The 72,089-nt window shown below is 35.1% G+C and overlaps 2 protein-coding genes across 2 annotated transcripts; both read right to left on the bottom strand.

Annotated features, from left to right (window-relative positions):
* Positions 1-24,074: 24,074 nt before the first annotated feature.
* On the bottom strand, positions 24,075-41,196 carry LOC109066364 (putative adhesion G protein-coupled receptor E4P). The gene is made up of 10 exons (XM_042716075.1): positions 41,067-41,196; positions 31,707-31,952; positions 25,882-26,069; positions 25,631-25,795; positions 25,381-25,579; positions 25,062-25,335; positions 24,832-24,898; positions 24,648-24,739; positions 24,402-24,564; positions 24,075-24,202 (listed from the first exon to the last, which is right to left on the bottom strand). The coding sequence occupies exons 1-10, from the start codon at positions 41,194-41,196 to the stop codon at positions 24,146-24,148; spliced, it is 1,581 nt and encodes a 526-aa protein (XP_042572009.1). The 3' UTR covers positions 24,075-24,145.
* Positions 41,197-43,257: 2,061 nt separating this feature from the next.
* Positions 43,258-55,771, bottom strand: LOC109102013 (adhesion G protein-coupled receptor E3-like). The gene is made up of 11 exons (XM_042716074.1): positions 55,733-55,771; positions 51,623-51,812; positions 47,693-47,809; positions 46,084-46,265; positions 45,826-45,987; positions 45,545-45,751; positions 45,235-45,467; positions 45,018-45,084; positions 44,847-44,938; positions 44,595-44,757; positions 43,258-44,419 (listed from the first exon to the last, which is right to left on the bottom strand). Exons 1-11 carry the CDS (start codon positions 55,769-55,771, stop codon positions 44,363-44,365), a joined length of 1,509 nt encoding a protein of 502 aa, XP_042572008.1. The 3' UTR covers positions 43,258-44,362.
* Positions 55,772-72,089: the final 16,318 nt, after the last annotated feature.

The raw sequence follows: 72,089 nt of genomic DNA, 5'->3' as shown, positions 1-72,089 counted from the left end.
TGTCTACGAATAATCTTAGAATCACAAACAGTTTTCCCTAAAACATAATAGAACAATTGTGCAGATCTAGAGTAATTGGATTGCTCTTTAAGTATGGTAAATGGTGTAAAAATCCTGACCTGGTCAGAACATTAATATAATTGCTCTACTAAAACTACACACAAATCACATAATCACTCATCAGCACATGTTGCAGTGTGTTTGATTTACAGAGACTGACAAGGATCATTATGAGCAGAAAACAAAGTCTTACCTCATATAAGCTGATATACAGTGACATATCACCAACACAACTGACTGCTTAAGTCACTATTGCGTGTTAAGATATTTACAGAGATGTTATCTTTCCATCATCCAAATATGGAAATATGAGCCCAAGTCCACTATTTCCTTCTCAAATTCAAATTCAAACACAAATGAAATACATTAAAAACTCCAAGGAACATAACCAGTTCTTTGTCAGTGCATTTTCATGACTTATCTAATCTAATCTAATTTATTTTTATTTTATTAAAAATAAATACATTTATTTATTTGTTTGTAGTTTATTTATTTAAGATGGGCATAAGATGGGCATTTCAAGTTTCACTAATGTCTGAAACCTTCAACCTGTAATTTTTATTTTTTTTTATTTCCGTGGCAGAAAAAAAGTATAATTATATAAAACAAAAGAGAATGTGCACTTTGATCAGATTTGCTGACTATTTTTGTAAGGAACCATCCGCTGGTCCAACAGCGAAATCCAGTGGCCTGAGTGAAGGTATTCTGCTTGTAGGTCTTTTACATGTGCTTCTGCAAAATTCACTTAATTTTATCAGGATGTATTTTTGGTTTTAGTCTAGCTCCATGTTTAATCTGACTCCAATTTTAAGTGATCTTTAAATTTAGCTTGTATTTTTAATTAAAAACTGATCACAATATGGGTCATTCCACAAAATCTGTGCATTTAAACATCCCCAAGAAATAATCAAACATAGAATGAATATAACAAAATACATTTGCAATTTAAAAACATAAACAATACTATGTATTTCATGAATTAAAGTCAATTAAATATTAATTTGAAATAATTAAAATTTATGCTTTTTTTCAGCATTTATGCTGATAACGGTAAGGTTTTTGGCCTGTCCCCAACTATGATTTTCTTTATTCAGCAGGACTTTTAATTTGCATAATGAAGGCAAATGATATAAAAATCACATTTGTATACCCAGATATCAATATATAGTTGGCCCAGATCCGGCCCACATCTGGCACATGAGGAATGGTGATCTGGCCTACATGTAGCGTGGAATGATAGCACTTGGGCGGGACCACTCCTGTTTGCCAGATCTGGGCCACAAGCAGGCCATAGCAATGCCACATGTCAGCCAAGAGCAAAGAAATAAATCACGCTGGATCTTATCCGAGCCACAAAATCTGTGTATATTATTTAGTCCTCTTAGTTTGTCTAAGTTTGTTAACAAGCAAAATCACTGAAGGAAAGAAGAGGACAGAAAAAAAGTAACAAACAGAAACACAACAACTGACTGCAGCCACAGCCTTAGATGAATTCAGCTGAAGATAAAAGACATTAAATCTCTGAAGATCTAAATCACTGAAGGAAAGAAGAGGACACAAACAGCATCATCAGCTTCACTGACTTCCAGACTGACTTTATGTTAGAGGTCTACAGAAGTTCTTTTTTTGTTTTGAAAGGGGTTTAAATCTAATGTTTATTTCATTTGATATGTTAGAGGTCTAGATTAATGTTAGTTGTAATAATAACTCTATTACAACTAATTCATTTTTATTGGTTGCTGTGATGGTGTATTTATTACGCACATTTGCAGTAATACAGACAAAATGACTTCAGCTGCTAATAGTCAACTACTGACCATTCGCTAATTTCATTTGAGTATAATGATTGTGTTGTGCCAATAATAGATATGCTGTATAAAACTACAGCATAAAATCAACAGTACTGCAGAATCACTTAAAGATTATACAAAAAAAAAAAAAAAAAAATGCTATCACACAGTCATCATAAATCAACACATGAACCTCAACAATGGTGGCAATATAAAGTGTAATTTTGCTATGCATGCTGGTAACACAGTACAAACCTTAGTGCATGACTTCAAGGATTGTTCATAGATTGTGTAGATTATGCAGTTGAATTGTCCTTATATATTTCTTTAATTCTAAAACTTTGGTTTGTGATTTTTGCTGTTTTTGTTGTTGGGTCTTTTAGTAGCTTTTTGTGATGTCCAGAATTGATCCGATTAGTTGAATATTTTGCCACCATTGTTGAGATTCATATGCTGATTGCTGATATCTGTGTGTGTCAGTGCTGTTGAATTTTCTGTATACTTTTAAACTGATGTTTTAACTCAAAATTGCTGTAACACAGGATTTGTAATGTGAAAAGCATTTAACTTTAGTTTCAGGATTCCAAAAATTACAGGGATTCATGCTGTTAATAATTATTTTTGAAAATATTTATGAAAAAATGTCTTCAGATGATAATGTTTTTAAAAAATTGTTATGGAAGCAAGAGAATCATGCTGTTACAAAATAATTATGAAACCATCAACAAGAAACACCAATCACCATTATGGTGACAAAAGATGAAACAAACATTAGATTTATAACCCTGTTAATTCTCAGTAAGAACTTCTGTAGATCTCTAAAAGAAAGTCGGTCTGGTTAGTAATATGTGAAGCTGGTGATTCTGTTTGTGGGGTTGTTTAATCCTCCTCTGCTGAGATCTTCAGAGATTTAATGTCTTTTATCTTCAGTTGATTCCATTAATTTCATCAATTGTTGTGTTTCTGTTGATCTCTTTTTTTCTGTCCTCTTCTTTCCTTCAGTGATTTTGCTTGTAAACAATTTAAGACAAGCTGAGAGGACTCTATAAATAACATATGAAGATTTTGTGGCTCAGATAAGATCCAGTGTGGTTTATTTCTTTGCTCTGGGCTGACATGTGGCATTGCTATGGCCTGCATGTGGCCCAGATCTGACAAACAGGAGCGTGCCATCATTCCCACGCTACATGTGGGCCAGACCATCATTCAATGCCAGATGTGGGCCAGATCTGGGCCGACAATATGTTGCTATCTGGGTATTTTTCTAAATACAGTCTAATTGATGAGCAATGTTTTTGGCATAAGTATAATTTTTTATTGAGATAGAAATCATTTTATTGGTGTCCGCTTATTTCATATAACCCTCCCCCAAAAAAAAAGCCTTCAGCAAATCTGATCACAGTGCACATTCCCCTTTTGTTTTTTTTAATTTAATTAACCCTCTGGGGCCCGACTAACACAAATATGCGTTTTTGAGGCATTTTCCCCTGATAACACCAAAAAAGAACTTAAATTGCACTTTCAGTTTTGATCGTACAGATAAGAGCAATACATCAATCGAATCTGTAAAGGATCTACTTTTATTTGTATCCACACATATTAACAACAAAACTTTGTGCATTTATAAAATAAAGAAAACAAATAAGGGAGCGCTGTCTGCAGCCTCAGTCTGCGGTGATCTTCATTTAGAAACGCGTCATTAAAATGAACTGTAACTCAGTGAATACTCAATGAAGAGACATGAGAGATATATCTATAGAAAGCTTGACGTGTACTTTAAAACTAACCAAGTGCTACCAAAAATAAATATTCTGTGATAAAGTAATCCACAGAGGTGGGACTTTCAAGTCACATGCAAGTCTTCAAGTCATATACCAAGTCCTAAAATAGTTTAAAGTTAATGAGATAATTAAGTGACTAATTAAATGATGATTGTGCATTAGTGATGAACACCTGCTGTTTCTGAGAATTACAGAGGATCAGATGTTGATGTTTTATTGGTTAAAAATCATGCCACCATTGTAAGGGAAAACAGGTCAATTAAGCTCAAAGGGAATCATTTAAGATTTAAAGGGAATTTGAACAGAATCACTGTTTCACGGCTGATCACTGAAACGGCCAGTGATTCATTGAACGAGCCGTTTAATTGTCAAATCTGCGCTGGATATTAATATCCAAAGTATAGTGAAAACACTATTAATTAGCACAGTAACAAGATCGGCAGTTTAAGACACTAACTTGGAAGCACAAAACACAAGATACTTCTCTTTTCAATATGAATAAGGCTTTATTAGATTAATCTAAGACATATAAACTAATCTAACACATAAGCACACGCACTCACACATTCACACAAGTTGCAGGAAGATAGAAAGTTAGGGGAGAATGAGTTTAAGATAATGAAAATGTGAAATCCCAAGTTTACAGCAATATGTGAAATTGCATAGACATGAACAACCATCAGTCACTTAATTAACCCTCGCATTGAGTTCATCAATTAGGTTAAAATTATATTAGATAACACCAGTACAGATCAGAGTCTGGAGGTATGTTACTTGTGATGCCTGTGTAACGGGGTTCCCTTTTTTTGTGCTGAAAAGGGGGTTTCCCGAGGTTGCTGATTGGCTGGAAGTTCAGTAGTGTTGAAGTGACGTCTTGGGAATCCCGTGGTTGGGCGTTGGCTGACGATGCGGAGTTGTGGGCTGGCTGAAGTTTCAGACGGGCACGCGAGGTCAAACTCGGAGACACGGCGTTGCAAAACTTAACTCAGAACACGAAACTCTCAAACGGAAAAGAAAAGAAAACTAGCGTAAAAGAATAGAAGTAAAGTTTGAGGAGACTAGGTGTGTGTCTCTTCTCATCGTGGCTAAGCAGCAGCAGGCGTGCAGGCCGAAGCACGCTGGAACGGCGCTCGAAGAACGCTAAAAGTGATGACAAAGCATGACTAAAAGCTAACGCTAAAAAGCAAAGGCTAAAAGCAGGCTAAAAGCCGGCATGACTGATAGCGCAAAGCTAAAAGCTAAAAGCTAAAAAGCAAAAGCAAAAAAGCAGGCTAAAAGCAAAATTTGATGGTGTCCTGATTTTGGCCACACCTCAAATGTTGTCTTGACCAATTAGATATTGTCTTTTCTCGGTGTGTTTGCGATGTTTGTCCCACCCCATTCATAAATCATATGTTTTCTTATCAAGCACGTGGTCCGAATTTTTCCCGCTCCTTGCAGGGTATAATTTGGACATGATTCCTATAACAAGAATATGATACATTTGACAAACAACTGATGGTCAGAAACGTTTCAAGCAAGAAGATTCGAACACACACATACTAAACATGAATATGATCCCTTAAGCTATTCAAGAGTTATTTAAAAAGACATACACAATAAGTGATTTGAAACATTAAAGTCAAATGTGTGGGTTACATGTATGATATGGAGTTAAGCAATGGACTGATATCCATTTAGAAGTCTTTTTTGAGTTCATTTTGGTGCATATATGCATTGGAAGGCATTCTCTGTGCCATTCTGTGGAGTAAGGATATGTGTCCTGTGAAGACCAGAGGGGTTAACAGGTCTCCTTAGGAATTTCAGTCTGGTTTCCTTCGAGGTGGGGGAAGTCAATCCAAAGAGCTTGTGATCATGATAACTATCATGGGTTTACATGTGATGGACACGCTGTGCATCTCTTTGACCATCAATCTGAATTACTTGCCCCAAATTTGACAATCTCTTCTCCGAATTGAAATTGTCAATAATTGTTCTAATGGTGTTAATGTTGAAAGCTGTTCTCTGAAAGAGTTGGTTGGTTATCAGACTGTGGTGCTAGGAGTTGATTTACAACATCCGGCCTTTCTGTGGAATTCAGCTCATGTTTTCAACCAGGCTCCCGATCTAATCTTTAATTTGTCTAGTTCAGGCCTGATACGCTACACCATCATGGAGATCAGTGTTTGCTTTACTTGAGCTCTTGACCCTTTCATTAACTCAAAATAATTTGCTTTTAAGCAATTACAATGCTGTTTTATAGCAAGCATTTATGCATTGCTGAATCAAAGCTTGAAGAAGCAGGTAAGCTTACACTTTCTGCCTATCATGCATGATGAATTAACATCATGAAATGGTCTCTCTTTTGTTTATTGACTGACACTCAGCTATCACTGAACTTAAAAAAAAAAAAAAAAAAAACTCCTAATAAAAATGCCACCACAATGCTTCAATATTGAAAAAAGAGGCTTCGTTTAGATCAGGGTTTTAGACATGGACACTTACTATATGATCCTCAACAGTGGTGACAATAATTTTTCATACTGCAGTGCATGATGGGAGTTTTTACTATGGTGTTACCCAGCATGCATTGCAGCATGAAACATTTTGTTAATTGCCACCATTGTTGAGATTAATATGCTGGTTCTTGATGTCTGTGTGTGTCTAACTAGACCTGGATTGTTGAGATTCATATGCTGTTTATTTCATTCACAGTAACTATTAGAGCAGCATTTTTTTTTTTTCACAGGGTTAATCTTGCAAAACCTAGACATATAGAAAGTTATTTTGATTGTTATCAGACCAACTTTTGATTATTATTGCAGCATAAAAAACAGCTGTTCAGTAGATGCTGAAGATCATTCAATAAACCAAAAAACAAATCACTATGTATGAAGATTTGATTCAGCAACGCACACATATTTGCTGTGAAACAACATTTCAACAGCTTAAAAGGTAACTCACTGAGTTAGTAAATGGGTCAAGAGACTACCTAAAGCAAAACCTTGACCACAAATATGGTGGCATCGTGTTTTTTTTTTTTTTTTTTTTTCTTTCAGTTGATTTAATTCCAAGGCTGTGGCTAATGTCAGATGTAGTTCTTGTGTTTCTCTTTTCTTCAATGATGTTTGATTGTTAACAGCAGGTGTTCATCACTAATGCACTAATCATTTGATTAGTCACTTAATTATCTCATTAACTGTAACTCTTTGAGGACTTGGAATATGACTTGAACACTTGCTTGTGACTTGAAAGTCCCACCTCTGAAAAATGTAAATCAATATATTTGTATGTGAGTGAGTAATCAAGATGATTTTCACATCATTTTGAAGCAAAAACTCCCAGGCTTCAAAATCTGTTCTCAAAAGTCTTGTGAACAAATGTTCTCTTGGTGCCTTATTTCAGTGACTTAAAAATTTTAGTTTTTTCACTAACCACGCATAAACGTTACTTTCTTAAAAAAACACAATCATGTACATACATGCTGCTCACATATTATTGTAGCCCAGTTTGTGCTGATTACAGTATTAGACTTGAAAACTGAAAAAAAACACAAATATCAGGGCATGTCAAAACTTCTCCAGGCGCCAAAACAACCTCAGGCCCCAGAGGGTTAATTAATTAAAAAATAATATAATAATAATTAATGACATGAGTCAGGTTCAAAGGCGGACAATCCAGGGGTCAGAAAGTAAAAGTATTGCCATATGTTTATTCCACCCATGAACTTAGCTGCTGATTTCACCAGAGGAGGAACCAGTCATTCCTTTCAAGTCACAAACAAGTCTCAAGTCAAATCCCAAGTCCTCAAAGTGTTAAAGTTAATGAGATAATTAAGTGACTAATTAAGTGATGATTGAGCATTAGTAATGAACACCTGCTGTTTTTGTAAATTACAGAGGATCAGATGTTAATGTTTTATTGGTTAAAATGATACCACCATCATGGAGATCAGTGTTTGATGTAGTTGTGCTCTTGACCCTTGACTTGTTGCGCTAGATTTCTCTTTGTAGCTCTGTATGTGGTGTTGTAGAGAAGAGAGATCAGTGATATACAATAAACATATTGTCTCTGTTGCGCTGTATGATATTCAAAGTAAGTGTTTTTTTTTTTTTTTGTCTTCACAAGTTTAGATTTAGACTATAGCATGCAAAACAGTACTGCTTTAATATTTACAGAGAATGAATGTTAAATCTGTGTAACACATACAGAAATTTGAACTCCAGTGGTTTTTAGACACACACAGACATCAAGAACCAGCATATGAATCTCAACAATGGTGATAATCAACAAAATGTTTTATGCTGCAATGGATGCTTGGTAACACCATAGTAAAAAACTCCCATCATGCACTGCAGTATGAAAAGTTATTGTCATCACTGTTGAGGATCATGTGATAAGTGTTCATGTCTAAAAGCCTGAGCTGATACAGTTCTTTCCACCCAACATTTAATCACTGCAGGATATTTGTTTAATAGGACTTATTTTTCGCAACCCTGTGACAGCTGAATGTCAATCTATAAACCAAAGCGAAACACCTTCATGATGTGCATTCAAAGTATTTAAAAGCAGAAAGTGTAAGCTAAGCTATAATCTCAAACTTTTAATTCAGCAATGCACAAATGTTTATTACAATTGCAAACTTCATGTCACAGGGTAAGCCTGCGACTATGCATGGACTACACACACATACACATGCACGTTACATGCATACACCGGCGTCATGTATTACAGTCTGTTTGCCGACCATAGATTCATGTAGGCATGGACCTGTGTAACATTCGATGTCACTGTGTGTTGTAAACTTGCTGTATGATGTCCTGTATGTAGTTTTACCTGAGTTATGAGAACTAGTAACCATAACACAAGTGCATATGATGATGGCATAATAGAATTGTCTTTTCTCATATACAGAAATAAATCACCACTACAAGTATTTGATTCACATAATTTATTGAATACAGTATAAGAGAGATGCAGATTATGCTTACCACAGTTCATTTGTCCATTTCATTTCCAAGAGTCATTTGCCAAACCTGTTCAGTTAGACATCCGGTCTATTTATAGGTCTTTTGTGTCCGCCATTTTGTTCCTGTGAGTGATGTCACCGGAGAGTCCATTCTCATAGCTGTAAGGGAGGGAGGTTTCTCAAGTTATTTGTTTCCTTTGAATATGTATGTTATGTATACTTGTATATGATTTTCTTACATGTACGTTTATTTGTATTCTATTATTTTTTGTTATGGTTTTTGTTATTTTCATTTTTATTATGTATTCTTATGATGTATGTGAAACGTGTTACCTTTCATATGGTATGTTCCAGAGTAGGAGGAGTCGGGCCTATACAATGGCTCCAGAACGTTAGTAGGATAGTTCAGAGATAGGAGGCGAGGAGAGGTCTGGGCTGACCCTGGACAATCTGAATCTGAATGTGATGGGAGACTCTGAGAGACCGTGAGAGAGTCTCTGGGGAAGTGCTGCTTATGTAGGGCAGTTGCACATACAGGTCAGGTTATGTTTTTATTGGTATAGATTGCTTTGACCTTATGTTTGGTGCAGTTTATATTCTGTTGCATCTAAGTTTTTTTTTTGTTTTTGTTTTCTTCCCCACCAATACTGAGTGACTGTCACCGTGCACCGTAATAAAAACACTGTTAACCATGACCAACTGTTTTCCTCTGTCAATAAACGCTATCATTAAATCATATTTACCATAGTAAAATAATTTTCTTTGTTTCTTTATTTTTGTATACTTAAAAATGATTTATGGTTTGGTAAACGGTATCATTGAATAATTTTTGCAAACACTGATCTTCATGATGGTGGCATCATTTTAACCAATAAAACACCAACATTTTTTATCACTAATGCACAATTAGCATTTAATCAGTCACTTAATTATCAAATTAACTTTAACTCTTTGAGGACTTGGGATTTGACTTGAGACTTGTTTGTGACTTGTTATCGTATGTTTATAGTCCAGGGGTCAGAAAGTAAAAGTCCTGCCACATGTTTATTCCACCCATGAACTCAGCAGCTGATTTCACCCAGAGGAGGAATCAAGTCATTCCTTCCAAGTCACAAACAAGTCTCAAGTTAAATCCCAAGTCCTCAAAGAGTTAAAGTTAATGAGATAATTAACTGACTAATTAAATGAAGATTGTGCATTAGTGATGAACACCTACTGTTAACAATCAACATCACTGAAGAAAAGAGAAACACAAGAACTACAACTGACTTTAAGCACAGCCTTGGATGTAATCAATTGGAAGAAGAAAAAAAAAACTTTGCCACCATAATTGTGGTCAGTATTTGCTTCAATTGGGCTCTTGAGCCTTTTAGCAGTTTAGGTAAATCTGCTTCTAAGCAAATGCATTACTGTTTTTACAGAAAACATTTGTGCAATACTGAAACAAATCTTGAACTAGCTGGTATCCGATGCTTTTGATCTTAATTTGAATTTCTTTTATTATTTTTCAAAAAAAGAGTGATATTTCATTGTACATTGCCACTATAATACCTGCTTAGGCATATAGCCATGAACATTTATCATGTGATCCTCAACAGTGGTGAAAATAATTATTCATACTGCAGTGCATTATGGGAGTTTTTCATGTATTGCAACAAGAAGAATTTTGATGATTGTCACCATTGTAGAGATTAATATGCTTGTTCTTGATATCCGTTTGTGTCTAAAAACCTCTGGAGTTCATGTGTTCATGTGTTGCACAGATTTAAAAATTCATTCTCTGTAAATATCAAAGCAGTACTTTTTTTTGTGTGCTGTAATTTCTCTGGGATGACTATTCAAAATCTAAACTTATGAAACAAACGAACATTATTTTGAACATAATCACACTAGCTCATTGTGACAATGTGTTTATTGTAGATCACTGATCACTCTTTTCTACAACACCCCATACAAAGCTACAGAGTGAGACCTAGCGCAACAAGTCAAGGGTCAAGAGCACAACTAAGTCAAACACTGATCTCAATGATGGTGGCATCATTTTAACCAATAAATCATTAACATCTGATCTTCTGTAATTTACAATAACAGCAGGTGTTCATCACTAATTCACAATCTTCATTTAATTAGTCAGTTAATTATCTCTTTAATTTTAACTCTTTGAGGACTTGGGATTTAACTTGAGACTTGTTTGTGACTTGGAAGGAATGACTTGATTCCTCCTCTGGTGAAATCAGCTGCTGAGTTCATGGGTGGAATAAACATATGTATATAAAATATAATATATAAAACAAAAACATTTATTTTGGATGTGTTTAATAGCAATGTATTGTTGGACAAAAGTGATAATTTTAATATTTTTGTGTTAAAACTGAAGCGGAGTTAAAGTTAATGAGATAATTAAGTGATTAACTGAGTGATGATTGACCATTATTGACGAGACCTGATGTTAACAAGCAGAATCAACAAAGACAAAAATCCCATTTTTTTATGTCACCATTATAGTGGTCAGTGTTTGCTTTAGTTGGGCTCTTGACTCTTACGTTTTTGAAGTTAGATTTGGTTTGGCTGTTATAAACTCAGTTGTAATAGAGAGAAGAGCAAAAAATAAAAACATCATCATGTGATATTAATTCTGTTTTTACATAATAAATATTTGACCTGAATCACTGAACTTATTTAAAGCCTAAAACATTAGGTCTAAACATTAAAAAAAACAAACTACTAAAAGTAGCATTGAAAACAAAAATAGAGTAGTAAGAATAAAGGAAATTACTAAGACAATTCAGTTAATAATTTATTCATGCTGCAGTGCGCCATGGATGAATTTGGATAGGTGGCACCCAGAATGCACTGCAACATGCTTTTTTTGATTGTCATCGTCGTTGAGGTTCACAGGTTGATTCTTGATGTTTGCATGTCTAAATGAAAGACTCTTTTGAAAGATTTTTGAACAAACAACTTTTAAGAAATTCAACAGATTGTATTTAACATGTTGGTAATCCTATGCTGAAGAATCATTCAGCTGCAATAATCAACAATGTAAATTTAACTCAGTGATTCAGGAAAACCAATATTTTTTGTTTTCCCGTCTGTTTTATCATTCCATTACAACATCCAAGCAAAACCTGACTTTAAAATTTTAAGGGTCAAGAGCCCAACTAAAGCAAACATTGGCCACTATAATGGTGATATTAAAATAGTGATTTTCATCTTTGTTGATTCTGCTCGTTAACATCAGGCTCATCAATAATGGTCAATCATCACTCAATTAATCACTTAATTATCTCATTAACTTTAACTCTGATTCAGTGTTAATTTAACACTCCTGTTTTAACACTTTCACACTCTTGAGTGTGGTCTCACATGTACTCCCAGCAGAGTTAATTTCACTCTGGATTTTTTGCTGTGCAGGACTTTACTTTCTGACCCCTGGATTTTCCGCCTTTGCACTTGGCTGAAAAGCCTAAAGCTTCATGAGGCTTCATCTTGCCATCACTGTTAAAAATCGCTGTAAAAAAAAAACGGCTAAATTTTGACAGTAACATACTGTTTTTCATTAAAACAGTGCATTCTGGGTAATATTCATCTTTTTCGATAAGGTACACTGTAAAAAATGTGCCGTTAAATAACAGTAATTTACTGGCAGCAGGGGTGCCAGTAAAGTATTGTTAATTTACAGCTCTCAACCATTAATTTACCACTCTTATTTTTTTTACAGTATTTTTACCATAAATTTCTACCATGAACTCCACTCCCACTGCTTCAAACAGTTCAAGATTAAAAACTATCATTCCTACAAAGTTAGTACTATGAATTTATTTCATTTGAGTCCAGTGAGAAGGAATATTTCTTAATATAAAACTGCAAATACTTAATGTGTAATAAAGTAACTAAAAGCATGACTTTTACTCAAATCACTGTAGTTCATTGTCAGCTATAGCACACATGTATATGCTGAAGTACTTAACACAAAGATCATCACTGTATCAACAACTCCACATTTACTGTCTTTATATAAAGCAGCAGAAGATCAGCATTTGTGGCTCATCATTGAGTGAAGCACAGGCTCTACTCTCCAGCACAATGGTGAACCACAAAACTACATTAAACTAACAGATCTCTCTTGTGCAATCACACATTAATACGATTGAGTTCAGTATTTACTCTCATCATCAGTGTATGGCTTAACTTTTTTTCTATGGATGTTCACAAATAGTTTAGTCAAATTAACTTTTTTTCATTTGGTAAATCTGACTTTTACGTTTTACAGTATATTGTCATTTTTCCTTGACTTTAACGGCAACAAACTGTAGAAAAAACACTTTTTTTGCTGGTAACCATTAATTTACGGCAACAAACTGTAGAAAAAACAGTTATTTACTGGCAGCACGGGTGCCAGTAAATAACTGTTTTTCTACAGTTTGTTTCCTGTAAATTAATTACAGTTTATTGCTGTTAAATTATGTTTCATGCTGTTTTTCCTTCATCTTAAATCTTTAACCCTTTAAACCCCACAAAAAAATCCTCAGTTTTAAATGAACACGTATAATGTGTGTGTTAGAGTAAAACTGAATCAGTGATGTTAATGAGATAATTCTGTGAATAATTGAGCATTAGTGATGAACACCTGCTATTAACAAACAGAATCACTGAAGGAAAGAGAAACACAAGAACTACAACTGACTTCAGCCTCAGCCTTAGATGAAATCAACTGAAATAAAATAATTAATAAAATATCTCAAGATCTGATTAAACAACTCCTAAAACAGCTTCACCAGCTTCACATTACTAACCGGACTGACTTTATTTCTGTCAGATGTCTAAAGAAGTCACTTATTGAGAGTTAAAGAGGTTTATGTGTCTTTTTTTTTTCACTACCCTGATGGAGATCAGTGTTTACTTTAGTTGGGCTCTAAAAAATCAACAGAAAAAAAAGAATGTGGTGTTGATGTTTATAGATTGATAAGAAACAAACATTCTCTTATTTCTGATCCAATCCCCGTGTCCCTTCTCTTATTGAATATTGATACTACAGCAAAAGAAGAACACTGCTGAGCCATAAGTTATGAAAGACTATTAAGAAAATATCACTCATTTAAAAAACCTTTGTTGCAATTTAGACAGACACATCAAGAATCAGTGTATGAATCACAACAATGGTGACAATCCACAAAATAAATTCTGAACATCACAAAACATGCTACTAAAACTTAAGACAAAAGCAAAAATATAAACACATGAGAATTCAAGAAAATAAGTGGACAATTTAGGAACATAATTTACAGAAACAGCCATAACCACTTGACCATCCAAATAAATAAAGCTATAAACAGATATATCACTAAGATATAAATACAGCGATCAAACAGAACTTAAAGTTCAAAATTCAAGGGTCAACACTTAGTCCGTCTAGTAGATTATGACAATTAGAAACAACCAACATCACCTAACCAACCATAACAATTGCATCCTTGCATCTTAAAGACAGTTATTTCACAGAAATAAAGTCATTCTGGTTAGTAATGAGTGAAGCTGGTAAAGCTGTTTGTTGATTGTTTAAATCTTCAGTTGATTGAATCTAAGGCTGTGGCTGAAGTCAGTTGTAGTTCTTATGTGTGTCTCATTTCTCTCTTCTTCGGTGATTCTGCTTGTTAACAGCAGCTGTTCATCAGTGTCTTAATTCATTCATTAGTTTTCATTCTCTCTGTCTGGTGGACTATATTAGTAAACTTATGTAGGGAATAGTGAATGAGGGTGTAGGGTGTGATTTGAAACACAGCCTCTGAGTGTCGACTTTGAACGTTGTTAAATTTACGATATATAGCAGCAGGCTACCTTCTCGAAAAAGATTAATATTACCCAGAATGCACTGTTTTAATGAAAAACAGTATGTTACTGTCAAAATTTGGCCGTTTTTTACAGCGATTTTTAACAGTGTTGTTTATATTTGGAGGTTTTTTTTACCCAGAATGCAGTCCTCGAGGGCCGGAGCCCTGCAGAGTTTAGCTACAACCCTGATCAAACACACCTGAACACACTAATCAGTGTCTCGTATTACTAGAAGTTGTTGTAATTTTATTTTTTTTTTGTATAATATACTATTGCATATCCCAGGTCCTCAAAGAGTTAAAGTTAATGAGATAATTAAATGACTAATTAAATGATGATTGTGCATTAGTTATGAACATCTGCTGTTACTGGGAATTACAGAGGATCAGATGTTGATAATTTTTTTTTTTTTTTTTTTTGGTTAAAATGATGCCACCATCATGGAGATCAGTGTTTGCTTTAGTTATGCTTTTGACCTTTTTTTTTTCTTTATGTGTGAGCACTCTGGCTGTAGTGATCTTGTAAAGTAAAGAAAAGCTATTAACTGTTCTTATATGATCAGCTAGGCATCATGAGCTGTCCTGAATGCAATCAAAATAACTTTGTTGTTTGTTTGGGTTTATTTAATCAACTCTGTGAAACTACAGTATCCAAACAAAGTGCTACTCAGATAGTTACAGTGAATGAATTTAAAATTTATATATTGTATATTATTATTTGAAGTCCAGTATGTCCAGTAATTCATGCTGGGTTGCACCATAGTAAAATCACCCACCATGCACTGCAGTGTGAAAAATTATTGCCACCACTGTTGAGGATCTTATGATAAGTGTTTATTCCTAAAAACGTGAGCTAGTAGTTTCTCTCTCTCTCTCTCTCTTTTTTAAAATATCAAACCATTACAGTGGCATTTTCAGTTCAATAATAGCTGAGCATCAGTCAATAATCCAAAGAGAGAGACCACTTTATGATGTTCATTCATTATGAGCTATAATCAGAAAGAGTAACATCAGCTACATCAAGATACAAGCATTTGTTGTGAAACAACATTGCAATTATTTAGAATCATATTACCACCTTTGCTAGAAGGTTTTATTAGGGTTGGAGCTAAACTCTGCAGGGACACCGGCCTTCCAGGACCGAGTTTGCCCATGCCTGGTCTAGACCCTGAATATAAGATGACCTTGTTTTTTCCAGACATATATTAAAAAAAAAAACACTTTTGGGGTCAATACTGTATTAAATAGTTTAATTAAGGTTAAAAAATAACCCAAAGCCAACAAGAAAATAAATCAAGTTACCATTAAGTCACCATTATTGTGGTCAGTGTTTACATATTTGGGCCCTTGACTTTACTATCCATTTTTAGCTGCTATAACTTTATTGTAGAAGCCTGACAAATTGCCACCAATCAATATTCATCCATGCCCTTTTTTTTTTTTTTTTTTACCAAATTTTTATTGAGCTACAGAATGTTATTGTACAGAAACAAAAGGTAAAAATAAACATCATTCTGAGCACTCCTTTTTTCCCTCCCACATACCCAAGGCGACCAAACCCCCCCCCCCCCCCCCCCCCCCCCCCCCCCCCCCCCCCCACCCCCCCCCCCCCCCCCCAGTCCCATCCCCCCCCCCCCCCCGTAAAACCCCCCCCCCCCCCCCCCCCCCCCCCCCCCCCATCACCAAAGGTACATTCAAAGCATACATAATCAGTGAAAAACAAACTCCAAATACAATAAGTAAAAATAAGAACATGAAATATAGGTCTTAAAGACGCTCCTTAATTTTTGAAATGACACCTGACCATGTTGAAATAGTTTTCTGAGAGGCTCCATGTAATCTTGCTACTGAGAGCTCCATGTTCGCAATGTCCAAGAAAGAGTGCATCCAGTGAGTCAATGCTAGAGAATGTGGAGGTTTCCAGCGTAAAGCAAGCATTTTTTCTTAGCAGCAGTAAGTCCACAGAAAAGTAACTTCTTCTGAGGTTAAAGAGAGAGTATAAGAGGAGTCATCATTTAGAATCAAGAGTCTCGGACAGCATGATATCTCCAACTCCAAAATGTCCTTTAATGTAATGGTAATCTGTCTCCAAAACTCATTAACTTCAGGGCAATCCCAAAACATGTGCATATATGTCCCTATACACCCACTAGAACACAAGTCACATTTAGGAGAGGAGGAAAACTTCATTAAATGACGCTTCCTGGGAGTGAGATACATCCTATGAATCATCTTGAAATGGATCAGTTTGATGATTAGGATTTTTAGAGACATGTTTGAGGTTAGCCCATATTGAGTCCCAACATATGTCAGTACTGTTTTCTGTATCAGACCCATAAATATCCATGTGCCAAATGTCCACCACAGGTAACCTTTTATAAGAGGCTTCCAAAAACATCATGTATAATGAAGAAACCATCCCCCTTGTGTTTCCATATGAGGTAAGCAACTTATGCAGAGTAAGACTGGGAATATTAGAACCCCAAGGAACCCCATATGCGCGCATGGAAGATCTCAGGCACAGATAACAGAAAAATGAAGTGCCTGGTAAATTATATTCTGCACGTAGATCATTAAACATGCGTAAACCATTGTCCCCCAAACATCAGCCAAAACATTGATCCCTCTGTCACTCCAGTCTGGGAAGACAAAAGGTTTATTGCCCGATAGAAGACAATGATTATGAAATAAAGGATAATGAGAGTGCCATTTATGATCATCACCCGGCGAATTTTGAGGCCGCCCGCCAGGCAGAAAGGAGATAAGTTATTATTGGGCCAAAATGCTGCTTCGCGCTCTTTAATGGAATGTTGCAGTAAATCAAATCCTGTAGTCTATAAGGTAAAGCCAGATTAAATTCAATCGGTTGCCAAGATACATCAGAGCCACGATTCAGCCATACTGTAAGGGACATAGTATAAAAGCCCAATGATAAAGCCTAAAGTCTGGTAATGCAAGTCCGCCAGCATCCTTGCAGCACTGCAGTGTTAAATACTTTATACGGGGAGACTTGCCGTTCCATATGAATTTAGAAACTAAAATATTCATCCATGGTTCACATCTTGTATTGCAGCATGAATAATTATGAGCTGAATCATCTTAGTAATTTTCTTTATTCTTATATTTTATTGTTTATTATGTGATTTTTAGTAGCTTGTTTTCTACTGTTTAGAGTTGATCGGTTTATCTGAATATGATGTTTGTCAATGTTGTTGAGATTCCTAAGCTGATTCTTGATGTCTGTGCATGCCAAAGCAAAACTTTTTTAATTATCAGAAACAACTTTTAAGAAATATTTTGAATTGCATTGATAAAGTGGATCTTATACTGAAAAATCACAGGACTGTTATAATCAAAAAGGTAAATCTATTTCAGATATTAAGCTCTAAATGAGTATGATGATTTGTGTCAAATGATCATTACATATAATATAACCAACATCATATGATCACCTTTACTCTTTGCTTTGCCTGGCTGTTATAGCTTAATTAGAATAGCCAAATAAAATCAAATATTAAAAAGTCAAGGGTCAAGGACCCAACTAAAGTAAACAGTGACTGATATAATGGTTATTTCAAATGTATCATTTCGTCTTTGGTGATTCTGCTTGTTAACATCAGGTGTCTTTAATAACGCTCAATCATCACTTAATTAATCACTTACTTATCTTAACTTTACCACTGCTTCAGTATTACTTTTTAACAACTTAACACTCTTGAATGTGGTCTCAAATATGCTCCAAGGCGAGTTAATTTGAATTTGGATATTTTTTTTTTTTGTGCACAGTCAACACAAGAACACACATCAACTCATGCTGCAGTGTGCTTGATTAAGTGAAACTGCTGAGTATTTTACCTGTTGTAAGCTGATATACAGTGATCATCTGCCAACACAACTGACTGCTGAGCCAATACATTTGTTTACATGTTCATAAAGAATTTATCTGTCAATCATTCTGGCAAGGAAACAAGTGCCACTGTTCTCTAAGTTCAAATTCAAATTCACATACAAATGTATACATGAAAATCTCACGTATCCAGTTCCTTGGTAATGAATATCCAAATAACAGTATTTACTTAGAAACATGCAAAGACAGAACAGAACAGGGTAATACATACAATGACTGACATCAAACTGAACCAAACAGGAATTTATTTATACAGGTCCTTCTCAAAAAATTAGCATATTGTGAAAAAGTTCATTATTTTCCATAATGTAATGATAAAAATTAAACTTTCATATATTTTAGATTCATTGCACACCAACTGAAATATTTCAGGTCTTTTATTGTTTTAATACTGATGATTTTGGCAAACAGCTCATGAAAACCCAAAATTCCTATCTCAAAAAATTAGCATATTTCATCCAACCAATAAAAGAAAAGCGTTTTTAATACAGAAAAAGTCAACCTTCAAATAATTATGTTCAGTTATGCACTCAATACTTGGTCGGGAATCCTTTTGCAGAAATAACTGCTTCAATGCGGCGTGGCATGGAGGCAATCAGCCTGTGGCACTGCTGAGGTGTTATGGAGGCCCAGGATGCTTCGATAGCGGCCTTAAGCTCATCCAGAGTGTTGGGTCTTGCGTCACTCAACTTTCTCTTCACAATATCCCACAGATTCTCTATGGGGTTCAGGTCAGGAGAGTTGGCAGGCCAATTGAGCACAGTAATACCATGGTCAGTAAACCATTTACCAGTGGTTTTGGCACTGTGAGCAGGTGCCAGGTCGTGCTGAAAAATGAAATCTTCATCTCCATAAAGCTTTTCAGCAGATGGAAGCATGAAGTGCTCCAAAATCTCCTGATAGCTAGCTGCATTGACCCTGCCCTTGATAAAACACAGTGGACCAACACCAGCAGCTGACATGGCACCCCAGACCATCACTGACTGTGGGTACTTGAAACTGGACTGGCATTTTGGCATTTCCTTCTCCCCAGTCTTCTTCCAGACTCTGGTACCTTGATTTCCGAATGACATGCAAAAATTTGCTTTCATCCGAAAAAGTACTTTGGACCACTGAGCAACAGTCCAGTGCTGCTTCTCTGTAGCCCAGGTCAGGCGCTTCTGCCGCTGTTTCTGGTTCAAAAGCACACGCCTGTGCACGGTGGCTCTGGATGTTTCAACTTCAGACTCAGTCCACTGCTTCCGCAGGTCCCCCAAGGTCTGGAATCGGTCCTTCTCCACAAATCTTCCTCAGGGTCCGGTCACCTCTTCTCGTTGTGCAGCGTTTTTTGCCACACTTTTTCCTTCCCACAGACTTCCCACTGAGGTGCCTTGATACAGCACTCTGGGAACAGCCTATTTGTTCAGAAATTTCTTTCTGTGTCTTACCCTCTCGTTTGACGGTGTCAATGATGGCCTTCTGGACAGCAGTCAGGTCGGCAGTCTTACCCATGATTGCGGTTTTGAGTAATGAACCAGGCTGGGAGTTTTTAAAAGCCTCAGGAATCTTTTTGCAGGTGTTTAGAGTTAATTAGTTGATTCAGATGATTAGGTTAATACCTCGTTTAGAGAACCTTTTCATGATATGCTAATTTTTTGAGATAGGAATTTGGGTTTTCATGAGCTGTATGCCAAAATCATCAGTATTAAAACAATAAAACACCTGAAATATTTCAGTTGGTGTGCAATGAATCTAAAATATATGAAAGTTTAATTTTTATCATTACATTATGGAAAATAATGAACTTTTTCACAATATGCTAATTTTTTGAGAAGGACCTGTACACTATTAAGGTTTTTTTTTTTTTATTAGGTTATTGAAATTTATGATTTTTTTTACTGTATGGTATTGGACAGGACAGACAAACAGAAAGTCCATAACCATGACACCTTTTAGGTTTTTGTGAGTTTAAACCTACTTTGATATCTGCTGGAAGCATATAACAGGTTCTTTCTCAGCTCGATGTGACTCATCATGGACAATCACAACATTAACTTCTTAGATTTCTCAACAAGATGGCACTCATGTTGTAAAAATAAATTTTCAGTTCTAGGAGTTATGTTGCATTATAAATGCAGAAATGCTGTGGAGGATGGCTTGATTATTTCAGATTTCAAAGTAGGTGATTCCTTTCAAATCAGAGTTGGTCTATTATGGAGATGTTTTTCTTTTGTTGAAAGTGGGAAAAAAAAACATGTTTTAATGCAATTTTTTTAATAATTGTTTATTATTTTAAGATATTTTGTAACAAAAATTAAAATAATACATGAAATATTTAATGTGACCCATACAAAAGCAAAAAGCAATCTAATGTTTTTTTAATTTTAATCTTTGTAATTTGTTTTAATACAAAATTCAAGCCTCTTGACAATACAGACTCACTTTGAATTTCAGACATCATCTGTTCATTTAGTTATTTATTTTTAAGAGTTTAGTTTTTGCTGCTGCAAAAATAGCATACACAGTAAAATCCTGAGTGTTAAATTAACACTGCTCAGAGCATATATGGTCCCACTATACAAAAGTGTTAAAGTAACACTGAAGTAGTGTTAAAATTAATGAGATAATTATGTGATTAATTAAGTGCTTGAGCATTAGTGATGAACTGCTGCTGTTAACAAGCATTATCCATCAGGAAAAGAGAAACACAAGAACTACAACTGACTTCAGCCATAGCCTTAGATGAAATCAACTGAAATAAAAGACATTAAATATCTCAAGATATCAGCAGAAGATGATTAATCATTTCCACAAACAGCATCACCAGCTTCACACATTACTAACCAGTTTGACTTTATTTCCGGAGTATCTAAAACAGAAGCAATTAAATAATTCATAATAATAAGTAACCGTTATTGATTAATCACGATTAATCACATCCAAAATAAAAGTTTTGTTTACATAATATATGTGTGTATACTGTGTATATTTATTATGTATATATAAATACACACACATGCATGTATATATTTAAGAAGAATATGTTATGTTTATATATTAAATATATTTATATATAATATAAAATATAAGAATATAAATATATAAATGTATATACATGTAAATATTTTCTAAATATATAATTTATGTGTGTGTATTTATATATACATAATAAATATACCCTGTACACATACATATATTATGTAAACAAAACTTTTATTTTGGATGTGATTAATCGTGATTAATCATTTGACAGCCCTAATTTATTTATTTATTTATATATTATGTTGTAGAGATTTTTATTTTGGTTTTGATTTAACACTAAGGATTTTACTGTGTACATGACAATTATCCCAGACAAAGCAGGAGACAATGAAGATGAACTATACAAGCCAACATGTATATACAGCACACAATTTAGCATCCAAAATTAACCCAACGTGCTGAAAAGGAGTGAAATTATTTCCTTATGAAATGAATTCTTTGTTAAGCCAAACACTCAGGAACTCTCTCGCAATGCAAATGCCATGCCACAAAACCGTTTGCTCTTCAGTCCCTTCACCCATCCTTCCCCCCTGGGCACGTGGTCCAGGCAACTAAAAGTTGCTATGCTCACATAAAATATTTACTATATCTTCAGGATTCATGATCGTAAACATTTCATGTTTGGTGTCATTTTAAAGGTCTTTGTGCGATTGGTAAATTGGTCTCAATTTCACAGTAGTCACTTGTATTATAAGAAAGATTGAGAACTTTTGTAGAATTGTGTTCTGCTGAGGAGGGTGGTGTGTCCCCCTTTAGGGGTCTGTGTCTATCTATCTCCAAGCCAGGTGTGACCCTGGAGCCATGAGAACCTAACACACCAAAAGGTCTTTATGTTTTTACAACTGATTTGAAGATTTCTTTGTTGTCTGGTCTGAGTATAAAAGGGAAGTGACAAAACATTGCTGGGGGATTCTGTAGTCAGAAAAACCCCCATGCAGTGTGTGAAAGTCTCTGGAGCTCTGCACCAGAACTCTTACTGCTGTGTGTCTCTCTGTTGTCAGGTATGATTTAAAAATGTAACTGTGTTAAACACATTGTGCCCATAGATCACACTGTATTGTTGTTTGTGGTACTACATGTGCACATAAGCTAGATAAGTTTATTCTCTAAAACACCTGAGTGCTTTGCTATGCATTTTAGACCATGTGTCTTAAATAAGGATAACTGTTACATGTGTGACTATGTTAAATTGGTTTGTCTCCTGCGTGGAACACTTGGCCGTTCCTCATATGGCTACAGTATCTATGTACAAGAGTGGGTTGCCACCCGGGTACAATGTGATTCACAATTACACTATCCTTTCTAAATTGGCTTCTAATTGTTCTAATTGTTTCATTCAGATTTCTGACTGTCACTGACTTAACACGATGTAGCTCTCGTGGTTATAAGAAAATACACTTTTTGTTATGAGCATGCAGGGTGCAGCTCACTTAAAGGTATTATAACCACTCTGCATCCTCTGAGTAAGTTCGGAACTGACAAGTTTGTGTCCGTGGGTTCACTATCAGCTGAGTGTAATTCCTGTGCGATACCTGGTCCCTAATGAATGAATATTTGAAAGTACAGGATTTCCAGAATACTCAAATACCTAAATTAATAAACAATCGATATCTGTGATCAGCTTTGATAGAAATATTGCCCAAATTTAATAATCACGTGAAATTGGAGTCAGATTGTACACGGAGCTAGACTAAAATTCAAACAAAATCTTGAAAAATTCAGAAGCGCAAGTAAAAGACCAAATACGCATTAAACCTTCGACCAGGCCGCTGGATTCCGCTTTTTGGGCCGGCAGGTGGATTCTTACAGTGCAGACAATGAAATAAACAATTCAAGCCATTAGCAACAATACATGAAAAACAGGGGTGTGACTGACTGTAAGGGACATTTTATTATTATAGATATTATTTGCTTTACTCTACTAAAGAGTGTTCTTTAAACTGTCTAAATGCTTCATCAGTATGATAGAGTTATTTTGGGCCGGATCTGGGCTGACAATATGTTGCTATCTGGGGAAGCATTCGGATTTGATTAGGGTTTAAATGCAGAGTCAGTGTGTTTCTCTGGGTAAATGTATTTCACTTTAATGCGTTCTCATATCTGCGGTGCTTAGTTGCAGTATCCTCACAGCAGCCACTGTACACAGACCCCTTGCTTAAAATGCACTGCTTAATTGCTTAGTAATTCACCTCTGCATCAAATACAGGACTGTTAAACATGAGGCATGAGGTCACACCTCTTGAGTTTGTCTTGACTAATGCTAAAGGTTTCATTTCAGTGAGAATGTTACTGATTTGCATGAACAGACTGGACTGGCAGGTTTGTGGCCAGTTATATTCAATACAGCAAGCATGTGTTATGAGGAAGTCATATAGACCACTGTGTAGGGACATATAGACGGTAACAATAAGGTTACATTATCTAATAATGTCATGAGACATAAACAGTATACAATAAAAAACAATATACAAAACAGTAATAATATACACAGTGTCCTGGGGATATGTATGATATTTAATAGACAAATCGTTCTATGAATTAATGGAGTGAAGTCTTTTTTTATCTCTTTTCAATAGTGAATGAAGTGAGAAGTAAACTCTCTCTAAATTTCTCGGGTTATCTTATCTTGATGATTTGTCTTTGTTGCCATGATGGCCCAAGGCCTGTTCTCTTGATAACTTAACTCAACAACTGTGATTGCATACAATTTAAATCAATTACCATACACACATGAAAGAGTTTTTTTTTTTTTTTTCAACATTTAATAAAAAAATATGTATTCCTTCCTGAACATGATGCTGTAGTCCTCAGTGTTGTTTGTCACAGCAAAGACATCTGAAGAACTTCCTGTACTGCTGCCTGACCTGAACAAGAACGAGACGAGAGGAGCTGAGTGACTTCATGATATCAATTTAACCTCTGAAACTCCATGAACCAGAATGGAGTTTGTTTGTAAAAAAAAAAAAAAAAAAAAAAAATTTGTAAAAAAAAAAACACTGTAAGAAACTGCTGTGCTGTCACTGGGTTTTTTTTTACAGAATAAGGATGGAAAAAAAGTCTGACCTCATTATTGAGGACACAGTAGATCAGAAAGATGAAGGTTCCCTGCTGGGAGTTCAAGATCAGGAAGAGGATCTCCAGCTCCTTACTGCCATTAGTGAAGAAACCCAGAATCCAGGGGCAACCAAGAACCACACACTGAGCCAGTGTTTTAAATGCCATAATCCTGCAGAGAAACAGAGAAAGAACAATATTTTATGTCTTTATTGACTATATGTGGTTTTCTATACAGAAATTAAATCATTTTACTTGTTTTGTTTCATCTTTGAAACTTCAACATTGAGATTTTTGAGAGCCGAGTTCACAGTGGTGACGATCTTGATGAAGAGAATCATGTTTAACTGAAAGGTAGAAGAGTAATTAATCACTTTGATTTCTTTTTAATCAATAGTGTATAGTCATTTTAGTCATAAGATATAAAAAATGTGTTTACCGCTAGTATGACAAAAACAGGACCCAGAAAACTCCAGATGAAGCCTTTATCTGTTTTAATCCAGCAGCTGTTTGGGGGGTGGGTATATGATTTAACTGAATACTGAATGATTTTATCAGAAATACTTTTTCAGGTATTGACTGATGAAATATTACAGATTTTAATCTTGTGCATGATGTTGATACAGCCTCTATCAAGAGTGTATTTTATCAACAAAAAAACAAACTCACAGTTCACTGCCGTAGCCTTTAGGATCCACCACAGCAGACACGGCCACCACAACCAGAGCAACCACATATCCAAACACACACAGGAATCCACTGCTAAGCACCTTCCTATTTTTGGATCTGATCTGTGATAGGTTCTTCACACAGATGTAGAGCAGCACAGCTTCAATGAACATCCACACAAAGCCAGAGAGAAAGAGGAAGTGCAGAAGGCCTGCGATCACGGCACACAACACCTGGAGATCATGAGAGAGGGTTATGATGATTCTCAGTGAGGCTGAGCTGAGCTGTAGGGCTCCTTCATCATTCTCACCTGCCTGACGCCGTATGAGGCTCAGGAACTGCTGTGTGAGCAGGAACAGAAGGTGAGCCAGCAGAAGACTGATGCAGATGTTGATTCGAGCCACATTATTCACTCCAGGACTCCACTGACAAAGGGCAAAGGTCAACAGGGCCAAACTGAAGAACACCAGCCCCACGATCACACACACCAAATTCAACAGTTCCAGCAGCGGGTCACTCTGAGAAAACATGTCAGAGTTCATGAGAGCCAAATCTGTGAGGTTCTGTACCTCTGGTGGGGGGCTGGTCTGCATGATGAGAGCGAATGTGGACAGATGAACACAGGAACACACAGTGTAGCTGCTGTTGGTCTTTAAAACAGAGCAACCATCTACAATCCACTCCTCGCTGATATTCCAGTACACACAGGACAAAGACCCACTGGGATCAAACTCCTGAAAAAGAAGAAAATATGAAAACACTAAATATTAGATGTTTTCAGATGTTCATCAGTTCTCAGGTTTGACAAAACACATCTCACTCTGATGTGTCTGAAGGTGAAGTTGACTGGTTTGTTGGTGTAGTGTTTGTTGGTGGTTTTGGGAAGAGTAGCTGAGATCACAGTGGACATCATGGTTTTAATCGTGTCATTTGATGTTTTGAAGAAGTCTGGCTTCAGTAGATTCTCCATCGTGTTGTAGCTCATGAAAGCCACAGCAGCTGATCCTGCTGTGACAGAAATAGAAATGCAACAACGTGTGAAAAAAACAACAATCAAAAAATAAAGTAATTGGATTTAGCAATGATGGGAATGGCATTTTATGATTTGTTGTTTCACACAGAAACATTTAACACATACTTCCATTGTTTGTTATTGGCGACCCCAATGAGATCGATGTCCACAGAAGAATTTGTCGTGTCGAGTCGAGGGAATTTATCTAAGGTGACATTTGGTCCAACCATGAAGACTTGACCCTCTGACAAAAACACGCAGTTACGTACACTATATAAGTGTATTTTTAATATTTAGCTTTTTTATGAAAGACAGATTAACAATTGAATTTGCACAAAAGACAAACAAAATGACTATTCATGATTTCTAGATGTAGTATTTTAAACTCTTCAGGTATCTCGAGGATAAAGGTCAGATCTTACAGTAAATTGTGTACTCAAGTGATTCCATTCTTAACTGTTTGTTTTTTTCCAAATGTGCCTAAAATCAAAAAAAATTTCATGCCCATGATGGTGTTTGTCTTATTTGACAAGCCTCTACCAAATGACGAAGGAATTTGCACCAAAATATTGACTTTTGACATCAACAACAAAAGACCATTTTCTGCTCTCTTTTAAAAAAAAAAATTAATGTAGCTGCATTTGTCATTGTCTGCCACTGTGACTCATGCTGATCACTAGATGTCATATATAATCTCAGTTTCATCATTAATAATAACTGTTTCTCCACTTACCTACAGCAGCGAGAGTAAAACTGACACTGTCACTTGTGTCTGTTGGCTTCACTAATGTAGAGATGAGTTTCTCACTGGTTTTTTAACACAAGGTTTTCCAAAGGAGGCTAGTTCAGTTGGGTTCGATAATAATGATGACTCTAGAATCTTCTCTGAAGTGCTGAAGGCCACAGTCCAAAATATTGGTGTACGGTCTAATTTATTGATCAGATAAATAAATTTACACTACATGTAAAATTTCAACAGAGGCAATAAGACATCACTGCTATGTAAATCATTATGTAACTGGCAAAGATTTGATTAATTTATATTTTTTCTCTTGAAGACGTACATTCAAAGGGAGTACTGTAATGTTCTCTATCTGCTCAAGAAAATCTTGGAAACATGTCTGGGACTGAAATCACAATCATGAAGGCAGTATATGTTTATTTTGATCATGTTTTTTTCAATATTAACAGAGAAACAAAATGCATTGTTACTGTTATGGTCCAACTCTAAATCTTCAAAACCCTCAACTTACAGTGCATCCTTCCTGCAGCATTATATTTATACCTACAAGAAGAGAAATCAGCATAAAGACAATAATAAAATACAGCTGTGGACAAGAATTCAACAGTACTGGACAAAACTTTGGAAAATAATTCTTATAAAGTCCTTGTGTCCAATTTTGTATTTAGTCCAGAGTGGAAGTAAGTGATTTTTTTCTCTCATCTTAAGGCTATTATGAGGTTGCTCCATAAGTATAATAACACAAACAAGTTTAAAACTAAGTGTCTTGTAAGCAGTTGTTGAATATTAAGCATATTATCAGCAGCATTTATGCATCTGTGTACAGCTGGAGCAAACACAGTCTAGAGCATGTAGGCTAATTGCATCTGAGAGCACGCCGATAGTAATGGACATGAATACAGGTTAAATGAAATAAGCATTCGCATGTATGCATTTCTACCAGTGTTTCAGTATATTCAGCGGCGTAATCTCATCATCATGTTTGTTTAAATCTAAGGTTGTTTAATGAGTGTGCGGTCGATTTCAGCTGCACGCACCATCAAAAGCATGTGCTTTTATTGATCCTAATGGCTCTATACAATTAGAGAATATTGTTAAATTAATGACAGTTATTAAATGACTAATTTATGATATTTGCTCAGGTGGGTGCTGGGGTCTTATCTATCAGACTGCAATGCATATTCCTGTTAACACATGTGAAGACTTGTGAACAGAATTTCACCAGAGAATCTTCAAAGCTCAATCTGCAGATCTGTTCATTTACAACCAAAACATCACAGCACAAAACATGACTGACCACAAACATCAGACTACATAACCAGCTGAGATCGTCTCTGGGTGTGACTGTTGTATTGGTGCTGCTGATGTTAGTAACAGCTGGAAAAAAATGACTGATAATATCAATAAAATCAACAAACACACAATAAAAGGGCACATGTAAATATTAACCAGCACAGTATGTGAAATATTGGCTATTGTGCCTGACTTTACACATGATGATTTACCTAGTCAGGCCTTTACTTAATTTAACTTAATTTACACTTTTCTAAAGATGAAGAAATGTGTAACTACAGTAAGTCCCTAGCAAATGTTCTGCTTGGGAACCAACTAATTCTGAGAAAATTAAAAAGCCAGTTCCAGTACTTCATGCTTAAACTCCATAAAAGCAAACTAGTTTGATAAACACATCTAAATAATATGAAGATATTTGAGTTCTTTCAGTAAAATTGATAAATGCTATGTAGTTTAATTGGATAAAATAAATTTCCTCAGTGGTACAAACATTCATTCCAACACTAATTCTTGTTTTCAATGGCACTACACAGATTATATATGTAAGTTAAAAAAGCTATAGGAGGAGAATTAAAATAGTCTTTTTCTTATGACATAAAACCCCTCAGAAAAATTAATGTAGTATCACATTTTAATGCAGATGTATTCTACTGATCAATGATGCATGGAAACAATGTCTATGTGAATAATCTCATACTCCGTAAACTGCAGAAAATGCTGTTAACCCATCAGAGCATGTGAAATACACTCTATTCTTCATCTTTACATACAGACACAGATATGAAGACACAAATATCATGAATGTGTAGAAAGAGCTCATGTAAATATAATTACCTGCACAGTAGGCTGCATTGCATATAGTAGGTCTAACCAGCTCATAGACATAATAATTTCCTGGACAGGCTTTGACTCTAATGGGGTAAGACCCAAAATAGCAGCAGTAACTGCCAGCATAACCACAGACATCTCGAGTGACGACTCCATCCTCAACTTTTGGGTGTTCACCATGAATCCAAAGTGCAATATCAGTACCACAGCTATACCGAGCAACACACGTGTCTGGAATCTGAGCGCTCAGATCGTCAAGGAAGAGACGATACCAGCCGGTCCAATTGACGGAGCAATCATAATGTTTTGACTGAAGCATATGTATTATTGATGGCTCTCCTTGCTTCGTCCAGCACAGTATAGTTGAGGCAGGGGTCAGACAGATTAGCTGTTATGAAAACCCCAATATTAATTTATAGTCTCAATATTAATGTTTTTAAAAAATTGCAAAACATGGTCACAAATTTCTTGTATATGCAAATTGTCACACAAACACACACACACACACACACACACACATATATATATATCTATATATATATATATATATACCACACACACACACACACACACACACACACACACACATATCTACAGTGCCTTTGCGAAAGTATTCAAACCCCTTCTTTTTTTCTTTTTTTTTCACATTTTGTTATGTTGCAGCCTTACGTTAAACTGCTTAAGTTACTTTTATTCTCACATCAATCTACACCCCCTACACTATAACGACAAAGCAAATAACAGGTTTTTAACATCTTTGTAAATGTATTACAGATAAAAAAAAAAATTAAAAAATTGCATAAGTTTTCTGGGACAGTTGCAATTTAGCTGAGTAGCATTCATTTTGCTTGTAAATGTTACCACACTTTAAGTGAAGTTAACTTGTGTCAAATTCAGTTGAATGGGTATGATTTGGAAAGACACGTGTCTTAATAAAAGGTCTAACAGCTAAAAATGCATATCAGAGCAAAAACTAAGCCCTGAGGTAAACAAAACAAAACAAACAAAAAAACCTGCCTGTAGAGCTCAGAGACAGGATTGCATCAAATCACACATCTGGGGAAGAGTTCAGAAAAAAATCTGCTGAATTGAAGGTTTACAGTAGGGATGCACAATAAATATTGGCACGATATTAATGCGCATCTCGTCAGTAAAACCGGTTCTGTAATCAGCGGTAAATCTCTACATGTGCGTGCTTTCACATGGAGCAGCATTTACCACATAGAGCCGTTGTTCACTGGCAATATAAGTGGCCAAACTCAATCCTCTCTTCAGTGAAGGCACATGAAAACACACTTGGAATTTGCAACAACAACAAAAAAAAAAAAGCACCTAAAAGACCCTCAGACTGTGAAAAACGAGATTTTCTCTGGTCTGATGAACCTCAATTCTACGCATCATGTTTGAAGGAAACCAGTCACTGCTCATCACCTGCAGAGTACCATCCCAAAAGTAAAGTGTGCTGGTAGCAGCCTCATGCTGTGGGGTGTTTTTCAGCAGCAGTGACTGAGGGACTCATCAGAGTAGAATAAACACTCAATACACCAAAATATTGAGATAGCCTTAATGAAAGCATTCAGAATCTCAGACTGGGCAGAAGGTTCACCTTCCAACAGGACAGTGACCCTAAGCAAACAGCAAGAGTGGCTTATAGACAACTCTGTGATTGTCCTTGAGTGGCCCAGCCAGAGCCTGGGCTTGAACCCAATCAAATATTTCTAGTGAAACCTGAAAATGTGTGCCAGCCCGCATTCAACCTGACAGAGCATGAGAGGTGAACAGCTGAGGTGAAGAATGGCAGATAATTGCCGAGTGCTGATGTGCAAAGCTTATCGCATCATACCCAAACATACTTGAAGCTGTAAAGGTGCTTCGGCTAAGTACTGAGTTAAGGGTTTGAAAACTTATGCAATGTACTTATTTCAGTTTTTTTTATTTTTTTAAAAGTTGTGACAGTTCTGTTTTTGTTTTGCCATTATGGTGTATAGAGTGTAGACTGATGTTAAAAAGTAATTCAAAGCAGTTTAACATAAGGTTGCAACATAACAAAACATGAAAAAAATGAAGGGGTTTGAATACTTTTGCAAGGCACTGTTTGGGCAGGTTTGAGCATGCCTTTTTGAAAAGAAAGGCTTTTTTTCATTCTCTTTTTTTTATCTAGCTAATTTTAACATCTATGACATTTGCAACTTTAGTAGACATGGCATACACTGTCTTTTATCTTCATAAATTTGTATTTAAAGGCATACATTCTCTCTCTATGCAGCATTAAACAGTCCTTCAAAAGCATATTCTTGTTGTATACATATCACATCATATGCAGTTTCCAGACGAACAACACAGCCTCATAGCTAATGTGATTTCTCATGGTGGTTTATACTGTTTTTTTTTTTATGGTATATTATAGTGGTACAGTAATTATTTGCAATTCAGACAGACACACATCTATTCAGTGATACAGATCTTCATTAGGTCAGAAAATAAGCCAATAGAGTCACAGTGTGTTATATTACCAGTTGAGATGGTCGCTGGTGTGACAGCTGTAGAGCTGGCGTTAATGCTGCCAAACATCTGAAAGTTTGGATGAATAGTTAATAAAGAACAGAGACAGAAATCGTGTAAAAAAGTGTTTATGTAATTTAATCACCTGCACAGTATGCAAAACTGCATTCTGTTGGATGAACCAGCTCATAGACATAATAATTGCCTGGACAGGCTTTAACTTGAATAGGGTAAGACCCGTAATAGCAGCAGTAACTGTACAAATTACCGCAGACATCTCGAGTGACGACTCCATCCTCAACTGTTGGGTGTCCACCACGAATCCAAAGTGCAATATCTGTTCCACAGCTATACCTTGCAACACATGTCTGTGGGATATAAGCACTCAGACCGTTAATGAAGAGACGATACCAGCCGCTCCAGGTGACAGACTGGTCACAGTTGAAGACTGAAGCAAGTGTATTACTGGTGGCTCTCCATGGATTGTCCAGCACAGTGTAGTTGTAGCAAGGATCTACAGAGAGATAAGCTGTTAAGGAAAATGTAGTTTACAAAATTAACATGCTTCTGAGAAACGTGTATTGTTATTAAATTTATCCACAAGTTTAGCTGAAGACATTTACATCTCTTTTTTTTTAGTATTAGCAAAATGTTACACCACAATGGGAAGCAGAACTGTTAAACTTGAGTTACACAGTAACTGAACTACTAGCAGCTTTCTTATACAGTATCCTTCAGAAAAGTAGACAATATATGGAATCACCAGAAACAATTGTGTGGTGTTTTGTTAGACACTCTCATTTTGTAGTATTTATATTCTAATATGGGCCCAAATCAATTTTGATGTTCTCTGAAGACATGAGCTGTAAAACTCAATGTCATAAATGTAGGGTGTACTGGATCATTCATTTCTAGAGGTTTAAATCTTTAGGCAGAGAGCAAATAAATTAGAGTCATGATTCATAGGTTTTGGGACAATTCAAGAACTATCTTTGCTAATTCAGGGGAATTCAATTTAATTTACAATTATATAGTTCCAGGTTTTCAGAGGGAAACCTGGGTCGATAAACTAATATAAAAACATTAAAGTAGCTTAATTCAGTTATACCCAACCATTCCAATAGACCCCATGCTGTGTCAGTAATTTGATGGGGTCTGATGCTAAACTAGCGCTATTGTGAGAGAGCTGTCATTTGCTCAAGTGATGGTCAGTGTTTGTACTGAGGAGAGAGCAGACATAAGCTGTTCAGAAAGTTATGAATGAAACAGAGAACGGTGCGATCCCATGAATGGTGATAAATAACACATCACATAAATTGATGCACTGAGAAAACAAGTGAATCGTTACAGCTCTGAGCTGCAGTTTCCCAAAAGCATCATAAACCTAAATTGATCATACACTCTAAAAAATGCTGGGTTAAATATAACCCAACGCTGGGTTAAAAAGGGACCAACCCAACAGTTGGGTTGTTTTGACCCAGCAGTTGGCAGAGGTATAAAGTCCAGGGGTCAGAAAGTAAAAGTCCTGCCCATATGTTTTATTCCACCCATGAACTCAGCAAGCTGGTTTTTTAACCAGAGGAGAACCAAGTCATTCCTTTCACATCACAAACGAGTCTCGAGTCAGATCCCAAGTCCTCAAAGAGTTAAAGTTAATGAGATAATTAAGTGACTAATTAAATGAAGATTGTGCATTAGTGATGAACACCTGCTGTTAACAATCAACATCACTGAAGAAAAGAGAAACACAAGAACTACAAATGACTCCAGGCACAGCCTTGGATGAAATATACTGATTTATTTTCTTTTTTTTAAAAGCAGCACAAGATGCCACCATAACTGTGGTCAAGATTTGCTTTAATTAGTCTCTTGACCCTTTTAATAACTCAAAGTAGTTGGTTTCCAAGCAATTGCAATATTGTTTCACAGCAAACATTTGCGCACTGCTGAATCAAAAGCTTGAAGTAGCAGAGTAACTTGTGATTTCTGCTAATAACTCATGGTAAATAAACATCGTAAAGAGGTCTCTCTCTTTGGTTTATTGTTCAGGTACTGTATAACTACAAAAAACAAACAAACAAACAAAAAAAACTATTAAACAAATGCCACCTTAATGTGTCAATATTGAATAATAAAAAAAAAAAGCTATATCAGCTCAGGAATTTAGCCATGAACATTTATCATACTATCCTCAACAGTGGTGACAAAAAATTTTTCATACTGCAGTGCATGATGGGAGTCTTTTTTTACTATGGTGTTACCCAGCATTCATTGCATCATGAAGCATTTTGTTGATTGTCACCATTGTTGAGATTGGTATACTGGTTCTTGATGTCTCTCTGTGTCTAAATAGTATAGTAGTATTTTTTGGTGTATTATATGTATATACACACATACACATATATATATACATATATATATATATATACACACACATATACTTTTTTTTTTTTTATCAATACACTATATATTTTAGAACAACAGTGTTCTGTAGTTTCACATAGTTCTTAATGCAAAACCTGAACCTATAAATGGAAGCAAGTTATTTTAAATGAAATCAGGCCATTCCATGAAGCTTGTTTCATCACATATAAACAGCAAATATCTCATCATTGTAAAACACCACATGCATTTCTACAGAGAGAGAGATCTAGTGCAACAAGTCAAGGGTCAAGAGCAACAAATAAATCAAACACTCATATCCATGACGGTGGCATCATTTTAACCAATAAAACATCAACATCTGATCCTCTGTAATTTCCAATAACAGCATGTGTTCATCATTAATGCACAATCATCATTTAATTAATCACTTATTTATCTCATTAACTTTAACTCTTTGAGGACTTGGGATTTGACTTGAGACTTGTTTGTGACTTGAAAGGAATGACTTGGTTCCTCCTCTGGTGAAATCAGCTGCTGAGTTCATGGATGGAGCAAAAATATGGCAGGACTTTTACTTTCTGACCCCTGGACTACCCACCTCTGGTCAAAACTAACCCAACCGCTGGGTCAAATCTAGGTAAAAGCTGGGTTGGTCGCTTTTTTGGTCCCTTTTTAACCCAGCACTGGGTTATATTTTTTTTAGAGTGTAGCTCTGTTGGTTTTAATGGGTCTATGATGTACTTAAGTTCACAATGTTTTTTGGGAAGCACAGCCCTATTCAGTTAATTTCAAAACTATCCAGACATGCTTATCCAGACAAAATGCCACCCAGTTGCAGAGTACATTACCAAATTTAGCCGTTACTGGTATGGCAGCTGCTGTTAAGACATCTGAAAAATAATTATAAATACAAATTAATCAACATATTACCAAAAAGCACAATGAAATAGCAGTCAACTTTCTTTGAATAAACAAAGAAATAAAAATAGCTTTGACAGAATTACATAGTGAAAGTTTCACCCAAAAAATGAAAATTTGGTCATAATTTGCTTTACCCTCATGTCATTCCAAATGAATTCTGGAGTATGTATTTCCTGTCTATCCTAGAATTTCCTATTACCCTATTATATTCATATTACCCATCTTTTCCACATAATGAAACTCTCAAGTAGGGCTGCCCTTGACTAAGGAATTTTCTGGTTGACTAGTAGTCGTTCATTTGAAGCATTAGTCGACTAATTGCACATTTATTAATAAAAAATTTAAATCATTATAATAAGCCTTTAATTGCCTACATAGCCTAAGCTCTCAAGCACACGCATAAAGCTTGCATCAGCACACCGCAGAAGCTAATGATTATGAATGAGGAGTGAGGGTAAAACAGTAAGGAGGAGGCTGCATTAACATTTTAATAATGTATTGATAAACTGTGCTTTCTTTGTATTAAGTTTAAGAGATGAAGTCGGTGACACTGACTCGTCATCTCTGCAGTAGTGAATTTGAGAATATTTGTTTACCATTTGTATTGGTTCATTTAAAAGTAGACATTTCACTCTCTATAGATATGTTTTCATATCTCTAAGGCAAACATACACTTAGTTTCGGGCTCAAGTTCACAGAGACCAAGATGGCAGAATATGCGTCCTGTTTGCTTTCATTATTTTACAAAAGTGCAATGTTTTGATGTTATTGTGCACTGTAAAAAGTGATTCACTTTATTTACTCAATAAAATTGTTTAAAATTTTACATCCAATATTATTAATTAAATTTAACACATTAGAATTAATTAGAAATAATCAAATTAGATGCTTACAAGCAACCATTCAAAATGAGTAGAAGAACATGAAAAAATTAAGTAACATTTACACAAAAATATTGATTTCATTGAGAGAAAAAACAACAACAACAACAACAAAAAACACTATGCTAAAGAATGCTATGTTATACATGTCAGGCCAGTAGTTGGCGATCATGAAACACCAAGTGAAAACATTATATGCATGCACATGATGTCAGCCTTTTTACAAATTCACATTTTTGTTTGCTTATATAGATATGATACAGGCATCATGTTCAAAAGCTTGTGTCTTAAGGCCCCCAAAACAGAGTTATTGAAGACACCTAAAGTTCACAAACAGAATCACTGAAGGAGGAGAAAAGGGTAAATTTATAGGGTTACCATTATAGTGGTCATTGTTTGCTTTAGTTGGGCTCTTGACCCTTGACTTTTTAATATTACATTTTGTATGGCTGTTGGAACTGATTTATAACAGCTAGACATTCTAAGAGTGAAGAAGATCAGGTGGTGTTGGTTATGATTTTACATAATCATTGTTTGGCCTGAGTGTTACAAATAGAGCTTGTTCTCGGAGTTAAATTAGCATTCAATATTGCAGCCCCTGTAATTCAACAATAGAATACCCAAAATTTTCTGTAAAATCCAGAGTTTAAGAACTCTGATTAAGAAAAAAATTATAGTGGGAGAGGGAAGACTTATTTTAGGGACACAGTGACATCAAGAACCAGCGTATGAATCTCAAGAATGGTGACAAACAGCATATTCAGATTAACAGATGAATTGTAAGCATCACAAAACAAGCTACTAAAAATTGAGTTTTGATTGGTGGAACCCAGAATGCAGTGCAACATGCTTTTTGATGGTCACCATTGTTGAGGTTCTCAGCCTGATTCTTGATGTCTGTGTGCCTAAATGAAAAAAAAAAAAATCTTTTTTTTTTTAATGTTGTGATCAGAAGTGCTTCTAAGAATCTCTCTGATTATGCTGAAAATACCAGACCTTACACTGTTCAGCTAAAGGACGCCTGTTGCTGATAAGATACAACCAACTCAGAAATCTAGATCAAATGATGTCAAAACAACCAACACCACCTGATCTTATTCTTCTTTTGGCTTGTCTAACTGCTGTATTACAATTAAAGCAACCAAAAAATTTGTTTAAAAGTTTAAGGGTCAAGAGCTCAACTAAAGCAAACACTGACCACCGTAATGGTAACCAAAATGTAGATTATTCTACTTCAGTGATTCTGTTTGTTAACATCAGGTGTCTTCAATAACTCTGTTTTGGGGGCTTGAAAACATAAGCTTTTGAACACAATGCCTGTATCATCTCCATGTAAGCAACAAAAACATGAATTTGTGAATTACATTTTTGGCCTGTGTTTCTTAATCACCCAACTACTGGCCTGGTATGCATAACATAGTATTCATTTAGCATAGTGTTGTTGTGTTTTCTTTTTCTCAAAGAATTTTTTTTTTTAAACTACTTATTTTTTTTTGTGCTATTTGACTCATTTTGAATGGTTAATTTCTAAAACATTTCATTTGATTAATTCTAATGAATTCTTATGTGTTAAATTTAATTAATAATATTGCTTGTAATCTGTTGCCACAAGTTTATTAAGTAAATATAGTGTATTATTTTTAACAGTGCACACCAAACTACGCACACATTTCCTATCATGTATGCCTATGAAAGATGATCGAACCAATCAGAGTAGGTATGGGGTGGGTTAACGTGCAACCCCGCCTCTATATGCAGGCTGCAGCCAGGTGCTTCTCGTTTTTTTGTCCAACAAAACCAATATTTTTTGTATACATTTTACTTATTTTTTTCATCTTATTTTTACTCATTTTGAATGATTGCTTGTAAGTATCTCATTTGATTAATTCTAATTAATTCTAATGTGTTAAATTTAATTAATAATATTGCTTGTAATCTGTTGCCACAATTTTATTTAGATTAAATATAGAGTATCACTTTTTACAGTGATGTATGCCTATGAAAGATGATCGAACCAATCAGAGTAGGTATGGGGTGGGTTAACGTGCAACCCCGCCTCTATATGCAGGCTGCAGCCAGGTGCTTCTCGTTTTTTGTCCAACAAAACCAATATTTTTGTATACATTTTACTTATTTTTTTCATCTTATTTTACTCATTTTGAATGATTGCTTGTAAGTATCTCATTTGATTAATTCTAATTAATTCTAATGTGTTAAATTTAATTAATAATATTGCTTGTAATCTGTTGCCACAATTTTATTGAGTAAATATAGAGTATCACTTTTTACAGTGTGAGTGCACATAAATAAACGTAGAATCTTTACAGATTCGAAAGATGTATCACTCTTATCTGTATGACCAAAAAGTATTTTAAGAGCAAGTGAGCGCACCAGCGCCTCCACCTGTCCTGCAGTGAGCGCGCTTCTACACTCCACACTGACACTTCAATAGTACACATTTTTCTAGGTTGGCCTAACATTAGATTGTGCAACCATGTAAAATCGATAAAACTTACATATTTCAGATGATAAGCCATATTTGATGTTGATGAATGATAGGCGAGCATTTGGGTGTCCTGACCGATGTACTAGCCTACCACATAGACCAGCCGTTAACGATCTGTCTGTCACGGACTGCTTGTCTTCGTCTGTGTGTTTTTTTTTTTTTTTCCTGGGATTAAGTGACTAAAAACATTTTGGTCGACCAAACCTCTTCTGGTTGACTAACGGTTAGTCAACTATTAGGGGGCAGCCCTACTCTCAAGCCTTTTCTGTCCAAACTAACAAATAAATAGCGAGGCAAGACTCGTGCTCTCAGTCCCATCTCCGTAAGCAATGCCAACAGCATTAGTTTTCTCGCATGTCACATGACCAAACATTTCTTCTCACAAAGCTATTATGATTTCAGAGGATTATATTTAGGGATACTTTAGAAACTGATAGGTTAATTTTCCATTCACTTAATCAAAAAAATGGTCACAATATTATACATGTAAAGTCTTGCGGGTTTGGAGCGACATGAGGGTGAACAATTAAACTTCAATTCAGCTGTCCACCACATTAATGCCACAGTTCAGACATCTGAATGAAAGAAGTGGTCAAAGTTGTGAGTGGCTGTGGTAGTAGTTGTGAGTAACCAAAGATAACTCAATCACATTGTAGTTTTATAATATGAACACGTGACCAACTGATTCAGGAATTCTAGAGGTCTCATTCATCTACAGACACAAAATCAAAAAACACTGTTTAGACTTACACAGAATAACAGAGATGGTATTCAGTCCTTTTAAAACAGCTGAAATATGAAGAAAAGAGACATTAAAAAAAAAACAACTGGGAAATGTCTTGAAATGTATCACAGTTCTGATTTTATCAGCACTACATTCATCATATGGCCGCAGTTCATTTCATAAAAATTTTGGAGCAATAAGAACCAACCTTTAAACCTTTAAAGTCAATAAAAATACTTTCATGAAAGGAAGCCATTGTCAGTTTGGACAGTATGTGTTTTTCTCTGTATCCACAAACAAGTTGAGAGGACAAGCTTCCTTAACAAAGAATAAACAAATTAGCTTTGGCTCTGACCCATGACATTAAAAAAGTTAGTTTTCTTTGTGTTTCACACATAAAAATATTCCACAAAATGTATGTATTTTCTTGTTACAAGAGTTGAAATTGACTTTTAAACAGGTTTTTGTCAAAGCATAACGCAATAAAGGATGAAAAATTGTTTTTAAAAGAAATGTTCTCCCAGAGGATGTTCTCTCTTAGAACCACAAATAGTTTTTCCAGAAACATCACACATGAAAACTGGTATAGATCTACACAGCAAAAAATCCAGAGTGAAATCAGCTCTGGTGGGAGTACATGTGAGACCACACTCAAGAGTGTGAAAGTGTTAAAATAGGAATGTTAAATTAACACTGAAGCGGAGTTAAAGTTAATGAGATAATTAAGTGATTAACTGAGTGATGATTGACCATTATTGACGAGACCTGATGTTAACGAGCAGAATCAACAAAGACGAAAATCAATTTTTTTTTTATGTCACCATTATAGTGGTCAGTGTTTGCTTTAGTTGGGCTCTTGTCCCTTACGTTTTTAAAATTAGATTTGGTTTGGTTGTTATAACTCAGTTGTAATAGAGAGACGAGCAAAAATGAAATCATGATTATGTGACATTAGTTATGTTTTTACATAATAATTATTTGACCTGAATCACCGAACTTATTTAAAGCCTAAAACATTAGGTCTGAACATTAGAAAACAAACTACTGAAAGTAGCATTGAAAACAAAAATAGAATAGTAAGAATAAAGGAAATTACTAAGACAATTCAGGTAATAATTTATTCATGCCACAGTGCATCATGGGAGCCATGGATGAATTTTGATAGGTGGCACCCAGAATGCACTGCAACACAAGTCTCCTGCAACATGCTTTTTTGATTGTCACCATCGTTGATGTTTGCATGTCTAAATGAAAGACTCTTTTAAAAGATTTTTGAACAAACAACTTTTAAGAAATTCCACATATTGTATTTAAAATGCCAGCAATCCTATGCTGAAGAATCATTCGGGCGCAATAACCAACAATGAAAGTTGAATTCAGTGATTCAGGAAAACCAATATTTTTTTGTTTGCCCATCTGTTTTATAACTCCATTACAACAGCCAAGCAAAATCTGACTTTAAAATATTAAGGGTCAAGAGCCCAACTAAAGCAAACATTGGCCGCTATAATGGTGACATTAAAATAGTGATTTTCGTCTTTTTGTTGATTCTGCTCATTAACATCAGGTCTCGTCAATAATGGTCAATCATCAATCAATTAATCCCTTAATTATCTCATTAACTTTAACTCTGATTCAGTGTTAATTTAACACTCCTATTTTAACACTTTCCACACTCTTGAGTGTGGTCTCACATGTACTCCCAGCAGAGTTAATTTCACTCTGGGTTTTTTTGCTGTGTATCAGCACTCTGGAGTATTTCATAAAGATTATATCCTTAAAAATTCATAAAGATAAATCCTTAACGCCAAATGCCAAATTAGCCAACTGCAGAATACTCACAAATCAACTGTAACTACACATGATAAAACATCAATACATGTTTTTAAATAGACTGATGAGGATAATTATGATCAGAAACAGCTTACCTGATGTAAACTTACATGCAGTGATCCCTCACCAGACACAAATGACTGCTTAACTAAATAAAAAAAAATAAAAAAATGTTATGTTCAGATGTTTACAGAGACGTTATCAGCCCATCATCCTGATAAGGAAATGTTATCACATGTCCACTGTTTTTAAATTCAAATTGAAATACAAATGTAAAAATAAACTTACATATCCAGTTTCTTGGAAGTGTATTATTAGATTTTCCACATAATGCCATATATGTCATTTCCTATCGGGTTTTTGTCTGTTTTAACTTACATTGGCAGCTGCAGGCAGAGTCTACCTGCACGAGTCCACCAAACAAGGACACAGACAAGGCACTTAAGTGTCTTTTTCTTTCTTTTTCCTTTTTCTGTTCCAACTTTGTTTCCACTCTCTTTTTCCCCATTCAACATGTGTTTTCAGTGCATTCCTGCTGACTCTCAACAACATTCTGTCACATGTCCACTCTTCTCTATGTAATAATTGTTTTGAATTTCATGCTGTTACTGTAACAACTCCTGCAAAACTCCATATTGTAGTAATTTATTGCTCTCACAATCAACTGGGTCCCTTTATAGAGGAGCTGGATGAGAAGCTGTCCTCATTTGGAGACTTCAACATTCTACTCTCTCCTAGCTTTATTCGATCTCAAATGGCTTACAACCCATAAACCTGGCAAAAGGCTCAATGACATTTACAAAGTGAGTAAGGAAGCAGGGGAGTAAGGAAAACAGAAACTAAAGGATAAAAACAAAGCTGACTAGGAGTCAAACATAACACGGCAAAACAGTGACTACATTTGGTCGGAGTGACAGATCACAAACAATGAGACTAAATAGGAAAAACTTAATAAGGCCTTCTGATGGAAACGAAACAGTAACAAAATAGTGAATGGAAAAACAAGAGAGCAAGACTGAACGCCACAATGGCAACAAAATGTGTGGTAAGCTGTCAAACAACACAAACAGGAAAAAAAACGACAGATCAGCCTGGGGATCTGACAGAAAGTAATGAGTTACATTACTTTTGAGATACTTTTTAAATCTGGGCTGGGCTTGCTTATTTACGGAGCCCCACACATGACATGCACGAAAAAATAAATAAATTGTGTGCACGATTTACTAATTTGTTCCCTTAATGTACTAAAAGTGCACACAATTATTATTTCGTTCCCTTAATTTCCTAATTCGTTCCCCTTGATTTGCTACATCGTGTGCACGATTTACTATTTTGTTCTCTCGATTTATAAATCAAGTGAATGAAATAGTAAATTGTGCGCATGATTTAGCCTACTATTTTTTCCTGTATGCCATGTTTGGGGCTCAGTACTTTTTTGATGGCCTTTTCACACCACAAGTTCAATGAACAAGCTTCAGGCTAAAGGAAATTTGTGTCTGTACAGTAGAGGGCGCAGTTCAGTCAAACCTTTCAGCTGTGCTGCCATTCTGGATGGAATGAAGAATAGAACGCAGGAGAAGTTCGCTCTTCAGCAATAAATAAAAAGAAACACAAATGTTATGTTTATCTAAAGTCATTTTTGTTTATGGGTGAATTGGACCATCAAAGGTCAACAGCAAAGATAGTGGTCAATAAATTATGGGATTAATATATAATAGATATGTGTTATTTAACATATTTAATTATTGCAGGTTTGCATCATATTAAGTTTGCTTTATCATTTTTTGGTCAAAGTCCATACTAAGAAATATTCCACAACAAGATCAACATTGCTTCAGACATATGAAAACTCTTTAAAATATTACATCCTTTGTCCCTCTCCATTACCTCTTTAACATCTGATGATTTCGCTAAATTCTTCACAGAAAAAACTAAAACCATTAGCCATCAGTTCTGAGCTCCACACAAAGAGGAACTCACACTCTCAGTTAAACAAACTCCTCTCCATTTTCTCTGCCCTCGCTGATGCAGAAATATCTAAACACTTCAGTCATCCTTTATAACCTGCCCTCTAGACCTCATCCCCTCACACTTCTTGTGAGCCATTTCTCCTTCATTTCTACACAGCAAAAATTCCAGAGTGAAATTAACTCTGCTGGGAGTACATGTGAGACCACACTCAAGAGTGTGAAAGTGTTAAAATAGGAGTGTTAAATTAACACTGAATCAGAGTTTAAAGTTGAGGAAACCGGAAATCTAATTTTAAAAACGTAAGAGTCAAGAGCACAACTAAAGCAAACACTGACCACTATAATGGTGACATAAAAAAATGTGATTTTTGTCTTTGTTGATTCTGCTTGTTAACATCAGGTCTCGTCAATAATGGTCAATCATCACTCAGTTAATCACTTAATTATCTCTTAAACTTTAAGGCCGCTTCAGTGTTAATTTAACACTCCTATTTTAACACTTTCACACTCTTGAGTGTGGTCTCACATGTACTCCCAGCAGAGTTAATTTCACTCTGGATTTTTTGCTGTGTACAGTACTCAACTACACACACAACTTCTTGTCAAAGCTCTTGGTATTTCTATACTGGACTGCCATCATGTGCAATCAAGCCTCTACAAATGATCAGAACACAGTACGACTGGCCTTCAACAAGTCCGAGAGAGCCCACATCACACCTCTCTTTATCAATGGCTACCTTGTAATCAGATTCACTGATTATTAAACATATCTGAGAAAACCAAGCAGAATATACAGTTAAGGCTTTTGAATGAAACACTTTAAATACAAAAGATGTTGCAGAAGATGGCTGGATTAAAAAAATAAATAAATAAATAGAACATTCCTCTCAAATTAGAGTCAGTCTGTTATATAGAGCTTTTCTGGGCTTTTGTGGAATGTGGAAAAACATTTGCATATGCACTTATCATATCACATTGTTAAGGCATAACTTCATTACAAAAAAATAAAATAAAAAATAAATCCATTAATATAATTAAACCTTGAGCAAAAGCAAAAATCAATCATCATTCACGTTTTAATGCAAAAATACAAGCCATTTGACAATACAGAGTCACTGAATTTGAGACAGCAGCTGTTCATTTAGTTATTTTAATAGTTTCGCTTTAAAGGTAAACCCAGTATAAAACCTGTTACACTCCGAGCTGATAATATATTTTGACATTTGAATATTAAAAGTAACATAAAATAGGTCCTTACAGAAGAAACAGTCATTCTCTTTCTGGGAACTTTCTGAGCTCAACAAACAAAAAAATAAAAAAATAAAAGTCTGCAAGATTAATACACTTAATAATTATTTGACATATCTCAATATCTAACTGTGTCATGTTATTTCTCTTCACTATGCGCACATGAAATAGTTTTCAGGAGTTTTTATTATTATTATTATTATTATTGATTTGCCAGCATTTAACTGTTGTGTCTGTAAAGTCTCTAAAAAAATGCTTTTCACCCATAACCAAGAAAATCTTACATGTATAACAAAGATTAAATGAAACAGTTTAGAAGTTATACATCAATAGTTTTTACAGCTGTAACATCAAAAGACTGGTAAAATTATTTATCATTTACAGAAAGGAGCTGAAACTAAAGTTGCATAATAATGGCAGCAGTATTTTTACTTCCTGAACATGATGTTGTGGACCTCAGTGTTGTTTGACACAGCAAAGACATCTGAAGAACTTCCTGTACTGCTGCCTGACCTGAACAAGAATGAGACGAGAGGAGCTGAGTGACTTCATGATATCAGTTTAACCTCTGAAACTCATGAAACAGAATGGAGTTTGTTTGTAATAAACAGGTAAGAAATTACTGTACTGCTACTGTCTCTGGGGGTTTAGTGGTTATTTAAAGAATAGGGATGAAAACAAATCTGACCTCATTATTGAGAACACAGTAGATCAGGAAGATGAAGGTTCCCTGCTGGGAGTTCAAGATCAGGAAGATGATCTCCAGCTCCTTACTGCCATTAGTGAAGAAACCCAGAATCCAGGGGCAACCAAGAACCACACACTGAGCCAATGTTTTAAACACCAAAACCCTACAGAGAAACAGAGGAAGAGATTTAATGTGTCTTCATTGACTATGTGTTCTTTATTTATACAGTGTTTTGATCATATTGTTTGTTACTTTGATTGTTTCATCTGTGAAACCTCAGCATTCAGTTTTTTGAGAGTTGAGTTCAGAGTGATAAAGATCTTGATGAAGAGAATCATGTTTAACTGCAGAAAAAGAAGAAATTATCAAATTATATTTTGGCTTCACCAGCCCATGTGAAAAGTGTTTATATTCAGAACTTACTGCTAGTATGACACACACAGGACCCAGAAAACTCCAGATAAAACCTTTATCATGTTTAATCCAGCAGCTGTTTTGAGGAAAACAATTAATCAAATTAATAAAATAATGCTATTTCAGATGCTGACTGTTGAAATATAACAGATTTCAATCTTGTTCATGCCTTAAATGTAGCATGACAAAAACAAAATGAATTTTTTAGATAACAGAAACAACTCACTGTTCACTGCCGTATCCTTCAGGAACCAGACCGACAGACACACACACCACAACCAGAGCAACCACATATCCAATCACACACAGGAATCTAGTGCTAAGCACCTCCCTCTTCTTGGAGCTGATCTGTGATAGGTTCTTCACACAGATGTAGAGCAGCACAGCTTCAATGAACATCCACACAAAGCCGGAGAGAAAGAGGAAGTGCAGAAGGCCTGCGATCACGGCACACAACACCTGGAGATCATGAGAGAGGGTTATGATGATTCTCAGTGAGGCTGATCTGAGCTGTAGGGCTCCTTCATCATTCTCACCTGCTGACGCCGTATGAAGCTCAGGAACTGCTCTGTGAGCAGCAACAGAAGGTGAGCCAGCAGAAGACTGATGCAGATGTTGATTCGAGCCACATTATTCACTCCAGGACTCCACTGACAAAGGGCAAAGGTCAACAGGGCCAAACTGAAGAACACCAACCCCACGATCACACACACCAAATTCAACAGATCCAGCAGCAGGTTACTCTGAGAAAACATGTCAGAGAACATGAGCGCCAAATCTGTGCTTTTCTTCAGTGTTCACTAGAAATGTTCTGTACCTCTGGTGGGGGGCTGGTCTGCATGATGAGAGCGAATGTGGACAGATGAACACAGGAACACACAGTGTAGCTTCTGTTGGTCTTTAAAACAGAACAACCATCTACAATCCACTCGCTGATATTCCAGTACACACAGGACAGAGAACCGTTGGGATCAAACTCCTGCAAAAGAAGAAGAAAATAATAAAACTCTGAATATTAGATGTTTCCAGATGTTCATCAGTTCTTAGGTTGGACAAACATATTTCAGTGTCTCACTCTGATGTGTCTGAAGGTGAAGTTGACTGGTTTGGTGAGGTTAGTGTTGGTGGTTTTGGGAAGAGTAGCTGAGATCACAGTGGACATCATGGTTTTAATCGTGTCATTTGATGTTTTGAAGAAGTCTGGCTTCAGTAGATTCTCCATCATGACGTAGCTCATGAAAGCCACAGCAGCTGATCCTGTGTGACAGAAATAGAAGTTTTCATGATATACTATGTTAGTACAAAAACAACACTCACAAAAGTAAGTAAATGTGGTTCAGTTGTAATAGCATGATGTAGGCCTGGTTCTAAGCAGCCCCAAACAAAAGTGAAAGCACCCTTAGATAAAATTATTAATAGCGTATTAATTTTCACCATCAATAAACACACAGACAGCTGCGTATTAATTTTCAATTTTGCTAAATTAATGCATAAACAGGATCTTTCAAATTATGATATTATTTTCATCATGCTTTGATGCATAGGCGGAGGGTGAACCAGCTCCAGGGTAAGGCTAAAAGCAGCCAAATCTATTAAATACAAACATCATAAACCTGTCCTTTTTATGCAAGAACCAGACATGGGTGTCATGTAAAATATGTTTAATGGTACTGAATTTGTATTTAATGTGATTACCATTTAATTAAAACATTAGAAATTGATAATGTTTACTTCCTTTGGTTATTCAAACGGCGAATAAATTATGTACAGAAATGACATTATCACTAACTTTGATCTACTGAAAAACAAAACTATCATTATAATCACTGAATCTGTCACTGCGAAACGCTGAACGCATCTGATTGGCTATTGCATTCCTAAGCTCAACAGAATCGTGTGTGATTGGTTATAATGTGCAAGACTGTAAAAGCGCTTAAAATGAACACTTTCTATTCATTTTCACTTTGTTAGCAACAGACGTAATAGATTTAATTTGTTTGTGCAGAGGCATTTTTGTCCAGTTTAGTGGCAATTTTGCTTAGAGAGGCAAAGCAGTTCTGCTGTGGCTTTGTTTGGAACTATTTCATTGGCGAAATAAAACAAAAAAGGCAGTAGCCTATTGTGTCTGTAAGTTACTTAATATTAACTTGTTTATTCAAACGCAGTATAAAATCATCATTACATTTGCAGTCGTGCTGATATTTGGGGGAAAACCAGCACTCTTCGTGTGATATTGCTAAACTATATGGTATATAAAAGAAGAAAAAAATCATACAGGGGAGGGGAATTTTACCCCCATATCTTGCTATGGCACAGCAAAACGTGCAAAACGTGCAAAATATGTGGAAAAAAAAAATTTGACTAAATGCGCATATAACCTTTCACAGTGTGTGTGGCGTTTTTTTTTTTTTGTTTTTTTTTTGTTTGTTTTTGGGTTTTTTTTTTTTTTTTTTTTTTTTTTTTTTTTTTTTGAAGTGATGGACATACTCTATTATGTTAGATTGCACATCTTTGAAATTAAGCCGTATTTGGTGATACTATTTTCATACAGTTGAAAATTAGGATTAATATTATTTGTGAGCACCCTCACAATTTTCAGAAGCACCCTCAGTGGTTTGGTTCTGAAACCGGGCCTGGCATGATGTCGCTTTCTACAAATTTACACACAGAAACATTTGACATACCTTCAATGTTGTATTTGGCAATCCCAATAAGATCAATGCTCACAGAAGAATTTGTCGTGTCAAGTCGAGGGATTTTATCTAAGGTGACCTTTGGTCCAACCATGAAGACTTGACCCTCTGATTAAACACAAACAAGAATATGCTATTTTATATGCAATATATGCTATGCAAATATATATACATTGGAATCATTATTTACTATTATTGGATTTTCATCTCTGGTCAACTATAATAATAATTAATCACAATTCATTGCATAATTAATAGAATATTATATTTCATACTGAATCTCTAAATTAATGTAGTAATAAGAAGATGGCATATTTTAAATATGTTTAAATGCATCTTTTTGCTAAGTAGTCCTATTAAAAGGCCAGTATAATTGATACAAATACAACTACTGATGTCTATATTAAATGCATTTTCCCCTCAATTTTAGTCTTTAATTATAATCATTTAACATTACAGTATAATGAAAGCCATTTTTTAAATATGTAATAGGCTTTGAAAAAGTAACAACTTTTAATTTAAGGGAACTTAAAACAATCTTCCCATAGACTATGAATTGTATATGCAAAAACTATAAACTGAATACATATTTTTAGGTTCTTTATTTGACTTTTGAACTCATTTAAAGGTGACCTATTATCCCCCTTTTTACAAGATGTAAAATAAGTCTCTGATGTTCCCAGAGTTCGTATGTGAAATCTCAAAATACCAATGAGCAAAAACGCACTGGTTTTGTGTGTGTCCCTTTAAATGTAAATGAGCTGGTGCTCCCAACCCCCTTTTCAAAAGAGGGCAGAGCTTCAAGAGCTCATGCTCTGGCATACTGTCAACAACAAAACAATCAATCTCACGCACTGAAAAAATCAGAAACTCTCAGTCCCACTTGGGATTATGATCTTGACAAATTCACACGGTTGACTTCATATTGCTTTCATATGTAATTTTTAACTTCCACATAGCTATTCATTCGATCATTCTGATAGCATGTGAAGTCAGTATTAGTGAAAATAGGCAGAGACAATGGTAGCTTTAGCAACATTAGCCTTACAGATAGGCAGTTTGGAATACAAAATATGATGTGTGATACTTTGTCTGGAGCTGACGTTCGCGCACGAAGCATTGGTATTGAGCCCTCTTTCAGAATCAACCTTTGTGAAAATTCAGCATAGTACCTATCCTCATTTGTGAGGCAGTCCAGTGTAAAATGACTGGCAAAAACAGTAATGGCGGACTGCTGCTTCTCACTCAGGGCTGTGTCAACACGTTCTCACTCCCAACTCGTCACATATTGAAGCTTGGTCAGGACCACTTGGCGTCACCTTTTGACACTCAACGTACCCCTTTAGTGTCATTTTTCCTCCATTGCTTTAAATAAGAAACCCATTATTGCATATATGTTGGGGTGTGATTTTTCAATGTAAACAGTCACAACAGTTTTATTTATATTACATTATTTACACATTTATGAGCACATAACCAAACCGCCTCCCCTAAACCACTTGTCAATAAAACACAAGCTCTAACAGGCAGATACAGCTAAAGACATAATTTATTCAAAAATATTAATATTCCAAGTCTTCTGAGGAAAACAATTGATTTGTGAGAGGAATAGATGCGATCGCAGTCTGTGTCTGCCGTAAAGCTCTTTCTGTGTGCAGCGCAAATTCAAAAAATGCCGCCAGAAGACCTCAGCCTTGGTTGTGAAATGCTATTGGCTCTTGTGTGTCTCATGACTGATTGTGTTACACATACTACGGGACGGGAGTATTGTTTTGAATGAGATGTAAGCGGGTTATTGGAGCATTTGTACTCCTTTTTTATGGTCAGTTTTTGCATTAAATACATGTGACTGCACTTATATTTGCCTGTTACATGTTTTATATTGTTCAGAAGTGAGTAGGTTTAGGGTAGGGGTGGGGTTAGGTGCCCCAAAGAAAGTACAAATGCATGCAAACCATTGAACTAAAACAAACAACTGAAAACAATGGAGGAAAATGACGCTGCAAGTCTAAAAATTACGCTGAGCATCAAAAGCGATGCCAAGTGGTCCTGTCCAAGCTTCAATATGTGACGAGTTGGGAGTGAGAATTGTTGGCTGTGTCTATGCTAATAGGGCAGAGAGTGTTAAAAATGGCCGGGATTTTTCCCTACAGTGACATCAACAGGGTGAAATCTGGAATCTCGTGTTCAGAGAGACTGTTTATGATTTATTGGGATGATAAAAAATGAGTGGGTGAATTTTTATCATTATAGGCTGGTTATTTTCACTCACTGCGGCTATAGATCGCGGAAGTGGGGGGGGCCGCCCGGGCCTGGGCCCAGGTAACTTATGAGGTCTGGTACAAATGATGACATACAAAAATACATAGGCTATAGGCTCATATGGCTTAATCATTAAAAGATTGCGATTCCAATACATGCAATTGCTATGACGATGATTCCACTACGTATACTAAACATTTGAAATCACAATCACATCGGAATATTTAAAACTGCTTTCACGCAGACGCTGATGCGGAGAGAGCCGTGCTCATCATGTAAGCTTATGTCTGAAACAGCTTCACAAACAGTCTACACAGTAGGTTACAATTCTGTGTTGCCAACATTAAATACTAATAACGAAAGTATTGGGATAAAAGTATAATCTGGATATAGCTGATGTTGCAGCAGTTGCATTCAAAATGAGAAATTATTATGAGAAATTATTATGCTTCAAATAAAGATTGTAGGCCTATGTTACATTATGCCAGTAGGTAGCAACCAGTGACTGTTAAAATGTATTTGATGTCTAATTCATTCAATCAAAAGATCCATTCAAAAACGATCAAATCAAGTTCATACATTTTATTTCAAATATTTGTTTTTTTTGTTTTTACATATTTTTTATATACTAAACATTTGATTTATTATTTTTTAGACTCATTTATAACAATAAATAAAACATTTTGTAAGAAACCTAAGTGAATTAGCCTATATATTATTTGTTTTTGTCTAATGTTTTGTTTTTTAGAACCGTGATCACTATTCTAAAACTCAATTATCCAGAGTCATAGCTTAATAAATACTATCTGGTATCTAACTAATATCCTATTATTATTACTGTTTCTAATAGCCTATTAAAATGTAGACTAGGATGTAAAATGTACAATCTTAAAGACTTTATGTAGTACAACAACAAGGATTTATAATGCATTATAACGTCACTTCTCATGCCAAAACCCCCAGGCCCCTCCTTCTTTTGGTACGTTCCGCGATCCATGACTGTGGCTACACAACTGTGTTCTAACAACTTATAAAAGTAATTTTTGCATAATAGGTCCCCTTTAAGATGAGGCAGCAAATATTCACTGGTACACACTATAAAAAGCAGAATCCAGTCAAAATAAAGATGACATTAATTAATGGTAGAAAATGTAGAAAGCATAAGCTTAAAGGGGTCATATGATGCTGCTAAAAATAACATTATTGTGTGTATTTGGTGTAATGAAATGTGTTTATGCGGTTTAGGGTTAAAAAACATTATTTTCCACATACTGTACATTATTGTTTCTCTTCTATGCCCCGCCTTCTGAAACGTGTCGATTTTTACAAGGCTTATCGCTCTGAAAAGCGAGGTGTGCTGTGATTGACCAGCTGGAAGTAGAAACTTTTATAAAGAATATCTCTTTGGATTTGAGACTTTAGTCTTTGCAACTTTACAGATCTTCTTTATTCACCAAGAGCTTGTAACACTCCAAAGAGAAAGGAAAATCTGAAATCGCATCATATGACCCCTTTAATTACTTTTATAAATATGAGGTGGTGCTTGGAAAAGGAGTCTCTGTCACCAAAAAGGATAAGAACCCCTGACTACATAAAATCCCTGACATCATGTGTAATCTGTTTCATCTTCAGTATATTAATAATTGTGTCTTCACTTACCTACAGCAGGAAGAGTAAAATTGACACTGTCACTTGTGTCTGTCGGCTTCACTAATGCAGAAATGAGTTTCTCACTGGTTTTTAACACAAGGTTTCCGTGGGAGGCTAGTTCAGCTGGGCTTGCTGTTGATAATGACTCTAAAATCTTCTCTGAAGCGTTGAAGGCAAAAGTCAAAATGTTTGTCACAGTCTAATTTATTGATTAGATAAATATGAGATAAAACAGCACTGCTATGTCAATGATCATGTAACTGACAAAGATTTGATCATTTTATGATTTTACTCATGAAAAGACTTACATTCACAGAGAGCACTTGAGATGAAATGTTCTCTATCTGATCGAGGAGATTTTGCAAACACGTCTGACCCTAAAATAACAAGCGTGAAAGCAGTATTTGTTGATTTTGATCCTGTTTTTCTGTACAAAATCCATCAACAATAAACATAAAAGCACATTCATATTTCACATTACAGAGTTATCTACAAAGCACATTTTATTGGACTGTTCTTTTGACTAATTTGCTGTTTCCAATCCAAAGTTGTGAATTTAACAAAAAAAAAAAAAAATGCAATATTGCATAAAATATCTGCACCCTTTCCTTCCCATGTGTTCAAGAGAAAATAAACTAATTGCGCCCCAGAGCGCACACATGAAATACAATAACAAGCACTGTCATGTTATCTTTGGTGTGGATGCCTGATGTTCAGAATCTTGTGACACAGAGATAATTACACCTAATTATTGTGATGACAGGCATTTCAGAAAGACTAAAACAAACAATATTTGAGATTGATTACAAAAGGGGCATGATCTGTTAAAGGGGTGGTTGACTGATTTCTTTTTTTTTTCTAAGCTTGATTGTGTTTATGGGGTGCAGTCTAACATGTTAATGCATCGTTTTTTTTATTTTTTTAAAAAAGCACATTATTTTACACATAATTTATCTTTATTCTACACTGCTCTGTCCCTTCTCTGAGAAAAACGCTGATCATTTCCTGCTTTTATGAAGCCCCTCCCTCAGAAATAGGCGATGGACTCTGATTGGTTAGCTTGCCCAGTGTGTTGTGATTGGCTAAACATCTAAACATCAACACTTTTTTGTTTTTTGTTGTCTCATACTTTTAGATATGCTGTTATTTTTGTAAATACTACTGCTTCTGTTAGCTTTTAATATACGGTTTTATCCTGATTAAAGCTTTAATACAGTACGGCAACTGCACGTGCGTCCATGTTTAACGCTTCTCATAGCTATGTGAAAATAAGTTTATAATTGGAACGGTTCATTGTTGCTGAGCTGAATGAGCTGAGAGAGAGAGATGAGAGAGAGAGAGAGAGAGAGAGAGGCAGAGAGAGAGAGGGACGTGTGCAGAGCAGGGGGAGGACGAACAGGATTGAGAATCACTGCTTTAGAACACTGATTTTGAATCTTGTGAATCCATTAGAATCGTTAGAAGACAGAATTGTGATTTATATATGAATAGACTTTTACGTACACCTCTAGTTTTCTTCCTCTTCTCTAAAGCAACGCATCAAGGTCTCGCCCCCTTTGTTGTGTGTTCCTGAGGGCAGGGTTTATCAGGGTTTGTGAAGTCACAACCCAGGAAGTAACTTGTCGTAGTCCCTACCAGTCGTTTTTGTAGGCATTAAACTGCCAGAATTTTAAAAGACAATATTTCCATTTGCATTGAACTTTCAGTGCCGCAACTTTGCAGATATTTTTTATGGTCAAACAGCAACATTACACACTAACTAACATTAAAAACATTGCAATCAACCACCCCTTTAAGACAAGGTCACACAAGTTTTCTTGTGGCACATTGAAGAATTTATGCAGTAAATTTGTTTCCATTGTATATTGTTTCAGTCGAGCTCATATGTTTTCTTTTTGTTGTTGTTGTTGTTGTTGTTGTTGTTTTGTTTTTTTTGTTTTTTATGTGGATTTTGGAATTTCCAAGACAGTTGGAAACATTGCTATTGATCAAAGCTGTGAGTCTAAAATGTAAGAAAAAAATCAGAAACTCAACTTACAGTGCATCCTTCCTGCAGCGTTATATTTATACCTGCAAATGGCAGAAATCAGCATGAAGACAACAATACAATACAGCTGTGAACGGAAATTCAAAAGTGTCAACCCATAAAACAAAGCAACCATAAATGTGAGAATGAAGAGAAGCAGGAATTGCAACATCAGTACGATACGATCATAATTTTTCCTTTGCGTTATATCTTGCAGCTTTAGTAATTAGTTTATTGTTGATGGCAGACATATGTACAGTGAGACAAAATGATGACCGCATCGAAGGTGAAGACTTCAGAGTTGATAGTTTATATCTGCGTCCTTTTTGTGCAATACAGTACAGAATACATCCTGTAAGTGTAATAATTATTACCACTTCTGCTGTTACAACTGAACTAAGATCAATTCACAATCTATGAAGACGATTAGACAAAATCGAAAAACTAATTTAGAGTTTGTTTCTACCTTTCTGCTGGGTATCCAACTAAAGCAGAGTATATTCAAGTATCCAACACACTGGTTGTGACGTACCCTTTCCAGAGAAATATAAAAGGAAATGATTCATAACAGCCTTCTGGATTTATTCTGCTTTCAACATTGCATATCCAAAACACCTGAGAAAGACACTGACTTTCCTTCAGAGGCACATTGTCAACATAAGAAGATGGACACAAGTACTGCCAGTAACTTTACTCTGAATGATTAGTCTTTTGTATTAGATCCTCATGCCTCAACTGTACCATTACACAAAGTGCACTCAAAGGACATTCACTCTTTTGAAGTTAATCCAACATGTTGGAGTTGCACATGCACATGAACCAAATATTAGTATAACCTGTGGTGCAGATGAGTGCCAGTCAACTTTTTTGTGATTCCATTCTTTTAGAAAACATGCACAGGAAGCATATGTACTTTTGGTAACAACAATGACTGTCTCAGTGCAGAGTCGGCAGTACAGTTGTATTATAATATAATGGAGAAGGGTCTGGCTGCAGACTTGCACTTGCACTCTCAGACACTTGCACTTCTGCTAGTGACAACACTTGCAGTCTTTTTTATTTGTATTTAGTTCTACTTATTGGTTACTTTTTGTTTGAATCTCTCAACATTTGTTTTTTTCTTGTGTAGGTATCGTTGACTGGAAGTCTGTCAGTCCAGATGTGAGAAAGACCTACAGAGTGAGTTTGAGCTCAGCAGGTGTGATGGCTGTGGATGCATCTGGCACCTCTGGATACTGTAGCCATGGAAAGAAGGGGGTCTTCACAGCTTTCTATTCAGACAAAGAGTTTGCTGGATTCTGTTCTATGGACTGCTACTACAGAATGAATGAATGAGTGGTTTATCTATCTATCTATAAAAATTTATTTATTTATTTATTTTTTTATTTTTTTTTTTTTTTTTACTTGAATTGGCGACTGAAACTGAAAGCTAAATAAATGTTTTAGTGGATAAAGCTGTGTCTGTTTGCTTAATTGGTTAATGTCACTTAACATAAGGTTACTAAACTCTTCTGACTAATTTTTAAATTTTATAATTTAGTGGTTTTGTCAACTATATATTTTTCTCTAACAGGCAAAACATAGTTTTCGAGGGTAACACTTTACAATAAGGTTTCATTTGTTGACACTGATGTATTAACATTAACTATGAGCAATACATTTGATACAGTATTTATTAAACTTTGTTAGTTAATAAAAATACAGCTGTTCATTGTTTGTTCTTGTTAGTTCACTTCACAGTGCATCAACTAATGTTAACAAATACAACTTTTGACTTTAACTTAAGAACAGCTAGTGCGACTAACCGTGTTAAGAGACGTTTGTATTCTCGAAAAATAATTGTAATTTGTTTTTGATTATTAATAAATCGAGACCTAAACTTGCGGTGGTGATGACGTCAGTAATCCGCGCCATGCGGGTTTATATTATTAACACCGTTTTTACCTTGGTAGAATTAAATTTGGTTTTATAGGATTATGTTGAATTTATGGCTTCCTTTTAATCTGCGATTAAGAGTAGGCTATATGGGTCCCCAGGTTTTTTTTTTTTTTTTAACAGCCAGCTTTCGCATTACCTTTTGGCACGCCCCCTACCTTTCGTTTGACCAGAGAGAAACCTTTTGGCATGCCCATTGCTCCAGGCTGCAGCTACCCCTACTAGGAAAACCCAGCACTCTCCTTCACTGCTGATACTGCCACTATTCTTGCTTGTATGTGTTCATTCACTGGCATTTTCCACATTTCTTTTTTCTCCCTTAAAAACTAATTTGTCCATTCTGATGCTCAATTTTACCGAACTAATGGCTGTTGATGACTATTTGAATTGAATTCTGCCAAAGTGCGTGCTTGTATGTGTTCGTTAAATGAGGAACGTGTGAGTAGGTCTGCTCATGCCTGAAAATAATACATGAAAAACAAAATAATTTTACATAAAAACATTAGGCTAAAGCTTATATTTCTTTAGTACATTTTTAAATTAATGTAAAAACTAAAATGAATTGTAAAACTGAAAGTTATTTTTTTAAAATTGTGTTCAGCATGGTGGGCCGCATTTGAATTCGTGACGGGCCGCGGGTTGAGAACCACTGCTCTAGAGACACAAACACACTCACACTCCGGTTTGAGTTACTGTGACTTGTCAGGTTTTACAGTGTGTTTCATTCTACAAATCGACAAACATTCAGCCAAACACAATCCAACAGAGGAAACATCAGACTACATTACCAGCTGAGCTCTTAGTAACAGCTGGAAAAAAGATTAAAAATAATGATGAATGTCAGTAAATCAACAATCACACAAATATTACTAATCAATAATACTAAAGGGCTCATGCAAGTCTTACACATGAAAGTTGCCTAGTCATGCTTTAGTTGATTTTTCTTTTCTTTTTTTGTTACACTTTTTTTTTTTAAAGATGATGAAAAGACTGAGCAAATGTACTGCTTGGGCACCAAATAAATCTGACAAAATTAAAAAAGCCAGTTCCAGTACTAGATGCTTGAACTTCACAATATAAAATTAGCTTCAAAAATGCAGATCTGAACAATGTGAAATAGTTTTTTTTTTTTTTTTTTCAAAATGATAAATGTTACCAAGCCTAAATGGATATGTAAAACTGCTCAGAGGTTCAAAACATTAATTCCAACATTCATTTATTCTTGTTTTCTACTGGCACTTACAGTTTACAAATGCCAATTAAAGATGATTTATTAGGGAAGTTAAAAGTGGGGTCATGTCTCATGATATAAATGGAAAACTTGGTCAAAAATTTTTGATTTTACATTTTATATATTTTGTCACAATTTGTCATACAAATTTCACAAATTGTCAAATGTTTTTAAATCACCATGAATTGGTGTGTGTGTGTACATTATAAGTGGTTTTTGAGCATGCTTTAAGAAAAAAGGTCCTCTCTTGCTGATTAGATTTTTTTGTTTGTTTGTTTTGTTTTGTTCATAACAGGCCTAGATGAGCTTTATGACCAGGGACATTATTTCAGAAGTGAGGGGGACAGAAATTTCAAACTTTTTTCCTTTATTTTTTATTTTATTATTATTTTTATTATTATTATTATTATTTTATTTTCTCTTACTTTGAATTGGCTTAGAAATCAAGTACATTGTATTATTCATTGCATTTGTATTTTCCTATATTTTCACAGAACAAGGAAGAAAATATATTTGATAGTTTCTATAGGCCGCTGTAATAAATTCTATGTCAGTTATCACAGCATTATTCAGATACTTTATTTATTACCTGGAGATGACTTGAAAAACACACACAAACCATATATTGTTGCAATCGTGCATGTATTTTCTTTATGTTTTGTGTATGAGGGGTTATGCACAACAGACTTCCACATTCTGTTAAACAGATCTCACCGCTTCCGGTTCAAGTGTTTTGCATAAGTTTTGTTTTTACTTAAGACTTAAGAATTTTTTGCTGTGTGCCTTCAGAGCAGATACAAGTCCATCACATACAAGGATTGATATGTAAAAGGTGTTTTTTTTTATTATTATTATTCTTTTCAATAACATTTAGAGTAAAATAATGAATAAAACACAAAAAAGAAAAACAGCTAGCTTGTTCAACTGAAATTTATTTTTAATGAAGTTCCAGACCATGTCAGTAAGATGTTGGTCCTTTGTTCACTTCATTTTACCGCAGATTCATTTTCAAACAAGGCGCAATTCAGCTGACTGTATTGGATCTGTCACAGCCATCTGCTGGAGTGCCCTTGCCACTCTTCTGGACTGTTATTTGTGTTGGACTTCAGTTCCCATCACCCCTTGCACTTATTATTAGTTCTTATGTTCCCTGCTGTTTGTCATTTAGTCTGAATAGTTCCCCTATATATACCATGTTCTGTTATCCCTTGTTTGCTTCAGTATTGTGTTCTGGTACCTTGTGCTTTCCTTTACTCTGTGTTTGTGGATTACCTTTTCCCAGTGTTTTTTCCTGTTGCTCTGTTTTTTTTTTTTTTTTTTTTTTTTTTTAATCATTGTCTGGGACTATAATAAAATTGCACTTGGATCTTATTTTTCCATGAGTGATCAGTGACAGGATCAGACAGTAATGTTGCACCACACAAGTGTGAGTAACTCTTTTCATTTCGTGGTCACTATTGATTTGTCTGTTATTACAGAATGTTTGTGCTGAATATGTGCTGAGTATTGATGTGTTCTTAATCTAAATCACAGCAGCATTCATCTGTGAGGAATGTACACTGTCGAACATACACAGTTACACTGTAAAACCTGACAAGTCACAGTAACTCAAACCGTTTGAGTAAACAGATTGCCTTTACTTAAACCATGTAAGTTTTAAAACTTTGCAATTATGTAATCAAGTGATTAATTAAGTGCTGATTTGAGCTTTAGTGATGAACAGCTGCTGTTAACAAACAGAATCACCAGCTCCACTTAGAATAACCAGACTGACTTTATTTCTGTCAGAAGTCCTACAGAGGATCTTATTGAGAATTAACTAGGTTTAGATGTTGATTTATTGTTTCATTTGAAGTAACCATGTTAGAGATCAGTGTTTGCTTTAGTTGGGCTCTTGACCCTCGATTTCTGTATTAGATTTTTTTTTTTTTTGGACGTTGTAATCATGTGTTTTGAAACACCTTTGTTTATATGTTTGAGACAAGTCCAGAGAAAATATGATCAGGCATTGGTTGTTATACAGCATATTGGTGATGATAATCATCGATTATGGAGCTGTTCAGAGTTTAAAGTCTTACTAAATAGATGTTCTATAGTTAGTTCAGTTGATTACAATGAAAACTATTCAAAAAGTCAGTGGTTCTTTCATAATCAATTAATATAAAGAATTTCCCAAACAGTTTGGTCTTCTATGGTGTCAATTAGTCACACACAGACATCAATAATCAGAATATGAACCTCAACAATGGTTACGAAAAAAAAAAAAAAAAAAACATGCTGCAATGCATGCTGGGTACTATTGTAATACAAAACTCATCCATGGCTCCCAGCATGCTCTGCTGCATTGTTTATTTTTTTATTTTTTTTTATGGTCACCATTGTTGAGGTTCATATTTTGATTATTGATGTCTGTGTGTGACTAAGTGACACCACAGAAAACCAAACTATTTCGAAAGTTCTTTATATTAACTGATTTTCACAGAACCACTGGCTCTTAGAATCACTTTTACTGTAATCAATCCAACCAATTACACACACACCTATTTTCATCAGAGATTCGACTCCAAACAGTTCAATAATGAATGATTATCATCACCAATATACAGTATAACAACCAACATCTAGGTACAGATTAGATAAAAAAAAAATGCTAACCTGAATGCACTGTAAGTTACTTTGGATAAAAGCAGCTTTTAAGAGTGCGTGTATAACACCTGATGATATTTTTTCTGGGCTTTTGAGTTACAACAAATGGTCACAACAGCCAAAGAAAAAAGGAAGACAGAAATCAAGGGTCAAGAGCCCAACTAAAGCAAACACTGATCTCTAACGTGGTTACTTTAAATGAAAACATAAATCAACATCTAAACCTTAGTTAATTCTCAATCAGATCTTCTGTAGACGTCTGACAGAAATAAAGTCAGTCTGGTTATTAATAAGTGGAGCTGGTGATGCTGTTTGTTGGGTTGTTTAATTAGATCTTGAGAGATTTAATGTATTTTATTTCAGTTTATTTTATCTAAGGCTGTGTCTGAAGTCAGTTGTAGTTCTTGTGTCTCTCTTTTCTTCAGTAATTCTGTTTGTTAACAGCAGGTGTTCATCACTAATGCTCAATTATCACTCAATTAATCACTTAATTACTTAATTGCAATGTATATCTTCTTTCAGTGAACTCAACTGAATTAAGTTCAGAGTACTCACAACTATTAGTTTTTAAAACTTAAATGGTTTAAGGCAATCGGTTTACTCAAACGGTTTGAGTAAACATAACTTGTCAGGTTTTTGATTTTTTATGTTTTTTGTTTAAGGTTTGGGTTTGGTTTATTTTAGTTTTTTGGTTTTTGTTATGTGTTAGTAGAAGTTGGAAGTTTACTTTTGAGTTTTGAGTCTTCAATCTTCTATTCAAACAATGTTCAGAAATTTTATCATCAACAAAAGCCATATTTACACTAAAAAGGTGAAACAGAAGCTGCATCTGACATGACCTTTATGTTTATTTACACAGACTGATTAATGCTGCTCAAAGACAGCATACACGTACTGTATTTGACATCTGAATAACATAAACAGCTTACAGTAAAGTATATATGGTAACACTTTATTTTAGGGTCCTCTTAACTAGTTTGCTTATTAGGACGAATATTACTAGAATATTAGCCATTTATTAGTAGTAATTAAGCGCATATTCATGCCTATTCTACATGACCATTTTTTACATCTCTAATCCTACCCAATACCTAAACTTAACAACTACCTAACTAACTCTTAACAAGCAGCAAATTAGGAATCTATTGAGGGAAAAGTCGTAGTTAATAGTGAATAAGTGTTCCCTATTCTAAAGTGTTACCGTGTATATATTATAAAATTAACAGACAGGAACCACTGATCTATATATGACTGGATCGCTCATCGCGTTCTAAGCCACCGGAAGTGTTTGATCCGTCATTTTACTAATCCCTACCGGCAGAGAGCACCATTGAGTCACATTCAAACCGCTGAACTAAAATCACCTGATTGAAGCAAATCAGTCAAACGGGACTAGTTTTTATTTTATGTGTATGTAAATTAATGTTTACTTCAGATGTTATCTGCAGTGTTTACGGTCTTTTGGGGCAGTATAAGCGATATATTTAAACCGTTTAGGTGTGTGTGTCTGCTGCGCACTGATGACACAGGTAACAGTCCAACACAAAATATAGCCTATTTCTTTATGAACATAATTATTCAGGAATTATTAAACATGAACGTATTAGTATCAGAAATGGATTTGAATATATTACAATTAATAATACAATTATGTTGTTAATGTTGCTCTATAATGAAATGAAAACCTTAACTTACTACACTGTAAAATCCAATAGCTTACCTTACTTAGATTTAATTAGTTATCTTTACTTAGTTGTTATACTTACTAGGTTTTATTAAGTTTCAGCTACTTTCAAGGCAAATAAAACAATTTACTTACTGTTTTGAGTAACACTTAAAATATTCAAGTAGCCACAAAGGAACCAATGACATTAATAAACCAGTGAGAGGCAGCGGTGCACTAATATGTTGCTAATAGAGTGCCGAAGTTATGACGTCACTTTGTAGGCTAAAACGCGGAAGTGAGTTAGCATTTTAGCACCTCCGGTTCCCTCACCCTAAAGTCTATGGGTTTTTTGAATGGGTTTTTGCTAAATCGCCTGAAATAAGGTCTGTGGTTAACAAAGCCTCTTAATATTTTCACGTTTTGTTCTATGACATAAAACAAACCAGTTATAAAACTGTTGTTGATTTTTTTTTTTTTTACTTTTATTGTGTCTTAAAAACGGTGGTTGCTAACAAGTTGCTAAAAGGGACTACATCCTTTGGCGGGGACTTTAGACGTCATCATGACAAACATGAAATCTCTCACTAGCCTGCGTTTCAGCCTCACTTTCTTGAAGTTTACCTTTCAGTTAATATACATAACGTTATATATTATTTATTATTATTATTATTATTATTATTATTATTATTATTATTAAATAAATTATATATTATATATTTAGTCTAATTGTAGTTTTTCCAAATATTGTTGTACACAGAATTCTGTGATATTAAGGTAACCGATTACCAGTTCTTTATTTCTGTGGAGAGACTGTAGGTCGACAATGGTGTTCAAGTCGTCGAATGAAAGATGCTCGTTTTACCGTTTTCCGTCCGATGTGACCCAGCGGAGACTCTGTGTTCGTGCCGCAAGGTAAGCTCACACATCGATGATTACTGCCGTATTTACTGCCTTAATGTGGCCACGACGAAACTTTAATGGTGCATGTTTCTTAACACGACTAATGTTACTTTTGACGGTCAGATGGAGTTAAAAAGGCTAGCAAGAATAAAAACGTTTTTTCATAACCAAATCAACAGATTAAATACCTTTGTCCTGTCTCTTAAAATATCTAAAAAAGCCTGTTTAACTTTGCCACTGTTTAATAGATTAGATCCGCTGCATTTTTATTAAAGTGCTACGTTACGTCGAGAAATGTGTTTAATTAAAATATTCAAAAATAAATACCTGGGTTTATTGACTCTTATTGCAACTTGTTTGGATATAATTTATAGAAAGGGTGGGTCCTGCACCCTGTATTTGTGAACTTGGCTTTTACCCACTATAATAATATGATTGTTTTTGTAAACAGCATTAGTTAAGGCATTAGGTAACAATGATATTAAATCTTTGTTATTTTAGTTGTAAATGTTTACTATATTTAATGTGGCTATATAAACGTGGACAGATCAATGAAGAAGATTAATGTAAATGCTGAAAAACTCCATTCTAATTTAATATGAATATTTTATTGTGTGATCCCCCTCCCTTGTCATTTTAATCTGTAAAGGTGTTACTTCCATAAATCTAACATTGCTTATTTTGAATTTATCCTTAGAAGCGAGCTGACCGGAAGCCCAGTGTCCATTCTCGCATCTGCAGCTGTCATTTTCCTGCAGGGGAAAAAAAAAAATGTTTTGTTTTTAGTTACCAAACAGAAGTTGTTTTCAGTTTACTTATTTTATGAAAATAAAGATGTTTACTACAACACTTGCTGTAAGGTTTCTGTGGCTCAATGATTAGAGCATTTTGTTAACTGTGCAAAACTGACAAATACCAAAAATTAAATGTTAAACCAGTGCTTCCCAAACCTGTCCTGGAGGACCCCCTGCCCTGCACCTTTTGTATGTCTTCCTTATCTAACACACCTCATTCCACTCATCAGACTAAATTGGGTGTGTCTGATTAGGGAGACATACAGAATGTGCAGAGCAGGCATTCCTCCAGACAGGTTTGGGAACCACTGTGTTAAACTATTCTAACTACACTCCAGTCAGCTTACAGTAATGTGAATGTGAGATAAAATTTTACTACAACTGGCTCTCACATTGGGCTTGTGGATTACCAGGTAAAAAATATAATAGGAAAAAAAAATGTGAACAAAATGAGTATGGTTTAATTATATATATTATAATAAGCAGGTTTGTTGATGCTATTGACAATTCTCTTTAAATTCAACATATATAATTATATACAACTATTATATTAAATGTTTGGAATTTAACTGTTATGCTTGTTCAGAGATTGTTTGTATAGTTATCTTAAATACATAGAACACTAGCGCGGGTTTTTTCTGGCGAATTAGCAAATGGTATGCAAACATACAATCAAACATAATACAGTGAAAGATGATCTTAAAACTTTATTTGGGGCACAATGATCAGGCATAATGATCTTTATCACAAAGAAAGTAATATTAAGGTTTATATAAACTAACAAAATAACGATTTAATAAAACATTAACACAAGATCAAAAATATCAGAGAGGCACGCATAAACAAAATTAGTTTCTAACATTTTTGGAAAAAACGAATGGGCAATATTTCTCATGAAAAAGTGGATAAGTGTTCATACACAGCGCAGATCATAATGAGCGAGTGTGTTTTTTAAATAAAGTTTGATGATGACGTTGATCCGCGACCATGGTGTGCTGTAGTCCGTTTATAGTCTACCGTTAGCATTTTATATCTGACGGCTTTATTTAGGCTTCAAAATGTATACATTTTGGATTAACTTGTAAAGATTATCTTGATAGACAAAACGTGTAAGGGTCTGTGTTGAACACAGATCTTATTTTTTGCGATTTTCCAAAAGTCTATGGGGAAAATGCATAGGCGTTTTCGACGAGGGAACCCATGCGCCGCTAACTTCCGGGTTGTCCTACAAAGTGACGTCATAACTTCGGCACTCTATTGCCGTTTTTTTTAGCTCACCATTATAGTGATTAGCGTTCCCTTCAGTTGGGCACTTGAAACTTGATTTAAGATGCTATAATTTTCTTTCCATTAATAAAGCAATGCATCATGAAATCAGAATTATTTGATTTCAAAGAAAAGTAATAAATAGATTGCTTTTATAAAATGGGGGGGGGAAAACATGATCTATTTTTTATTAAAGCATTTTTCTGTGTGCGTTTAATAATGATCTTTCTGATAATCTATTTCTAATAAATACCTTGATATACTTTTTATATAATCCTTAAACAGTGTGCGGTAATATGCTGAAGTCACACACAGACTTAAACATTCATCACGGGAATCACAACAATGGTAACAATTACTTAAATTTTATATTTCATTAATTGCTAACAATAGACCAATTTTATTTGCTCTTTTTGTTGTGCTACTACTGACACAAGACAGCAAATAAAATTGGCAAATAAAAACAACAACTGTAAAACAAAGCAACTGCATAATTTATTCTGCACAATGCATTCTGGGTACCCCCTACAGTTCTTTTTTAGTTACTAGAACTCTTGTGTAAGTTACCTATACTAACTAAGCATTTGTCAGTACAACATACTATTCCTATTTCACTTTACTAAGTTTTTTCAACGCAATCAGTTTGCATACTTTTTTAAGTAAGCCCAACTTATTAGATTTTACAGTGTATCTTGGAAATAAAGCTTTATGTCTTTAAATCCGTACCGTATATAGTCAGTTATTTCTCTGAATTAATTCAGATTTCAGAATGAGCACTTTGTTGTTTGTTTTACATGTTGAGGTTGTGTCCGTCTGATGTTTATCATGTTCATGATGTTCGCTACTGTAATGAATGTAGCTTTTTAATAAGTAGGGGAAGTTCCTGACATTTAAAAAAAATATCCGTTTACATGCCTAGGGTGTTTGCATTGTAAAAATGTACAGAAATACTTCAGATTTATAAACGCTGACTTGTTAGGTGATGTTTCTTCTCATTGAAATCATAACAATTTCCTATTAATTCAATAGAACGTTTACGCACACTAGGGATTACCAATATGGCGGCGCGGCGGCTTCACTTTAATGACGTCATGAGCAATCCAGTTATAGATCAGTGACAGGAACTCATTACGGGGGATGCAATATTATGACAAATATTTATTGTCGATTATTGCTATTGTATTAATAGTTATAAATGCTGATTAACAGAATACAAAACAGATAATATTTGCTTATTTTAAGAATATGCTCCATTTTTTATTAAAAAGTCCTTCAAAAGCACCTTCTTGTTGTATTCATGCCACACCAGATATATAGATATATATATACCATATATAGCTCAAATTATTTCTAATGGTGGTTTATACTGTTTTTAACTGGCATACTATTTGTAATAGTACAGTAAATATTTTTTTCTTGCAACACAAGCAAACATCCATTCAGCAGCACAGATCTGTACGTACATTAGAAATGATTCAGTCAAGTCAATAAGAAAAAGTGCATTGCGTTACCTGTAGAGAGGGTCACTGGTGTGACGGTTGTAGAGCTGGTGTTAATGCTGCTAACATCTGAAAGTTTTGGATGAATAGTGATTAATAAACAGAGACACAAATATCATGAATGTGTAGAAAGTGCTCATGTAAATATAATTACCTGCACAGTATGCAAAATCGCATCCAGTTGGTCTAACCAGCTCATAGACATAATAATTGCCAGGACAGGCTTTGACTTTAATGGAGTAAGACCTGTGAAAACAGCAGTAACCTCCATTGTAACCACAGACATCTCGAGTGACGACTCCATCCTGTACTGTTGGGTGTCCACCACGAATCCACAGTGCAATATTAGTGCCACAGCTACCATATGCAACACATGTGTCTGGGATGTGAGCGCTCAGACCGTTAATGAAGAGACGATACCAGCCGCTCACTCCATCCTGTACTGTCACACATGTAATATGAATGAGGCCATATGTATTATTGGTGGCTCTCCATGGTTCATCCAGCACAGTGTAGTTGTAGCAGGGGTCAGACAGATTAGCTGTTATGAAAATATTACAAGAAATTAACATGTTTCTGAAAAACATGTTATTATAAAATCTGGAAGTGCAGTTGAAGACATTAAACATTTGTTGCTAAAATTTAGAGCCAAAAATGCATTTATAGCATTATTTAGATACCAAAGTGTCTCAGACACGAAAAACTGTAACTGTAAGATTGTAACCTAAAAGTAAACACAATAAATACATGTACATAGCTAACAGAAAACATTCTTATAACTTTGGCTAACATTCTCTGAACATTCTCTCAAAGTTAACAAAAAATGTTCTTGCAATAATATCAGTTGAACATTTCCTAAATGTTCTAAAAACATTTATATGTTTGTTCTTGCTTTATATTAGGTGACCATAACTACTATTTACTATTTTTACTTTTATTTAGATTTAAATAATGTGATACAATGCATGTATTGTACATACATGTTTTTACCTGGTTGTTATATTTAAAAATATAGGCTATATATATATCTGCATGTAATTACATCCGCAATTAATTTCTGGAATTACATTTATAGCTACACTGTTGAGCCATTCCTTAAACCAGTGTTCTCAAACTCAGTTCCTGGAAGGACACAGTTCTGCACAGTTTAGCTTGAACCATAGTCACACCTGATCCAGCTAATCAAGCTCTTCTGATCACTAAAAACCAGCACTGTAAAAAAATGCAACCCGCACATTTTCCAGTTTATGAAACCTTTTGAGGTCTCAAATACTAAAAAAATGCTAATTTTCTTGAAACTACATAAGAACCCTTGTCAGACCAACACAAGTACCCCAAATATTGTCCCAACTAGTCAAACAGTTGTCTGATCAAAGAATTTCATATTGTTAAAATTTTAAGGCTTTGTGAGTTCCCAGCATGCATTGCAGCATGAATAAATTAGCAGTTACTGTTATAGAACTATTGTTTTTGTGGTTTTCTGACTTAATTTAAACTTTTTTGTTGTTGTTTTATTGTTAGTTCTTTGTTGTACTGTGATGTAAAAGAGCGTAATAGAGGTAACATGCACCAACCAGCTTAAGCTAGTTACAATGTGACTCATGTCATTGTTGTTCCCGGCGTGGTGAGCAAGAGCTGGAGAGTGGACGGGAATTATCAATGGGTTAATCGCCGGCGGCGCTCGTTGTTGAGCGAGCTTCCGGTAAACAAAAGCGGGATGAGCTCTGCGGTTCTAGGCATTCAATGACGTGCTGTTTTAGGTATGTGTTCAACCTGTTATATTTAATGCCTCAGTCCGACGCAAGTCCGCTTGTGAGTTTCCTTTTTGTTTTGTTTTAATCAAGGTGTTGTTGCTGGTTCAAAATATGCCTGTTCAATGGTGGGTTGTTTCATAAGGGGTTTCATATGCCTGTTCATCTCCAGGTGTTTCATTTGACTGTTGGATGGTGGGTTGTTTGTTTATTCTGGCAAACCGTTTACCAATCACGTTTCGCAATCTGCAAAGCAAAACTGTGGAACACGCGATGGGTAGCTCGCAAAGCTCAATGTTCCTCCGTGTTTTCTCAGCACTATAACATAGAAAGTACGAGGTTTGAGAAGTAGAAGGCGGGGCAACAGTTAAAACATTTTCAAAGTTAAAGGTTCATGCAAACAGATATTAATAGACAAGTTTCAGTCAAATATTTATGGTTTATGCCTACAACAAAACCCAGTGTTAAAGTAGAGCGCAAACAATTATATCTGGAACATTAGAATACTGTAGAGGCTATCTATTATGCGGTCACTTCCGCGAATTCATTGCGGGCTAAATAACACGATTTTTTAGGGATCATGCACCTGCATAGTGATATTTTTTTTTTTTTTTTTTTTTTTTTTTGGGAAAAACTTTTTTTTTTTAAACGAACGAAGAGTGCCAGTGACAGAGGGCCAAGTGTCTGTTTGTTTTATATAGATGTATTATATAGATAAAATATAATTAGAATAGAGAGTGCTAGAGTTCGATGGTCAAATAAAGATGGAAGAGATGTGTTTTTAGATGTTTCTTGAAGATGCATGTGCATTACTGCATGTAAAATATATTTTAACAATATAATTAATAAGGCAATGATTGACATACTATAATAATGTTTGTAATTGTATTTTACCTGACAATTACTGTATCAGTTAATTATATAACACACTTTCATTATACTAAATTTATAGAATAGAACACCTTTATTTCACAGCTGTACTTTACATTATGTACGTTACATTATTTTTACAGTTGCATTGCAATCTGTACAAATAAAATAAATTAATCCTTGTGTTATGTCTAATCCTTAGCATCAGCTAATCTACTGCTTTGTGCTGTTCTTTCAGTTATCAGTTACTGATGCAGTATCAGGGTTGAAGTTAAATACGCTTAGTAGGCCTACTGTAAATCCATGGCTTTATGAGATCTTGTCTGAATTGGCTGGGGGAGGGTGAGCAGAATTCAGCTGCTTACTACTTTAGGTTGGAAAGGTAGCAAGTTAAAAATTCTATTCAGCAACTATGTATTGATAGGAAAATAACTAATGACTTTAAGATAATTGCAGATTTTTGTGCTAAGTTCTTTAATGATTTATATTCTTTCAAATTCTGCAAGCAGAATTTTTTTTATTCTTAATTCTCACATAAAATAAATGAATAGCCTAAAGAAGACTGTTGTCTTTGTGATGTATAAGCATAAAATAAGGGTTTAATCCCAATCGTTTTTTTAATTTAATATTGAAATCTGAAAAATGAAATATCCGTTTCTCATGAATTTTCTTCATACCTGCACTCACTAACTAGAAATAAACCAGAGATGAATCTATCAGTCAGAAATTTACTTTTCCCATTAGGGGCAACTGATTTTTTTTAAACCATTTAAACAGAATGTCATATTAGGCATAAATATGTATGTCATCCTTAATGTTAAATTATTAAATGTAATTGTTAAATTAGAATAAATGTAATATGACAAATAGACTGTTACCAATTAAATCAGTATTAATCAAGCCTTCAGAGATAGAAGCTGTGTCTGAAGTGGCTTTTAGATGTAGGCCTGTTTACAGTTTAATGCTGATCAGAGGGCTGGTACATGCATTTACTATAATCAAATGAGATTAATGTTTTGTACAACATTTTTAAACACAGAAACATGTAATGACAAAATGAAATGAAAGGCCTACTTTATGGTTCTTATGAAAAGTAATATCGCCACTAGGTGGCGGTCACTGTGTTACTAAAAGAAGACTTTTATTCAATTCTATTCGTTCAAGATGCTGATTCATTCAGGGATAAATTCAAGTGTCTGTCTTTAATACTGGTCACTGAATTGTGTATAATAATGGGCCTTTCAAAGACTAATTCATATCAGGATTCAGGAATGATATACCACTTGATGCGCTTACTATGACTTTGGTTTGATGACGTCAGATAAAAAATACCCCCCCCCCCCCCATTCACTTCTGAAAAACTACTGGTTACCCATCATGCCACACAATGTAACTGTAAAAATAATGTAAATATGTAACTTCACATAATTCTGTACATTTGTTTTACATGTGTGCATTTAAATTATAGTAAAAAAAAAAACAGGACCCTCTACTTGCTCTCTGTGTCGTTTTCTATCTAGGCTACTTGTTTTTTCATAAAATTTGTTTTCTTTCTATATTTTATATATTTATATTCTAACTACTTGTTTTCTTTGCGTGTGTGTATGTGTGTATACAGTAGTCAACATTTGAAGCGGATCAAATCCTTTAGCTAATCAAAGTTATCCTAAAACCTAAATTCAAAATGCGATATTGTCTTAGGACAACTTTGCTTAACGAAAAAAAAAAATTTTTTCACCACTACATATATATATAAACCTTGCTACTTTAACTACATTGGGCTAACCGAGACTTGTCATAGCATTTGCACTGTATTGCTCTTTTGTTAGTTTTGACTGCTTTTATTGTAATAAAATCGTCTGCTAAATGTAAGTGTAATAACTAATGATCTAGGCTACGTAAAATTTCCACCATACCAAAAAACAAGCGTTATTTCAAAGAACATTTAAACCATGTCTGGTTTTTCTTATATCGTGTTATATTGTTATTGGACATATGCAGGTGATCCCTAAAAAATCGTGTTATTTAGCCCGCAATGAATTCGCAGAAGTGACCGCATATAGCCTCTACAGTATTCTAATGTTCCAGATATAATTGTTTGCGCTCTACTTTAACACTGGGTTCTGTTATAGGTCTAAAACCATAAATATTTGACTGAAAACTTGTCTATGAACTTTAACTTCTGAAATGTTTTAACTGGGTTTGTCCCCGCCTCCTACTACTTCTCAAACCTCGTACATTCTATGCTATCGTGCTGAGAAAACACGGAGGAACATTGAGCTTTGCGAGCTACCCATCGCGTGCTGGCAGTGGCGTGTACCACAATTTGCTTTGCCGATTGCGAAACGTGATTGGTAAACGGTTTGCCAGAATATACCCTGACCTCAGAGGTCCAGTTTTACATAAGTTGCTGAGCGACCACTAACTTACTACGTGCTGCTGTTTGACTTTATTTGACGGATATACGACTGCGAGCGTACAATACTGTGTGCTGTTGTGCTGCTCTTTGAACCCTTAATGACTTCAACACCTTTAACGTCAACTGCTTTTCTTCTATTCCATGAGAACTGATGGGGATGTTTTCATTGCCCGGGATTTGATATTGGTTATCTAGAACGTAATGAGCTGTATTTAAAGTGGCTTTGATGCTCATTATTCTTGGACATCACTGTTCATTTTTGTCTTGATTTAAGTTTTTTCACCCTTTTTGGTTTATTTACTTATTATGTGAATGATTTTATTTCTTTTTTTCTCAAGTGTGGTCTTTGTGGCCCCAGTATGATTTAAACAAACACTAGGTCCATATTTTCCTGATGCTGTCTATCCGGTTATCCAGCTGTTCTCATAGGAGTACCCTGAATTTAAGTGGTGAATGTGTAGTATTAAACAATGTTGTGCGGTGATCATCTGGAATGTATCTTTCTACATGTGATGAGATTTATCATACCGTTTTGAATTGAACACTGTACATTTGGGTCTAATAATTGTTTTTGTGTAGTTTGTTTTTCATTTTGTTTTTATTTGTGGTATGTGTGTTCTTTATTGTAGGCCTGGACGGCAAGGAAACTAAGGGCGGCAGCCCTCCTCATCTTGGTGGTGGTATTTTGGAGTGATTGCGGTGCCACATGGAGGTGTTTGACTGAGTGCGGTGTGAGTGCACGTGTGTTTGTGGTTTTCTTTGTTTCTTTTTTTTTAGGAGAATAAGGAGGCCCCTTAGGTTGAGTGATTTGGCTGCCGTCCCCAATTTCCGTCACCTGGGGGGTTTTTAAGTTGGGAGTTTGTGGGGGCTAACTTTCTAAATTGAGAATTTGGGGAAGTGGATAACCTCAAACTTTCGGTTCCAAAAACGGAGGTAACTTTCAGGGTATGTTAGTAGTCATAGCAACTCACTCTCTGAACTTAACCTGCGCCGTGGCAGGTTATGTTCCAGGGTTAGTTCACTTCAGCGAGCCTTCAGTGGGCGTGACAGATAGCGCACAACATTATATAATATTACAATATGTAATATAGCCTATTATTATATATATATATATATATAGAGATATATTATTATTTTTTTTTTTTTTTTTTGATATTGTTAATGAGGAGGAAGCACTAATATAAGTAAATAAGGTAACATTATTCTAATATGATTATTTCTTTTTATTGCCATATATAAGAGTTATCTGTATAAATTATAAAAACACCATGACAAGGTAATGTTTAACTTATAAATATTTATTTATTTTATTTATTACATGTTATATTATCTCACACATGGATTTTCTATAATGTCTAATTTCTAAATCAAAATACACCTATCTGATATGACTTAATATATAATTAGCATAAAACAAAAAATATAATTCACATTCTCAAGGATTAAAGATACTTACATGGGAAAAAAAATCAC

This window comes from Cyprinus carpio, chromosome B1 (assembly GCF_018340385.1).
Source record: "Cyprinus carpio isolate SPL01 chromosome B1, ASM1834038v1, whole genome shotgun sequence".
Classification (NCBI taxonomy): Eukaryota; Metazoa; Chordata; class Actinopteri; order Cypriniformes; family Cyprinidae; genus Cyprinus; species Cyprinus carpio.
The sequence above is the reverse complement of the archived record's forward strand: the minus strand, read 5'-3'. Positions and strand labels throughout refer to the sequence as shown.

Bases quoted from the DNA above. Each gene is read 5' to 3' on its own strand.
- LOC109066364 (XM_042716075.1), bottom strand. From the start codon at position 41,196: ATGGGGAAAAAGAGAGTGGAAACAAAGTTGGAACAGAAAAAGGAAAAA. The intron at 24,740-24,831 runs GTAAACACATTT...TCTACCTTTCAG, and splicing joins CTGTTTTTGTCATACTAGCG to TTAAACATGATTCTCTTCAT. The intron at 24,203-24,401 runs GTCAGACTTTTT...GTTCTTGTTCAG, and splicing joins ACTGTGTCCTCAATAATGAG to GTCAGGCAGCAGTACAGGAA.
- LOC109102013 (XM_042716074.1), bottom strand. From the start codon at position 55,771: ATGGGCATGCCAAAAGGTTTCTCTCTGGTCAAACGAAAG. The intron at 45,988-46,083 runs GTGAGACACTGA...CTTCTTTTGCAG, and splicing joins TCACCTTCAGACACATCAGA to GAGTTTGATCCCAACGGTTC. The intron at 45,085-45,234 runs GTGAGTTGTTTC...TCCTCAAAACAG, and splicing joins GAAGGATACGGCAGTGAACA to CTGCTGGATTAAACATGATA.